The sequence below is a fragment of the Lampetra fluviatilis genome, chromosome 77 (genome assembly GCF_964198595.1).
Source record: "Lampetra fluviatilis chromosome 77, kcLamFluv1.1, whole genome shotgun sequence".
Classification (NCBI taxonomy): domain Eukaryota; kingdom Metazoa; phylum Chordata; class Hyperoartia; order Petromyzontiformes; family Petromyzontidae; genus Lampetra; species Lampetra fluviatilis.
In genome coordinates this window covers 669,041-741,129 of record NC_136351.1, presented here as the reverse complement: position 1 = coordinate 741,129, position 72,089 = coordinate 669,041, and the positions used below count along the sequence as shown (strand labels likewise).

The 72,089-nt window shown below is 46.2% G+C and overlaps 1 protein-coding gene across 1 annotated transcript; it reads right to left on the bottom strand.

Annotated features, from left to right (window-relative positions):
• Positions 1–45,617: 45,617 nt before the first annotated feature.
• On the bottom strand, positions 45,618–62,508 carry LOC144953513 (interferon-induced very large GTPase 1-like). The gene is given in 4 exon segments (XM_078884056.1): positions 45,618–45,727; positions 59,598–59,665; positions 61,366–61,986; positions 61,988–62,508. Coding segments are annotated over 4 exon segments (1,320 nt in total).
• Between the last annotated feature and the right edge of the window lie 9,581 nt (positions 62,509–72,089).

Sequence of the window (72,089 nt, the reverse complement as noted above, 5' to 3'; positions counted from 1 at the left end):
GGTCGTGGGTTCGATGTTGAGATGTTGACTACCTCGCCTGGTATACAGGAGGTCGTGGGTTCGATTTTGATATGTTAACTACCTCGCCTGGTACACAGGAGGTTGTGGGTTCGATCAAAGACCATGACGCCAACGGTGGTTAGGAGATGTTAACTACCTCGCCTGGTACACAGGAGGTCGTGGGTTCAATGTTGAGATGTTATCAACCTCGCCTGGTGTACAGGAGGTCGTGGGTTCGATCCCGAACCCTAACACCCACGTTGCCTAGGAGATGTTGACTAACTCGCCTTGTATGCAGGTAGGCGGTGGTTTCGAGTCCAATGCTGTCGCATGCTGTATACTTGAGATTTGCATATTCTTCCCGTCGTGGTTGCATGGATTCTTTTCCTCAAGGGTGCTCCGGATTTATTCCCCTCCACCTTTAGAATCAATGCGTTTTACCGCAAGCACGATTGTGTGGTTAACACAGACTCGCTGGTGCCTTGTCGTGATTATTGGTGTCTATTTAGCCTTTGAAGTTTATTATTACACCTCCTGTGTTATTGATACCGGAAAAAAGGGGTCCCCCCCTGAACCCTGAGCGACTCAAGTCTGCACCGGTTGGCAGGCGTGCAGGGGTGGGGAGCGTTCCGACACCATGGACCCGTTTGATTTCTCAGCGCCTGAAGAGGAAGCTGCGGCAAGAACGCTACGAGTATTACAACATTCCTCCCAAGTCGGACGAAACGCTGGTGGTGGCCAAACGTTACGCGCTGAGCTGCAACGTCGCCACGAATTCGATACAGCCGCAGGTGAGCCGCCCCTCCCGTTTTCGTCTACAGTTGAAAATTTCGAGTTCAGATCGTCGAGCGAGCGATTGTTTTCGACTACGGTTAACTCGCGATCAGCCACGCGAGTGGTTCGTCCGACCTGCAGATTTAACTGCGCGCGTTGAGATTTTGACAAACATTATTGACCCGTGGATTTTCCACCCCTGGAGCCCAAATTAATAATCTAAAAAAACAGTAGTACACAATCTTGATTTGAAGCTTTCGTGACTGCAGGAATCCATACTCTTTGGTTCTTTCGGTAAAGTCACGTAGGTATAAAATAAAATAGTAGTACACAATTGTGATATCTTGGGCTCCCTCGCCTGGTACACAGACTCCAAATATGGAGCGGTAGGTATCGTCAGGGTCGGGATCGAACCCACGACCTCATGGATTTCTCCTCCAGTATCAATAAATAATAGTTTTCTGAACCAGAACGAAAATAGCCCTCGAACGTCAACGATGCGCGATAAGGGGGGGGGGGGGTTGGTGGTGTCGTCTTCAGCTTTTTCTTTTTTGGCCGCCCGTTTCGTCCGCGCAGAATCTGATGATGGAGAACCCGGCGAGCGACAACAACTTCATTCACGTCTCGTTCTACGGCGCCTTCGAGGAGGTCTTCCTCACCCTGACGAAGAAGGGCCAGCAAGAGAAAGACGTCTGGACGAGAACGGTCCAATGGCGAGGTGAGATAAACTTTAACAAAAACATTATTATTATTCTTTTTTTACTCACAAAATACCAGGCCGAAATGTTCCGCCAACATGGTACGAAAAGTCGCGTCTTCCACAAGACGACTGCTTGTGTTGCGATCGAAACGTCGTAGTTCTTTTTGTTATTTTCTTTGAACCTATCTACATAATTTTACCGAAACACCCAAAGAATATGAATTCCAGCAGTCACGAAAGGTTTAAGTCAACTTGGTACAAAAACTATTTAAAATCTACATCATTGGACCTCCTTTGCCAGTACCAAAATATACGAATAGGTTTTCCCCTTTTTTCTGGCAATAAAAAAGCTGTTTTAAGATGTCAAAACACAAAAATTGAAACCTTTTACAAGGAATCATGTCTGCATTAACCACAATACTCAGAATGCAAAGAAAAAACTCTGATAATATTTGCATTGTCTTTGAAACTGATTGGTCCACGCCAGAGACAGCTTTCTTTTGAGCCTCGTCTCAAAACGCCAAAAGGCGTCCTCTGCACGCAGCCTTGGAATATACCTCAGCAGGCATCGTCATTGTTGGGTTCAAACCCACGACCTCCTGTATACCAGGCGAGGTAGTTAACATATCCTAGCCACCATGGCATCAGGGTCGAGATTGAACCCACACCTCCTGCATACCAGGAGAGGTAGTTAACATCTCCTAGCAACCATGGCATCAGGGTCAGGGATCGAACCCACGCATCCTGCATACCAGGAGAGGTAGTTAACATCTCCTAGCAACCGCGGAATCAGGGTCTCGGATCGAACCCACGTCCTCCTCAATACCAGGCGAGGTAGTTAACATCTTCTAGCTATCGTTAAATCAGGGTCCGGGATCGAACCCATGAAACTGTATACCAGGAGAGGTAGTTAACATCTCCTAGCCACCATGGCATCAGGGTCGGGGATCGAACCCACGCCTCCTGCATACCAGGGGAGATAGCTAACATCTCCTAGCCACCGTGACATCAGGGTCCGGGATCGAACTCACGGCCTCTTGAATACCAGGTGATGTAGTTAACATATCCTAGCTACCGTGAAATCAGGGTCCGGGATCGAACCCATGAAACTGTATACCAGAAGAGGTAGTTACAGTAACATCTCCTAGCCACCATGGCATCAGGGTCGGGATTGAACCCACACCTCCTGCATACCAGGAGAGGTAGTTAACATCTCCTAACAACCGTGGCATCAGGGTCCTGTATCGAACCCACGCCCTCCTGCATGCCAGGAGAGGTAGTTAACATCTCCTAGCCACCGTGGCATCAGGGTCCTGTATCGAACCCATGCCCTCCTCCATACCAGGCGAGGTAGTTAACATATCCTAGCCACCATGGCATCAGGGTCGGGGATCGAACCCACTCCCTCCTGCATACCAGGTGAGGTAGTTATCATCTCCGAGCCACTGAGTTGTTCAAAAGCGGGTGTGGTGTGGGGTGCCGTTGAATGGCCGTGGGAGCAAAAACTCGCAACTCCTCATCTCACAAACACTTGCCATGTCAACCCTTCTCTCCCCCTCGCATCCCAAGACAAGGAGACGGCTCCCCAAGCCCCCGAAGCTGCGAAGAGTCGAAGCGTCAGACCCCAGAGTCCGGAGCAACTCTTTGACAAGATCAGATCGGAGATCCCCGCGTTGGTGGGAGCTCTGCAAGGCAACCTGACGCCCCTGCTCATTGAATTTGCTGCAAAAAAGACATTGACGCAGTCGGAGATAGCGGTACGTGTCTCTTCGCCGGGGCCTACCGTACACATGTCTGTCATTGTAATGCAGCGATGAACGCTGTCAATGTGCAGTGAGTAACCCGTTTAACGCGAGCTCGACTACCGGATTTTCACTCTGCCACGTTTTTTTTTCTCTTTTCTCCCACTACAACACAAGTACATTGCATGCCAAACTACTCATTGCAACGTGAGCCTAGCGTGTGACAGACTCTTAACTATAACGTGAGTATAGCGTGTGACAGACGACTCACTACTACGTGAGTCTAGCGAGCAGCACCTATGCAGGCCGGCACGGCACACGACGGGGTGGGTGGCCAGCTCCACGCCCGGCCGCCATTGTCTCCCTATTAGCGATATTTACACACCAGGTACTTATTTTAGGCTGAGTCGACCTTGGGGAGGCCCAGGACCCGTTCAAATAATCGTCACTGGTGTTGGCCGTAAGCGGGAATCAGAATCAAATTAAATCGAACCCGGGTCGCCGGGTTCGTAGGGCAGCGCTCCCCACAGACACACAGAAACACACTGACACACACATTCACACACTGACACACATACACGCACACTGACACAGACAGATACACAAACACACTGACATGCACACACACACAGACACACACACACACGTGACCTGGCGCACGAGCTTGCTGCTACTGTCGTCTGCCGGTGTCTTCTGTCACCTCCAGCAAATCCGAGCGGTGTCCTTCTGCAACGGCGGATTCGAGGCCGCTAGCCAGCTGGTGACGCTCATCCTGGAGAAGCACGCGGGCATCTCGGTGCCCGTGTGGGAGGCGCTGTGGCAGACCCGCAACACCTACCGGAAGCTCCGCGGCCTCCTGAGCGACGTCTTCCCCGACAGGGATCCGTGAAATCCGCACACCACCACCACCACCGCGGAGAGACGGAGGCCTCTCAGGAGCGTTTGGGCACCCGTCCACGCTTTGAAAGAAAAAAAAGGGCACATAAAGCAAAGCATTGAAAGAAAAATTAAACTAAATGATGAACGAAGCAAAGTGCCGACTACACCAAGCACCTTCTTGATTCCTCTGATCGTAAACAAAAAGGGACACGTGTTCTTGAAGATACTCGGGGCCTATCCATAAATGATGTCACACACCTAGGGGGGGACGGGGTGTCAGACATTTGTGACGATGTGTGACGAGGGGGTGCGGGGGTTTTGAAAAATGTGATGTCACGTCAAATTGCGCAACTTTGAATAAATATAAACGATAGAATTGTCACACTGATTATTATTAATTTTCATTATTAACTAATTATTTTAATTAACTAAGGTCACCTTTTATTTATTCCATGAAGGAGCATTTTGCTTCTCCATGGGAGAATGGAGAAACATGAATTTTGAAAAAAGTTTTGAATGATTGTTATTAAACATTTTGATTCTAGTTTAACACGTAGGCTTTCGCGACCAATATTGTTCATAATATGTGATTGTTATAATTGTACTCTCCATTTTGCTTCGTTCGACTACGAAGTTTCAAGTACTTTTTTATAGTTATAATTACTTTTAATATTTGATGATTATAAGAGAATTTCAACATAATATTCTGAACATCTGCAGTTTTAGTTAGACATTAAATATTTTCAAGTGAATTTTATGCAAAATTTCAGCTTTCCAACACCTCCTTTTTAATAAATGTTTTCTCCTACAACATCAGAGTGCAGCGCCACATTAAATACGCACTACAATGACAATAGCTTGAAGTGATTTGAAGCATGTTTTATTTTCAAAATGGAAACATGGTTGTCGGAGGGCGGGGGGGCAGAGCTTTGTGACATCATATTTGAAGGGATGTCTGACTTTTTTGACGCCGTGTGACGAGAGGGGGAGGGGGGGGGGGGTCAAAAATCTGCCAAAATCGCGTGACGTCATTTATGGACGGCCCCTTACTTGGCTCGGGCCTAAATCTGTACACTGTCTGCGATGCACACAAACACACACACACAAGGAGTGCGGTAGACTGTAGTGCTGAACTTCACGTGACAGCTTCTTGCTTTTCCGTCATCACTTTATTTCGATAACACCATACAATTCAACATCGTTCCAGCATGCTCTCCGCTAACTCGCCGCGTTCCGCCGGCCTCGCTCGCTCCGCTTCTCCGTCTACGTCAACTCTTCTCTCTGCTTCTCTGTCACAGTTCAGCCACACTCCAGCCGCTTTCTATCGGCTTTTCCGTCACACTCCAGCCGCTTTCTATCTGCTTTTCCGTCACACTTTAGCCGCTTTTTATCGGCTTTTCCGTCACACTCCAGCACAACGCTATGCGTCCCTCACTCCACTGCTACCTTGTACTTCTCTCGCGCCACTGCTACCCTGTACTTCTCTCACTCCACTGCTACCCTGTACTTCTCTCACTCCACTGCTACCCTGTACTTCTCTCGCTCCACTGCTACCCTATACTTCTCTCACTCCACTGCTACCCTGTACTTCTCTCACTCCACTGCTACCCTATACTTCTCTCGCTCCACTGCTACCCTGTACTTCTCTCACTCCACTGCTACCCTGTACTTCTCTCGCTCCACCGCTACCCTGTACTTCTCTCACTCCACTGCTACCCTGTACTTCTCTCACTCCACTGCTACCCTGTACTTCTCTCGCTCCACCGCTACCCTGTACTTCTCTCACTCCACTGCTACCCTGTACTTCTCTCTCTCCACTGCTACCCTATAATTTTCTCTCTCCACTGCTACCCTATACTTCTCTCACTCCACTGCTACCCTGTACTTCTCTCAGAACACTGCTACCCTGTACTTCTCTCACTCCACTGCTACCCTGTACTTCTCTCTCTCAACTGCTACCCTGTACTTCTCTCGCTCCACTGCTACCCTGTACATCTCTCACTCCACTGCTACCCTATACTTCTCTCGCTCCACTGCTACCCTGTACTTCTCTCGCTCCACTGCTACCCTGTACTTCTCTCACTCCACTGCTACCCTGTACTTCTTTCACTCCACTGCTACCTAATACTTCTCTCACTCCACTGCTTCCGTATACTTTTCTCGCTCCACTGCTACCCTGTACTTGTCTCGCTCCACTGCTACCCTGTACTTCTCTCTCTTCACTGCTACCCTGTACTTCTCTCTCTCCACTGCTACCCTGTACTTCTCTCACACCACTGCTACCCTGTACTCTCGCTCCACTGCTACCCTGTACTTCTCTCGTTCCACTGCTACCCTATACTTCTCTCGCTCCACTGCTACCCTGTACTTCTCTCGCTCCACCGCTACCCTGTACTTCTCTCACTCCACTGCTACCCTATGCTTCTCTCTCTCCACTGCTACCCTATAATTTTCTCTCTCCACTGCTACCCTATACTTCTCTCGCTCCATTGCTACCCTGTACTTCTCTCACTCCACTGCTACCCTGTACTTCTGTCAGAACACTGCTACCCTGTACTTCTCTCACTCCACTGCTACCCTGTACTTCTCTCTCTCAACTGCTACCCTGTACTTCTCTCGCTCCACTGCTAGCCTGTACTTCTCTCACTCCACTGCTACCCTGTACTTCTCTCGCTCCACTGCTACCCTGTACTTCTCTCGCTCCACTGCTAGCCTGTACTTCTCTCGCTCCACTGCTACCCTATACTTTTCTCTCTCCACTGCTACCCTGTACTTCTCTCACTCTACTGATACCCTGTTCTTCTCTATCTCCACTGCTACCCTGTACTTCTCTCTCTCTACTGCTACCCTGTACTTCTCTCACTCTACTGCTACCCTGTTCTTCTCTAACTCCACTGCTACCCTGTACTTCTCTCTCTCCACTGCTACCCTGTACTTCTCTCGCTCCACTGCTACTGTACTTCTCTCACTCCACTGCTACCCTGTACTTCTCTCAGAACACTGCTACCCTGTACTTCTCTCACTCCACTGCTACCCTGTACTTCTCTCTCTCAACTGCTACCCTGTACTTCTCTCGCTCCACTGCTACCCTGTACTTCTCTCTCTCAACTGCTACCCTGTACTTCTCTCACTCCACTGCTACCCTGTACTTCTCTCACTCCACTGCTACCCTGTACTTCTCTCACTCCACTGCTACCCTGTACTTCTCTCGCTCCACTGCTACCCTGTACTTCTCTCGCTCCACTGCTACCCTGTACTTCTCTCTCTCCACTGCTACCCTGTACTTCTTTCACTCCACTACTACCCTGTACTTCTCTCTCTCCACTGCTACCCTGTACTTCTCTCTCTCCACTGCTACCCAATCCTTCTCTCTATCCACTACTACCCTGTACTTCTCTCTCTCCACTGCTACCCTGTACTTCTCTCACTCCACTGCTACCCTGTACGTTCCTCGCTCCACTGCTACCCTGTACTTCTCTCACTCCACTGCTACTCTGTACTTCTCTCACTCCACTGCTACCCTGTACTTCTCTCACTCCACTGCTACCCTGTACTTCTCTCACTCCACTGCTACCCTGTACGTTCCTCGCTCCACTGCTACCCTGTACTTCTCTCACTCCACTGCTACCCTGTACGTTCCTCGCTCCACTGCAACCCTGTACTTCTCTCGCTCCACTGCTACCCTGTACTTCTCTCTCTCCACTGCTACCCTGTACTTCTCTCTCTCCACTGCTACCCGATACTTCTCTCGCTCCACTGCTACCCTGTACTTTTCTCACTCCACTGCTACCCTGTACTTCTCTCTCTCCACTGCTACCCTATACTTACCTCTCTCCACTGCTTCGGCTCCGACCGTCTTCATCCACTCCCAGGCACGAACTCCCCTCAGCTCCCAACAGACGAAAAGCCTAAAAGTACACCGCCAATTCACTGCAAGGAGCCCAGCGTGTGAGTAAGTGTAGTGTCACGAATCGGAGACGGAGTTTCTATGAGGCACCTTCTTCATTCACCACGACTTCCATCGCCGTCGTCCACACCACACTCCCCACGGTAGCTCAGCCTCGCCCACACACAGCCCTGGCCGTCTAACACCCACGGCGCCAACTCCGAGACGGCCACCTGCTCTCCTTCGTAGCGCCACGTCCAGCGGAGACGTTTGGCGATGACGTAGACGAGATGACAGCGACGACGAGACGGGTCCACTCCAGGAACCGGCAGCCTCAAGCTCCCCACTCTCAGCTCCTTTTATGCTACTGGGCACGGCCCTGACCCCGCCCTGACCCCGCCCTGACTCCGCCCTGAACCCGCCCTGACCCTGCCCTGGCCCCACCGTGACCCCGCCCTGACCCCGCCCTGACCCCACCCTGACCCTGCCCGGACCCCGCCCTGATCCCGCCCTGACCCCTCCATGACCCCGCCCTGACCCCGCCCTGACCCCACCCTGACCCTGCCCTTACCCCACCCTGACCCCACCCTGACCCCACACTGACCCTGCCCTGACCCCGCCCTGACCCCACCCTAACCCCGCCCTGACCCTGCCCTGACCCCGCCCTGACCCTGACCTGACCCCGCCCTGACCCCGCCTCTTTTCTCTAACCCCGCTAGCAGGTTCCAGGCGCCTCCAGATGGGGTCCCCCGTGACCCTTGCCCCAGTTCCTCCTCTCTGCCAACTCACAGCCGCGCTGCTCACGCCCTCACCGGCGTGTGCGCTCTCTGTCTACCGCAGTTGCCGCTGCTGTCCACCGGGCGGCGCCATCACACGACATTTCTACAGGGTGGTGAAAAAAGAAAATCAACACTTCTGAGAATTTGCAACAACGCCACGAGAAATGTGCCTCCGGGCTGTGGAGACGACCTGGAGAAGATCCCAGGCGCGCGTCGACAATGATGGCGAACAAGTGGAGACTCTGTGACTTCTTGAAGCTGTTAACATTAAATTTGTTATCATATTCTTGGTTTTTTCAGGAAAAATCACGTAGAAGGGAAATAATAAAATAATACAATTAAACATAATAAAATTAAATTCTCACGACGTTTCGGCCACAACGCAAGCAGCCGTCCTCAGGTGAAGAACGAGGTCTGTCGGAAAGACAGCGTCCTAATTAGGATGCTGTCTTTCTGACAGCTCTGTTTCCCTGCAGTCACGAAAGCTTTAAATCAAAATTTGTCATCATGTTACATTCTATATTATCCGTTCTTTTTCCGTGAAAACGATAGTCCCATATAAGTGTTAAGATTTTTGTTAAGCAACCTGTGTGTGTAAATATATGTGTGTGTATATATGTGTGTATATGTGTGTGTGTGTGTGTATATATGTGTGTGTATATATGTGTGTGTGCGCGGCACGGGCTAGAGAAGAGATGGAGTGATGTGGTACAGCAGGACGTGGAGCTGAGTAGACTTGCCGATGACTGGGCAGTTGGAGGCAGTCGCCCTCCAACAACGGAGGGCGGAGGAGCGACGCTCACAACAATTAGCGGAGCGCCGGGCAGCTAAAGCACAGCAAGTTGGCACAGTAGGGGGCACAGGTGGTGCATTTACTTGTCATCTCAGTCGACCCATAGCACCTGCTGGGTCTGTCTCGTGACCTCCTCGTGTACCTAGCCTGGCACAGCAGTACAACCCATGGCACCTGCTGGGTCTGTCCCGTGACCTCCTCCTGCACCTAGCCTGGCACAGCAGCACAACCCATGGCACCTGCTGGATCTGTCCGGTGACCTCGTGCACCTAGCCTGGCACAGCAGTACAACCCATGGCACCTGCTGGGTCTGTCCCGTGACCTCCTCCTGCACCTAGCCTGGCACAGCAGCACAACCCATGGCACCTGCTGGATCTGTCCGGTGACCTCGTGCACCTAGCCTGGCACAGCAGTACAACCCATGGCACCTGCTGGGTCTGTCCCGTGACTTCCTCCTGCACCTAGCCTGGCACAGCAAAACAACCCATGTCACCTACTGGATCTGTCCCGTGACCTCGTGCACCTAGCCTGGCACAGCAGTACAACCCATAGCACCTGCTGGGTCTGTCCCATGACTTCCTCCTGCACCTAGCCTGGCACAGCAGCACAACCCATGACACCTGCTGGATCTGTTCCGTGACCTCGTGCACCTAGCCTGGCACAGCAGTACAACCCATCGCACCTGATGGGTCTGTCCCGAGACCTCCTGTCAGCAGAGAGCCTTCGACACTTCATGTGGCTTCAAAGTGCACCTAGCCTGGCACAGGCGCCGTGGTGATGTCACCGTCACAAATGGTGCTCGTATCGGTATTGTATTTTTGGAAATTTGATTACATGGATAGTTTTTTTTGCCACTCGAATCCACTGAAGGTAAGTTTAACACGTAGTAGGCTGTCACAAGCAATATTATTCATAATCAAGGTTTTTGAGTGAGATCGCGTAAGTATAAATGTTGTGTCGTAACCCTCCACGACCCAACACATGGAGTAAGGTTTATCACGTGAACAACGCACCAATTAGTCACAATACTTGTGGTCAGAATGCAAACAAAAAAACACACTCTGATAATATTAGCTGTCTCTGGTGTGGACCAATCAGCTTCAAGGACTTGCCCGAAAGAACCGAAGAGTAATTCCTGCCTGCACGAAAGCTTCGAACCTAGTTCGAATGCAAATGTTATCAGAGTGTGTTTTATGTTTGCATTCTGACAACAAGTATTGTGGTTAATGTAGACATGATTCCTTGTAAAAGGTTTCAGTTTTGTTGCCAGAAAAAAGCGGGGAAAAAACCCCGATTCTTATTGCTTTGACAATGTATGCACCGTGGTTGTGCTGCTATAATTCGTAACAACCCCAAACATCTTCTTGGTTCTTTCGGTAAAGTCACGTAGAAGGGAAATAATAAAATAATAAAAATTCAACCTAATAAAATACAATTCTCACGACGTTTCGGCCACAACGCAAGCAGCCGTCCTCAGGTGAAGAACAGGTCTGTCGAGAGGACAGCGTCTGAATGAACACCACCAAGCTATTACTGATAACCCTACTTCCTCCCTTTGATGCTGCTAATCCTATATAATGCACGGGCATAATATGACTTTGAGACCCCTCGCCCACCTCCTACGCATTCCACAAGTAGTGACTAATCCCATATCTGCATTTTCCATAAATATGCCAAATTGCTCTGTTTATATGCAAATTCCTTTGTCAAGGCGCCCTTCCTCCCCTAACCCAGCTTAAATATACGCCAAGCGTGATGGTGCTCATTCAGGCGCTGTTGTTCCGACAGACCTGTTCTTCACCTGAGGACGGCTGCTTGCGTTGTGGCCGAAACGTCGTGAGAATTGTATTACTTTATTATGTTTAATTTTTACTATTTTATTATTTCCCTTCTACGTGACTTTACCGAAAGAACCAAGAAGATGAATGCCTGCAGTCACGAAAGCTTTAAATCGAAATTTATCAGAGTGTTTTTTGTTTGCATTCTGACAACAAGTATTGTGACATGATTCCTTGTAAAAGGTTTCAATTTTGTTGCCAGAAAAAGGGGGGGAAAAAACCGATTCTTATTGCTTTGAAAATGTATGCACCGTGGTTGAGCTGCTATAATTCGTAACAACCCCGAACATTTTTCGATTTAAAGCTTTCGTGACTGCAGGGATTCATCTTCTTGGTTCTTTCGGTAAAGTCACGTAGAAGGGAAGTAATAAAATAATAAAAATAAAACATAATAAAATAATTCTCACATTACTTCCCTTCTACGTGACTTTACCGAAAGCACCAAGAAGATGAACCCCAAACATCTGTATTATTATTTAATTATTTCCCTTCTACGTGACTTTACCGAAAGAACCAAGAAGATCTGTATGGCCGCCTGAGGCACACGCTCTCGGGGCACGCTCCCAGCAGCCAGAAGCCTGCAGCCTGCAGCCTTCCAACGATGTGTCGGCCTTCGCATTTTTTTTGATGCTGTTTGGTGCGGCCCGTGAGTGATGGGTGGACCGGGGACCGGTTCAGACGTCACTCCTCACCGGTGTTGGCTGCGACCCAGGACTCGAACTCGTTTTTCCGGTTCACGGTGCGAGCAAGATGGCCGCCTGAGGCGCGCGCTCCCAGCAGCCGCTGGCGCGGCCGTTTGTGAAGGGGCCGGGGGGGGGGGGCGTGATGGAAATAAAATGGCCGCCTGAGGCGCGCGCTCCCAGCGGCTGGAGGGGCCGTTTGTGTTGGGCAAGAGGCACGAGCAGAGGGAGCCGACACTGAACTCACTCACACATCATACACTGACTTTCACATCATACACTCACTCACACTACTACTGACTCACTCACACATCATACACTCACTCACACTACTACTGACTTTCACACACATCATACACTCACTCACTCACACATCATACACTCACTCACACTACCACTGACTCACTCACACATCATACACTCACTCACACATCATACACTGACTCACTCACACATCATACACTGACTCACTCACACATCATACACTCACTCACACATCATGCACTCACTCACGCTACCACTGACTCAGTCACACATCATACACTCACTCACTCACACATAATACACTCACTCACTCACACATCATACACTCACTCACTCACACATCACACACTCACTCACACATCATACACTCACTCACTCACACATCATACACTCACTCACTCACTCACACATCATACACTCACTCACACTACCACTCACTCACTCACACATCATACACTCACTCACACATCATACACTCACTCACTCACACATCATACACTCACTCACACATCATACACTCACTTTCTCACACATCATACACTCACTCACACTACCACTGACTCACTCACACATCATACACTGACTTTCACACACATCACACACTCATTATTTTATTATGTGATGATGATGAGAGAGAGACACGCAAACTCCAAATATACAGCAGCAGGCGTCAGGGTCGGGATTGAAGCCACGACCTCCTGCACACCAGGCGAGGTGGTTAACATCTGTGACGTTACATCATTGGACCTCCTTTGCCAGTTCCAAAATATAGGAATAGGTTTTCCCCCTTTTTTCTGGCAACAAAACAGTTGTGTTAAGATGTGAAAACACCAAACTGAAACCTTTTACAAGGAATCACGTCTGCATTAACCACAATACTTGTGTAAAGGTGTTACGGAGGGCAAACAAACACACTGGGCGTGGTTACGCCCGTACGCCGAGAGGTGCTTACATCCACGTCCGCACCGTTCAGCCTGGGGGGCTAACACGGCGCTGGGATCCCCCACAGCCCCGCCCCTCAGTGGGGGAGTTGCTATATAAGGCGGTGAGCCGGAGGGCTCGGGGTTCAGTGTTCAGCCTTAACCAGCGAAGCAAGAAGACCGGCTAGATAGGCCCTGGGACTCCCCTGGATCGCTGTCCTTCTCAGGACCGACCAGGGCAAGCCAGTGGCGTGGCCCCGAGAGCCCAGAGCCGATGCTCTTGTAAGAGCCGGTCTGGGGACTCAGGGTGCCGTAATCCCAGCTTAACCAGAGCTGGGTTAGCTAGCCTCCCTTAGCCCTGTAGTGGAGGACCTAGGAGTAGGCTAGCCGTGACATAGATTGTGTGATCTCCCTGTTAGACGGGTGAAGGGGCCGATACCCCTTCGAGTGTTGCACATCTCGGCCTGTTATGTACATTGTGGTTAATAAGTAAGTGTGCCTCTAACTACGTCGTCCAAGTCTCCTGGAACCTACTACACTTGTGGTGATAATGCAAACAAAAAGCACACTCTGATAGCATATGCATTTTGTTGCCAGAAAAAATGGAAAAACCTATTCTCATATGTTGGTGCTGGCAAAGGAGGTCTCATGATGTAGCTGCTCACCCCAAGCTCTCATTACTCTGATGGTGGCGTTGTATTTGTGCTGTGTACGCCTTTTGGCGCTGTCCTCTGGTCTAACACCGTTTGATACTAGGCCCTAAAGAAAGCTGTCTCTGGAGTGGACCAATCAGTCTCAAAGACAATGCACACGCTGTCAGAGTATGATTTTGTTTGCATTCTGACCACAAGTATTGTGGACAATGCAGACATGATTTTTTCCAAAAGGTTTAAGTTTGGTGTTGTAACATCTTAACACCTACTAATAGGGGTTTTCCCCTTTTTTTGGCAACAAAACTGACACCTTTTGCAAGGAATCATGCTTAAATTAGCAAACAAAAAATAATACTCTGATAATTTATGCATTGTCCTTAAAACTGATTGGTCCACACCAGAGACAGCTTTCTTTAGAGCCTAGTTTCATATGGTGTTCGACCAGATGACGCCATATGAGACTAGGCTCTAAAGAAAGCTGTCTCTGGTGTGGACCAATCAGTTTCAAAGACAATGCATAAATTATCAGTGTATTGTTTTTTATTTGCATTTGACTGCAAGTATTGTGGTTAACGTAAGCATGATTCCTTGCAAAAGGTGTCAGTTTTGTTGCCAAAAAAAGGGGAAAACCCCTATTAGTATATTTTGGTACTGGCAAAGGAGGTCCCATGATCTTCACACTGCTGTTTTGTTGCCAGAAAAAAGGGGAAAAACCCCATTATCATTAGTGACGTAGCTTGTGTAAAAGGTTTAAGTTTGGTGTTGTAACATCTTCACACGGCTATTCTCATTAGTGACGCTGCTTGTGCGGTAGCACACCCACCCCTTGGACTAAAGAGACCCCATGCAGTCATCTTACTTCCTTCTGTGAAGTCACTGCCACCGCTGTCTGGGCAACCTCACCTGGCCTCGTCGAACACGAGGGGGGGTGGGTGTGCTGAGGAATCCATTGGGCTGTCAGAGTGTGACGGGGGCAGGTAGCGCCTCCCACTGTGCATTTATAAACACGCAAACGTGACAGCCGCGCATACACACAGAGGTGACAGCCACTCACACTCACATACACACACACACATAGAGGTGACAACCACACACACACACTCACACACACTCACACACACACTCACACACACTCACGCACACTCACGCACAGAGGTGACAGCCACACACACTCACACATACACAGAGGTGACAACCACACACACACACTCACACACTCACACACACTCACGCACACACTCACACACACTCACGCACACTCGCGCACAGAGGTGACAGCGACACACACACACTTACACAATCACAAACTCACACACACTCACACACAGAGGTGACAACCACATACACTCACGCACACAGGTGACAGCCATACTCACTCACACACAGAGGTGATAGCCAATCACACTCACTCACACACAGAGGTGATAGCCACAGACTCACACACACACACTCACACACACTCACTCACGCACAGAGGTGACAACCACACACACACACTCACACACACTCACGCACACTCACGCACAGAGGTGACAGCCACACACACTCACACACACTCACAAATTCACACACACTCACTCACACACTCACTAACACTCACACACAGAGGTGACAGCCACACACACACACAGAGGTGACAGCCAACCACTAACACACTCACATGCGCGGTGCCACTGAACGCGTGCATCGAATCATCATCGGTCACTCCACGGAGCTGTGATTTGGGCTAACAAATGTGAGTATTCAACTTTGTGTGAGTGTGTAAGTGCAATTTTGATTTAAAGCTTTCGTGACTGCAGGGATCCATCTTCTTGGTACTTTCGGTAAAGTCACGTAGAAGGGAAATAATAAAATAGTAAAAATAAAACATAATAAAATAATCCCCCTCTAACCCAGCTTAAATATAGGCTGCCAAGCCTGGTGGTGTTCATTCAGACGCTGTCTTTCCGACAGACCTGTTCTTCACCTGAGGACGGCTGCTTGCGTTGTGGCCGAAACGTCGTGAGAATTGTATTTTATTATGTTTTATTTGTATTATTTTATTATCTCCCTTCTACGTGACTTTACCGAAAGAACCAAGAAGATGTGTAAGTGCACATAGCCTGGCACAGGCGACGTGGTGACGTCACCGCCACTTTGCGGCGAATGGCGCGTATTGGTATGGATGTTGGACTTCTTTCGCACCGTACGTAGCCAACCGTGGCTAATCGTAGGTGCGGCTTGAAGGACAACAATCTAAGCACAACAACAACAACAGCAGCACTCAGCTCTCAAGAAATGAGTGTTCGATCTCGATGATTTAAAAGTGGCCTCCTAATATCGCAAGGAAGAGCGTTCCAGACGGCCGCAGAAGCGCATCTCAAAGCGTGCGAGGCGGTGTGTGTGTAGGTCGACTCAGCCTCAAATGTGTACCCGGTGCGGTGTGTAGCAAACATCGCCACTAGGGAGACAAAGGCGGTCGGGCGTGGTACTGGCCACCCACCCCCTCGTGTGCCGTGCCGGCAGCCTTCATAGCAGAGGTCGCAACCGGGTACCCGATACCCGTACCCTACCCGATACCCGGCTACGGGTAGCCGTTTGCGACCCTGGTGCGGCCGGGTACGGGTACGGGTACGGGTAGGCCGTGAGTCACTAGTGAGTTACCGTTTGTCACTCATTTCCCAACGTCTTGTCGCTTCTCACAATTCAAGTTCCTAGAATCAACCCACCCTCGCCTGCAACATGGCTTCATCCCAGATGTCGCAATCAGGTACCCGATACCCGTACCCTACCCGTACCCGGCCGGGTACGGGTAGGGTACGGGTACGGCCAGGTACGGGTACGGGTACCCGTTTGCGACCCTGGTGCGGCCGGGTACGGGTACGGATAAGGAATCAAAATCCGTTTGTGACCTCTGCTTCATAGCTGCTGCTACTTGCTAACAGCACTTGCCCCTACAGTCTGTTAGAGGCTACACGGGGGATCTTTGTGTAGGTGAGCGAGTTGAGATCTTTGAACTTTGTGTGTGCTGAGCTGTAGTGTAGCGGGTAGCGCTACGAACCCGGCGACAGGAGATGGATTCCCGCTCACGGCCAACACCGCCGGTCACGATAATCTGAACATGGTCCCGGGCCTCCCCTAGGTCAACTCAGCCTCCAATGAGCACCTCCAGCGGTGTGTAGTAAACATCGCTAGCACTGTGGAAGATACAAAGGCGGCCGGGCTTGGTGCTGGCCACCCACCCCCTCCTCGTGTGTCACAGTGCCGGCCGTCGTAGGCGCTACAGGCCAACAGAATTGCCCTTACAGTCTGTTAGAGGCTAAACGTAAATCGTTAGTTTGGTATTTCACGCGCATACCTCTAAGGTGAGTGTACAACACCGACGCGTTTATAAGAGGAATGCGAACATTGGTGTCGTGACCTTCAGCAGGTAAGGAACCGGTTGGACTCTCCGCTCTGTGGTCACCGGTCTCAACCGGGAGTTTCCGTGCCACTTTCTTCTCTCACTACGAGATTCAGGCCTCGTTCAGATTCATTGCCCCTTGTGAGTGACGTCCTTTATTTAACCACCAGCTTAGAGAGACCCCATTCAGAGTGATTGCTTCCTGTTATTGACGTCCTTAATTTAACCACGAGCTGAGAGCGCTCTCATTCAGGTGAACTGTCTCGTGTTGATGAGTCTTGCCGCACGGTGAAGTGGAATGTTGTGACCCTGCCAAACGATGAACTAATTTGTACACCGTTTGTAACTTGTTCATTTTACAGAATTCCTGTTCTACGTTCGTCAAGGAATGTCCCCGACTTCTCCACTTGGAAGAACAACAACAACAATGTTAAAAATAATAATACGATTTGCATTATTTGGTAAGTAGCATCACCACCACCACCACCTCCACGTGATGCCTGCAACAGAGTGTTGGGGCAAGCGCTGAGCGAGGGCTGAGGGTTGAGTGACTGGAGCAGTGGTCACGTGGGGGTCACGTGGGAGTCACGTGGGACGGAGCGGAGTAGTGAGACGCAGTGGAGAAGAGGGGAGGAGGCTCTCAGAGAGGAATGGAAGGAGGCTAAGGAGGGGGACTGCTTCATGTACAGGGGCAGTGCTGAGTCTATGTGTAGCAATGTTGAGTCTATGGGTAGCAGTGTTGACTCTATGGGCAGTGTTGAGTCTATGGGTTGCAGTGTGGAGTCAATGGTAGTGTTGAGTCTATTGGTAGCAGTGTTGAGTCTATGGGTAGCAGTGTTGAGTCTATGGGTAGCAGTGTTGAGTCTATGGGTAGCAGTGCTGAGTCTATGGGAAGCAGTGCTGAGTCTATGGGTAGTGTTGAGTCTATGGATAGCAGTGTTGAGTCTGTGGGTAACAGTGCTGAGTCTATGGGTAGCAGTGCTGAGTCTATGGGTAGCAGTGCTGAGTCTATGGGTAGCAGTGCAGAGTCTATGGGTAGCAGTGTTGAGTCTATGGGCAGTGTTGAGTCTATGGGTAGCAGTGCTGAGTCTATGGGTAGCAGTGTGGAGCCTATGAGTAATGTTGAGTCTATGGGTAGCAGTGTTGAGTCTATGAGTAGCAGTGCTGAGTCTATGAGTAGTGTTGAGTCTATGGGTAGCAGTGCTGAGTCTATGGGTAGTGTTGAGTCTATGGGTAGCAGTGCTGAGTCTATGGGTAGTGTTGAGTCTATGGTGCAGTGCTGTGTCTATGGGTAGCAGTGTTGAGTCTATGTGCAGTGTTGAGTCTATGTGCAGTGTTGAGTCTATGGGTGGCAGTGCTGAGTCTATGGGGAGTGTTGAGTGTATTGGCAGTGGTGAGTCTATGGGCAGTGTTGAGTCTATGGACCAGGGTTTAGTCTATGGTGCGTGTTGAGTCTATGGGCAGTGCTGAGTCTATGGGCAGTGTTAGTCTATGGGCAGTGCTGAGGCTATGGGCAGTGCTGAGTCTATGAACCAGTACTGAGTCTATGGGCAGTTTTGAGTCTATGGTGCAGTGTTGAGTCTATGGGTCAGTGTTGAGTCTATGGTGCAGTGTTGAGTCTATGGTGCAGTGTTGAGTCTATGGGCAGTGTTGAGTCTATGGTGCAGTGTTGAGTCTATGGTGCAGTGTTGAGTTTATGGGTAGCATTGTTGAGTCTATGTGCTGTGTTGAGTCTATGGTGCAGTGCTGAGTCTATGGATAGTGTTGAGTCTACGGGCAGTGTTGACTCTATGGGCAGTATTGAGTGTATAGAGCCGTGTTGATTCTATGGGCAGTGTTGAGTCTATTGGCAGTGTTGAGTCTTTGGGCAGTATTGAGTCTATGGGCAGTGTTAAGTCTATGGTGCAGTGTTGAGTCTATGGTGCAGTGTTGAGTCTATGGTGCAGTGTTGAGTCTATGGGCAGTGTTGAGTCTATGGGCAGTGTTGAGTCTACGGGTAGCAGTGTTGAGTCTATGGTGCAGTGCTGAGTGTATGGTGCATTGTTAAGTCTATGGGTAGCAGTGTTGACTCTATGGGCAGTGTTGAGTCTATGGGTAGCAGTGTCGTGTCTATGGGTAGCAGTGTTGAGTCTATGGTGCAGTGCTGAGTCTATGGTGCAGTGCTGAGTCTATGGGTAGCAGTGTTGAGTCTATGGTGCAGTGTTGAGTCTATGGGCAGTTTTGAGTCTATGGTGCAGTGTTGAATCTATGGTGCAGTGTTGAATCTATGGTGCAGTGTTGAGTCTATGGCGCAGTGTTGAATCTATGGTGCAGTGCTGAGTCTATGGTGCAGTGTTGAGTCTATGTGCAGTGCTGAGTCTATGGTGCAGTGTTGAGTCTATGGTGCAGTGTTGAGTCTATGGTACAGTGCTGAGTCGATGGTGCAGTGTTGAGTCTATGGTGCAGTGCTGAGTCTATGGTTAGCAGTGTTGAGTCGCAAGGTGTTATCAGTTTTAGCACGAGCACAGTCCACGTGCAAGGCGTTACACAAGCTCGTCACTCAACCATAAATCAAGTCATAAAACTCGGCCGGAACGGCACACAAGTAGGTGGGTGGCCAGCACCACGCCGGCCCGGCCGCCTTTGTCTCCCCCGTACCGGTTCAGATAATCGCTGTCACTGGTGCTGGTGGTGGCCTTGAGTGGGAATCGAACTCGTGTCTCCGCCGAATTCGTGACCACCACTGCCCACACAAAGACAGACACAAACATAAAAACACACACACAGAAACACACACAGACAAAGATACACAAAGAAACACACACACAGACACACGCTAAGATAAAAACACACACACAGACAAAGATACACACAGAGACACACAAAGACACATACACACAGACACACGCTAAGATAAAGATACACGCACAAAGTCACACACATAGAGACACACACAAATACACACATACAGAGACACAGACAAAGATGCACACAAAGACACACACGTAGAGACACACAAAGACACACACAAAGATAAACAGGGACCCATAGACTCACACAGAGACCCACCGACTCACACAGAGACCCACAGACTCACACAGAGACCCACAGACTCACACAGAGACCCACAGACTCCCACACAGAGACCCATAGACTCACACAGAGACCCACAGACTCACACAGAGACCCACAGACTCACACACAGAGACCCACAGACTCTCACAGAGAGACCCACAGACTCACACAGAGACCCACCGACTCACACAGAGACCCACAGACTAACACAGAGACCCACCGACTCACACAGAGACCCCCAGACTCACACAGAGACCCATATACTCTCACACAAAGACCCACCGACTCACACAGAGACCCACAGACTAACACAGAGACCCACCGACTCACACAGAGACCCACAGACTCACACAGAGACCCATATACTCTCACACAAAGACCCACAGACTCTCACACAGAGACCCACAGACTCACACAGAGACCCACAGACTCACACACAGAGACCCACAGACTCACACAGAGACCCACAGACTCCCACACAGAGACCCATAGACTCAAATTTCGATTTAAAGCTTTCGTGACTGCAGGGATTCATCTTCTTGGTTCTTTCGGTAAAGTCACGTAGAAGGGAAGTAATAAAATAATAAAAATAAAACATAATAAAACAATTCTCACGACGTTTCGGCCACAACGCAAGCAGCCGTCCTCAGGCGAAGAATGAGAACATTATCAAGCTAGGAGCTTATATAGGTGTAGCGAGGAGGAGCGCCTTAACAAAAGAATGTGCATATGAAGAGGAATTTAGCATACCAATGGGCAATGAGTAGGAGGTGGGCGGAGGGGTTTCAAAATCTCATTATGCCCATGCATTATGCAGGATCAACAGCACCACGGGGGGGCGCAAGGAACAGCGTTAATAAAGGAAAGGAATGTTAATGATATGTAGCTGCATTTACCAAACAACCACGTAGAAAACCAAAGTAAAAACTACATAAAAAACTAAAATATAAACTGATACTTACTATACTCTACAATAAGCTGAGTTACTAACAACAAATAATAAATTACAATTCTACGTCGTAAGAAGTATATAATATACTTCCATCTAAACTTTATTCTCTTAGCATATACAGTACTATATACTGCCATAGATAAACCCAACATTAAATTATATACTGTATTGCTGTAAACCACCCTATACTTTATACATTTTAATATAACACTATGTATTATTCAACTCACCCTAATGTGTATCGAAATGGTTTATTACGTCCTTCCAATGATTGCTAAGCCTGAATCCATCTTCTCGGTTAAAATTGTCTCTGTGTTTGTATATGTGGATTGCCTCATGAACGAATCTCTCATGATAGCCAGATGGCTTGCAGAGAACCTCCGTCTTGGAGAAGTCAATGTCATGTGAGCCCACTGAGTTGTAACAGTGGTCTGCCACGGCTGAGGTGTTTGTCCTACCGTGTTTTAGATCAGCTTTATGTTCACGAATGCGGTCTGAGACGTGTCGTTTGGTTTCCCCAATGTAACTGCTACCACAGAGGCAACTTAGTTTGTAGACGCCAGGGTACTGTATGTCTGGAATCACATCTTTTACAGACGGTACCAGATCACGGATTTTATGTACTGTGTTGAATCGGACCTGGATCTTGTGTTTAATCAGGATTTTGGAGATCTTTTTTGTGACCCCAGCAATGTAGGGTAAGGTGATGGTCTTGAAAGGCTCCTCAACAGGATCTTTCTTGATGGTTGGAGTGATGGCTTTGCGGATTGTGTAGTCGGAGTAACCATTAGCCTTAAGAGCTTGGCGTACGTGTTTGAGTTCACTGGAAATGTGTTCATGGTCGGAGATGCATTGGGCTCTATGATATAGAGTCTTGATGAGGGAATTCTTCTGGGATGGATGGTGGTGGGAATCCGGTTTTAGATAAGCATCCGTGTGGGTGGCTTTCCTGTAGACAGAGTGGCTCATTGAACCATCAGGTCTCCTTTTGATTAGGACATCCAAAAAGGGTAGCTTGCCATCATTTTCGACTTCCATGGTGAATCTGATGGCTGGGTGTATGGAATTGATGTGGCCGAGAAATTGGTCTAGAGCAGGCCGGCCATGTGGCCAGATGACAAAAGTGTCGTCTACGTACCTCTTCCATAAGGTCGGGCGTAGAGTGGCAGTCTGGATGGCGTCCGTCTCAAATTTCTCCATGAAGATGTTGGCTACAACCGGAGATAGGGGGGAGCCCATTGGGGTGCCCTCAATTTGCTTGTAGAAGGTTCCATTCCAGGTGAAGTATGTATTGGTTAAGCAGTGTCTCACCAGGGGGGGTACCCCAGCATTTAGTCCTTGATGAACCAAGTCTTCAATGATTGCGATGGTGTCAGGCACAGGCACCTTGGTGAACAAGGAAACCACATCAAAACTGACAAGCAGGTCGTCTGGGGACAGGGCAATCCCCTTGATTGTCGATACCAGGTCAGTAGAGTTTAGTACTGCAGAGGTGGTTTTTCCAGTGAAAGGCCGTAGGATTTCGGACAAAAAACGAGCCAGTTTGTAAGTGGGGGAGTTGATAGTAGAGACAATGGGACGAAGAGGTGTATCTTCTTTATGTATCTTTGGCAAGCCGTACAATCTTGGTGGCCTGGCTGCAGAAGGTTTCAACGAGAACTGTTTGGTCTGATCAATTAATGCGGTTGAAGCAGAAATGATGTTGTTGGTTTTGGAGACAAGGCTGTTGGTGGGGTCTCTTTTTATTTTTGCATAGCTGCCATCGTTGAGTAGTTCTTGAATTTTGTTGTTGTATTCTATTTTGTCCATGATGACAGTGGCATTGCCTTTGTCGGCTGAGAGGATGACAATGTCATCCCTCTTTTTTAATTGAGCTAATTCAAAACGCTCATCTTTGCTGATGTTGCTAGCTGGCATCTTAGCGTTTTTGAGGGTTACAGAGATTTCAGATCTTGCTACGTCTGCAGCGATGTGACTCAAGCCCTTGAGAGCTACATCTACTCGAGCAATTATATCATTAACTGGTATGTGTCTAGGTGTGACTGCAAAGTTTACTTTTATTAATTTATAGACTCACACAGAGACCCACAGACTCACACACAGAGACCCACAGACTCTCACACAGATACCCACAGACTAACACAGAGACCCACAGACTCCCACACAGAGACCCATAGACTCACACAGAGACCCACAGACTCACACAGAGACGCACAGACTCACACAAAGAATGCAACCTTCACCTTGTTACCTGGTCACCAACAGCACACTTTTATGATATGTTTTATGACTCTTAAATGTAGTTACGAGTTCCAAGTCCTGAGTCGAGGTCATACACTCTCTCTCTCTCTTTCATAACCGCAGAGAAGTGAGGTTCACTTTGGCCGTGTTTGCACTACAATCAATGAGTGTGAGTGTGGTGTGCGGAGAGCGGTGGCGCAGCGGTTAGCGCTGCGCTACGAGCCCGGGAGAAACCCGAGTTCGATTCCAGCCCATGGCCAACACCACCAACACCAGTGACGATTGTCCGATCCCGGTCTTGGGAACTCTCCTAGGTAAACTTAGCCTCAAATAGAGACACAGAGAGAAACATAGACTCACACAGAGACCTGTAAACGTCGCCACTGGGGAGACAAAGGCGGCCGGGCAGGCATGATGCTGGCCACAAGCCCCCCCCCCCCCTCGTGTGCCGTGCCGGCCTTAGTAGGTGCTGCCCCTCACTGCTAACAGCAATTGTCCCAACAGTCTTTGAAGAGGTTGTGCGAGCGATGGTTGTCTTTGTGTTGATATTCTTAGGTTTTTTCGGTAAAGTCACGTAGGTAAAAAATGAAAATTAATAAAAGTAAAATAAAAATAAAAAATAAAATAAAAATCACGACGTTTCGGAGGCAACACAAGCTTCCGTCTTCAGGTGGAACCGTCACAGCACGCTTGCTGTATCAAGCAAGCTGTATCAAGCAAGCGTACTGTGACGGTTCCACCTGAAGACGGAAGATTGTGTTGCCTCCGAAACGTCGTGATTTTAATTTTTTTTATTTTATTTTACTTTTATTAATTTTTATTTTTTACCTACGTGACTTTACCGAAAAAACCTAAGAATATGAATCCTTGCAGTCACGAAAGCTTCAAATCTAGAATTGTCTTTGTGTGGATGTGTGATTGGGCATGTCCGCCCCTGTAAGGTCAAACAATGAGCAACATCAATTCCTTGGGGGGGTATTCGAGGGATTTGCTTGCGTGTTTGCTAACGGTTCTTCGTGGTGATTTAAAAATCGGCTGATCGTGACATTTCCTCTTCTCTGTGCCCGTCAAGGCGCTTGAGAACGTGCGTGTGTTGAGTCATGCCCGCTTCACAGTACGTTATATGGAGTGACTATTCACAAACCCCATAGACTCAACACTGCCCCTTGCCTCAACACTGACCTTAGACTCAACACTACCCATAGACTTAACACTGCCCATAGACTCAACACTGCACCATACATAAACTCAACACTGCCCATAGACTCAACACTGCCCGTAGACTCAGCACTGCTACCTATAGACTCAACACTGCCCGTAGACACTGCACTGCACAATATATTCAACACTACACCATAGACTCAACACTGCCCATAGACTCAACACTGCCCATAGACTCAACCCTGCCGATAGGAGCTACACTGCACCATAGACTCAACACTTCACCATAGACTCAGCAATGCAGCATAGACCCAACACTGCCATTAGACTCAACACTGCCCATAGACTCAGCAATGCACCATCGACTCTTACACTACTCATAGAATCAACACTACCCATAGAATCAACACTGCACCATAGACACAACACTGCACCATAGACTCAACACTGCTACCCATAGACTCAGCACTGCTACCCATAGACTCAACATTGCTACCCATAGACTCAACACTGCTACCCATAAACTCAACACTGCACCATAGACTCAACACTGCACTATAAACTCAACACTGCACCATAGACTCAACACTGCACTATAAACTCAACACTGCACCATAGACTCAACACTGCACCATAAACTCAGCACTGCCCCTAGATTTAACATCAGTGCAAATACAAAGATGGCCCCTATATAGCCTCAAATGGCTTTTGGGGCAAGTGTGGTTAGTGAGTGGCAGCACCTATGAAGGCCGGCACGGTGCAGGAGGGGGTGGGTGGCTAACAGCGATGTTTACTGCACACTGCACCGGCTACTGATTTGAGACTGAGTCGACTTCTCACCCGGAGTGAAAAATCCACGCAGCGACCACCATGAGGAGAGAGACGCAGACTTGCAACATACATAGCAGCAGCAGCAGACATGGCCAGGGTCTGGCATCGAACCCACGGCCTCCTGCATACCATGCGAGGGAGATTGCATCTCCTCGCCACCTGCATGTGGCCACTGTCTATGTGTGTCTTCGTGACTTGCGTAAGCGAGACTCGAGATGGCAATGTTCCTTCTGGGGGTTTCCCCTCCACACTTAAACCATGATGTTAACTGACAAATGCATACACGACGCACTATAGCGGGCTGGGCTACCTGGCGTCCTGGCTGTTCGGCTGTCTTGGCCGGGCTGTGAAATGTCATCTCTGCTCCCTTAGAACAACAACAAACAACAGACGTCGTGCGTTGACGGGGTTTCGCGGTGGATGTGGCTTGAAAGACCTTCACAATGGCCGTATCACGAACACACTGAGTCAGCAAGGCTGAGATCCTGAGCGTCTGTTACCTATAAAGGTTCACAATGGCCGAGAAAGAAGTTCAACAAAGGGGACGTCCATAAATGACGTCACGCACCTGGGGGGGGGGGGGGTCAGACATTTGTGACGATGTGTGACGAGGGGGGGGGGGTGTTTGAGAAATGTGACGTCATATCAAAATGCGCAACTTTAAATAAATATAGACAACACGTTCTACTTAATTAAATACACTTATTAGTAAATGTTTTCTCCTACAACATCAGAGTGCAGCGCCACATTAAATACGCGCTACAATGACAATAGTTTAAAGCGATTTGAAGCATGTTTTATTTTTTGGGGGGCGGGTGGGGCAGAGCTCTGTGACGTCATATTTGAGGGGGGGGGTCTTTTTGTGACGCCGTGTGACAAAGGGGGGGAGGGGGTCAAAAATCGTCCAAAATCGTGAGACGTCATTTATTGATGGCCCCAAAGATCCCCCGCGTAGCCTTAACCGACTGTAGGGGCAATTGCTGTTAGCGAGCACCTATGAAGGCCGGAACGGTACACGAGGGGGTGGGTGGCCAGCACCACGCCAGGCCGCCTTTGTCTCCCCAGTGGCGATGTTTACACACTGTACCAATTACTCATAGTAGTGTAGTGTATAGTAGTGTAGTGTATAGTAGTGTATATTAGTGTAGTGTATAGTAGTGTAGTGTATAGTGTAGTGTATAGTAGTGTAGTGTATATTAGTGTAGTGTATAGTAGTGTAGTGTATAGTGTAGTGTATAGTAGTGTAGTGTCTAGTAGTGTAGTGCATAGTGTAGTGTATAGTAATGTAGTGTATAGTAGTGTAGTGTAAAGTGTAGTGTATAGTGTAGTGTATAGTAGTGTAGTGTGTAGTTTAGTGTAGTGTGTAGTTGTGTAGTGTATAGTAGTGTAGTGTATAGTAGTGTAGTGTATAGTGTAGCGTATAGTAATGTAGTGTATAGTAGTAAAGTGTAGTGTATAGTGTAGTGTATAGTAGTGTAGTGTATAATAGTGTAGTGTATAGTAGTGTAGTGTATAGTGTAGTGTATAGTGTAGTGTATAGTGTAGTGTATAGTGTAGTGTTGGATAGTAAGTCCACTACAAAATTTACAGTCCGAGTTCCGTGACGTGTCGCAGGTAATTACACCAACAACAACAAAGAGCATCATCAGGCAACTCTGCAGTTTCCATTCCACGTACCCCGCATACCATCATACCGTCAACACCGATGGCACAATGCAATCACGAACTCGTCAGGTCTGTGCTGATTAACAGGGCTTTTGAGTCTGGGGAGTTCTGCACCGATCACACTTGACAGGTTGTCACGGGCATCTTGCTGGTTTTTCCTGGATTTTCTGTTTGCACATAGTCACATATTCACTTCGAGATGTTTTCTTGTTCATGTTTTAGTTTTTTGTTTGTTGCGGTTGCACCCGATTCAAGAGCCGAAAGGCTCACAGGGCGATACCAAATAAATGAAAACTTAAAAAACTAAACGAAATGAAATGAAATATGCGGGACTGTGTTTAGCCAACTACAAGGTTGTTTGTTGTTGTTCCACCGCACCTCCGATTAGCACGCTTGGCTACGTACGGTGCGAGAGAAAAACGAAACTAAACTTTTGTTATTTGACCAGGTAAGGCCCACTGAACTATGTAGCTCTTTGTCAGAAGCAACCTGGCCACAAATAATAGCTCATCGAAGCGACTGATCATCATCATCATCATCACGTGGAAATGTATAGCAGCCAAAAACTCTAAACGCGCGATGTTGATTCTTAAATGTGGAGGGAAAACCAGAGGACCCAAAGTCAAATCCACGAGACCACGGGGTAATCGCGCAAACTCCAAATATATAAGAGGCGTCAGGGTTGGGATCGTAACCACGACCGCCTGTGTCCCAGACGAGGTGGTTAACATCTCCTAGCCATCGTGATCATGATGAGAGAGAGAGACACGCACACTCCAAATATACAACAGCAGGCGTCTGGGGTCGGGATCGAACCCACGACCTCCTGTATACCAGGCGAGGTAGTTATCATCTACTAGCCACCGTGGCGCCCCTAATGCGACCATCATCAGTGTAACGTTCTTACCCCGTGGCCCTAACTGGATCATCTGTGATATAGAGCTTCATAGCTCATCGGATTCCTCCAGGATGAGTGAATTAATTCTGATTCTGAAAATCTGATTTATCCCTAGGAATGATGCTCGCTGGCAGTGCGGGGGTTGGGAACGGCTTGGAGTCCGAAGCGCAGCGCCAAGGTGAGTTCAATACCAGGTCGTGGTCAACTCGGATTCATCACCACCATCATGACCATCACCACCATCATCACCACCATCATGACCAGTACCACCATCATCATCACCACCAATATCATCATCACCATCACCACCATCTTCATCATTGTCACCATCATTATCATCACCACCATCGCCATCATCATCACCACCATTACAACCACCACCATCATCATCACAACCATCATCACCATCATCACCACCACCACCATCATCACCACTATCATTATCATCAACACAATCATTAGGAACATCATCACCACTTTCATCATCATCACCACCACCATAATCATGACCATCATCATCGTCACCATCAACACACCCATCATCATTACCACCACCATCATCACCACCATTATAATCATCACCACAACCACCATCGTCATCACCACCATCACAACCACCACCATCATCATCACAACCATCATCATCACCATCATCATCACCACCACCATTATGAACATCATAACCACTTTCATCATCATCACGGCCACCATCAACACACCCATCATCATCATCATCACCACCTTCATCATCATCACTACTTATCTGGGCAGTGGCATAAAATATCTATGGACCGCCTAGGAAAGCTATTTTAGTGATCTAACAAAAGTAATGCTCAACAGAACAACCGTAGTAGCATTCAATGACCGTTTCATTTTTCGTTAAAGCAATCCATTACTTAACGGCAAAAAGGTGATATCGATCTCTCATTAACCTGACATCACTATTGTAACTAACTATGAATGCCATATTCACGAGTGCATTGCTCTTAGGCCGGTCAGCACAGCGAGTGCACAAAATCACCGTCACATCATCGTTGGTGCAGAAGCTCAATTCTTGCTCGTAGAATGACGAAACATCCATCGGCGCGACTGCCATGCGACATGAACTCTCTGCAGAGGTCGCAACTGGGTACCCGACACCCGTACCCTACCCCATACCCGGCTACCTGTACCCGGCCGGGTACGGGTAGCCATTTGCAACCCTGGTGCGGCCGGGTACGGGTACGGGTAGGCCGTGAGTCACTGGTGAGTCGCCGTTTGTCACTCATTTCGGGTAGGGTACGGGTACGGGTAAGGAACGGCTACCCATTTGCGACCCTGGTGCGGCCGGGTACGGAATCAAAACCCGTTTGCGACCTCTGACTCTCTGTAGCGGAATAGATGGGGACGTACTGCCCTCTACTGCCTGAGTCGTGACATAGCCAACACGGTGGCGTGTAGCGTAGTATCGACAAGGCTCGATTATTGAAACTTACTACTCTGCATCATCATCGTCATCGTCACCACCAACGTCATCATCACCATCGTCATCATCACCACCGTCATCATCACCACCATCAACATCATCATCATCACTACCAACATCAACATCATCACCGTCATCATCACCACCATCAACATCATCATCACTACCAAATTATTACCAGAAATTACCAGCGAAACGTCGTACTCAAAAATTGTAAATGTTGATTTAAAGCTTTCGTGACTGCAGGGATTCATATTCTTGGTTCTTTCGGTAAAGTCACGTAGAAGGGAACTAATAAAATAATATAAATATAAAAAATAAGAATTCAACACAAGCAATCGTCATCAGGTGTGAAATGCACAGCTGATGGTGATTGATTGTGTTGCAGTCGAAACGTCGTGAGAATTTTTATTTTTTATATTTATATTATTTTATTTTTTCCCTTCTACGTGACTTTACCGAAAGAACCAAGAATATTGTAAATGTTGTGGATTCACTCTTCAACACACCGGTGGGCTAAAGTAGTGAACTATTTGTCTTTTGTCAACGTGACACTTTTTTTACTGATTGGCCGTGTCGGGTGGTGGAGGGTTACGACACATTTATAAATAACGCGATCTAACCCGAAAAACGTTTATTATGAATAATTTTGGTCGCGAAAGCCTGCTACGTGTTAAAGTGATATAGCTGCCCACCCCAAGCTAGAAATGCTCTGACACGTGCATTGTCTTTGTGCTGTTCGCCTTTTGGCGTTCTCTCGTCTGACACTGCTCGTGAGACGAGGCCACAAAGAAGGCCGCTGTCTCTGGTGTAGGCCAATCAGTTTCAAAGACAACGCCATGTAAACATGATAGTGACATTATTATTAAAGATAATTTATATATTATCAGCGCCATGTTTCGATTTAAAGCTTTCGTGACTGCAGGGATTCACCTTCTTGGTTCTTTCGGTAAAGTCACGTAGAAGGGAAATAATAAAATAATAAAAATACAACATAATAAAATAATTTTCACGACGCAAGCAGCCGTCCTCAGGCGAAGAGCAGACCTGTTCTTCGCCTGAGGACGGCTGCTTGCGTTGTGGCCGAAACGTCGTGAGAATTGTATTTTATAATGTTGAATTTGTATTATTTTATTATTTCCCTTCTACGTGACTTTACCGAAAGAACCAAGAAGAAGCGCCATGTTTGTTTGCATGTTCACCACAAGTACTGTGCGTGGTTACTGCAGTACTACATTTCCTGAAAAAGGTTTCTATTCGGAGTTTAAACATCTCAACACACCTCCTGTTTTATTGCCAGAAAGGGTAAAACCTATTCTCATTTTTCATACGATATGTACTCATGTGGGCGCTGTGTGTTGTTACTCTAGAATTTATGGTCGTCACCCCAGAGAAAATGAACGCTGTAGCAGGAAGCACGATTCTCCTACCCTGCTGCTACACCTGTACAATCAGCGGCGTTACCCACACGCTGGCGGAGTGGTTCAGGATCATAGATGGACATCAAAAAGAGAGGGTAAGTTACAAATCTCTCTATCACAGTTTAATGAGACGACTTTCGAGTCACGACTTATAGAGGGTTTTTTTATTTATTTCTTAATACTTTAAGGACAGGGTCACGGGATAACACAAGTACTGAGTTACTTATAGCTCAGCCAGCTTAGACATCGGCGATGTCGCTGTATGGGTACAGCTATATAGCTGATTGACTATATAGTGATGACGACGATGAAGACTGTATAGCCGGCTGGCTTTGCAGTGACCACGACGACGAAGAGACCACATTTATGTCACTACAAATACAATAACATCAGTAGTATCTCGTGACTCTACAGTAGTGTCTAGTAACTATAGTAGCATCTACTGACCCTATAGTAGTATCTATTGATTCTATATAAGTATATACTGACTCTATAGTAGTATTTACTGACTCTATAGACGTAAATGCACACATTGGGGTGGGTGTGGGAGAAGAAGACATCACGCAGTTCAGGATTTTCCTCAGCCTGTGCTCCTGCAGCAGCCGTAACTGTACAGTCTCTGGCTTGTCTTGATGCACGCTGCCCTGCAGTTTCCTCAGCCTGTGCTGCTGCAGTAACTGTGCATTTGGCTTGTCTTGATGCACGCTGCAATGTAATTTCCTCAGCCTGTGCTGCTGCAGTAACTGTGCATTTGGCTTGTCTTGATGCACGCTGCAATGTAGTTTCCTCAGCCTGTGCTGCAGCAGTAACTGTGCAGTCTCTGGTTTGTCTTGATGCACGCTGCCCTGCAGTTTTCTCAGCCTGTGCTGCAGCAGTAACTGTGCAGTGTCTGGATTGTTCTGATGCACGCTGCCCTGTAGTTTCCTCAGCCTGTGCTGCTGCAGTAACTGTGCATCTGGCTTGTCTTGATGCACGCTACACTGTAGTTTACTCAGCCTGTGCTGCTGCAGTAACTGTGCATTTGGCTTGTCTTGATGCACGCTGCCCTGTAGTATCCTCAGCCTGTTCTGCAGCAGTAACTGTGCAGTGTCTGGTTTGTCTTGATGCACGCTGCAATGCAGAGGTGGGACAAAGTCATTGTTATGCAAGTCCAAGTCGAGTCGCAAGTCATCAAATTCATGACTCGAGTCTGACTCGAGTCCAAGTCACATGACTCGAGTCCACACCTCTGCTGCAATGTAGTGTCCTCAGCCTGTGCTGCTGCAGTAACTGTGCATCTGGCTTGTCTTGATGCATGCTGCACTGCAGTTTCATCAGCCTGTGCTGCTGCAGTAACTGTGCATCTGGATTGTCTTGATGCACGCTGACCTACAGTTTTCTCTGCTCGTGCCGCTGCGGTGCCTTCGTTGTTTGTTTCCTGTTGGGTCAGCCGCTGCTTCTTCACTGTTTGTTTTGTGTACCACAGCGCCACTCTCATTGTGTTTGTTTTCGACTTGGAGAGGCACTTTTAAATCATCGTCTAGATTGAAAAACTCGTTTTCTTTTTAAACTGATGTTTGTGTTTGGTTTGTTGCCCTTCCCCCGCACCTCCGATTGGCATTGTTGGTGTCAACTAAGTTTAACATACAAACAAAACACATACAAATTACATACATCATTTATACAACACACATACAGCACACGTACAACATACATACAACATACATACAGCTTTGATCTGTGCATGCTTTCGCCTTTGTTGACCACAGATTTTTCAATTCCCCAATGGAGATATCAGCTCCTGGCCTTTACAGGCGTCCTGGATGGGTGATGTGACCAAGTGTGACGCCTCCATCAACGTCAGCGACATCAAGACTCAAAACTCTGGGCAATATCGCTGTGAGGTCACGGTATATCCACAAAACATGAAAGACATTGGGTATCTACAGCTAATTGTCAACAGTTCATCAGGTTTGTGTTATTTCCTTTAAACGTCGTCTATATTACCACCCACCACTCGATCATCTATCCTATAGACTAGATTTGAAGCATTCGTGACTGCAAGGATTCATACTCTTAGTTTTTTCGGTAAAGTCACGTAGGTAAAAAATGAAATTAAAATTCTTTTAATTTTGGAGTTACTCCAAAAGTAAAGTTACTCTAAAATTAAAATAATTTTAATTTCATTTTTTACCTACGTGACTTTAACGAAAAAACTAAGAGTATCCTATAGACCTCATATAGAACTCAACATGTAAACTTTCGAGCCATGCGCCCAGTACCATGGTGAACTGGGTTCAACCCCTGGCTACGATCTCATCACCACCAATGTACATGAGAACCATTGAATGCTCCTCAACGACATCTACGCAGTCTTAAAACAACGTCGGATAAGAGGTGACTCAGAGGTCAGAGTGCTGAGCCAGTGTAGTGGGTCGATAACTAGAAGAGAGTCGCTCTGAGGCAACACGCATTGTTATTAACAAATAATCCCTATGTAGTTTATACTTTAGTTTGTTATGCAGTTTTTACTTTAGTTTTTTAGGTGGTTATTTAGTAACTGCAGCTACATACTATTAACATTCCTTTCCTTTGTTAATGCTACCCCCCTCCCCCCCCCCCTTTGATGCTGCTAATCCTGCATAATGCACGGGCATAGTATTGATTTGGAACCCCCCCCGCCCACCTCCTACGCATTTTCCATATGCTGAATTCCTCTTGATATGCAAATTATTTTGTCTAGGCGCTCTTCTTCCCACCTCCCCCCCTCTAACCCAGCTTAAATATACGCTCCAAGCTTGGTGGTGTTTCATTCTTCACCTGAGGACGGCTGCTTGCGTTGTGGCCGAAACGTCGTGAGAATTGTTTTATTATGTTTTATTTTTATTATTTTATTACTTCCCTTCTACGTGACTTTACCGAAAGAACCAAGAAGATGAATCCCTGCAGTCACGAAAGCTTTAAATCGAAATTTAAATAATCCCTAATCTTGATTTGAAGCTTTTGTGACTGCAGGAATCCATACTCTTTGGTTCTTTCGGTAAAGTCACGTAGAATGGAAATAATAAAATAATAAAAACAAAAGATAATAAAATAATTCTCACGACGTTTCGGCCACAACGCAAGCAGCCGTCCTCAGGTGGAGAGCAGGTCTGTCGTTCAGACTCTGTCTTCTCGACATTTTCTAATTATTTTATTATTTTATTATTTCCATTCTACGTAACTTTACCGAAAGAACCAAGAAGAAGAAAAATAAAATAAATCGCGACGTTTTGGGTGCAACACAAGCGTCCGTCATGAGGTGGGAAAGCGTGGCCTGCTGCTGAGGCAAACTTTTGTAAAAGGTTTGAAATGAGTGTAGCCCAAGGGTCATAAAGAAGTGGCCGGGGCTAGTGATGTTAATGTGAGAAATTAGCATGTAACTGTAAGATAGGAAAGCAGCCTCCTCGAGGGCACAGAAGCGGCTATGGTCATGTGAGAGATTAGCATGATGTTAATAATCCCTAACATGAAGGGGTAATGGCCCCTTAAACCCGATACGCCTCCCACTGGCTATTCTAACCCTTCTTTTTTTTGCATTTCGAGGCAGCCATTTATTAAATGATCCTACACAGTTCAACACAGATGACATATCATTTAATCACGTGACGATGTGCATTTAGTACAATCTACATTGTGCCTGAAAATGGGGGTGGTCAAAATTTTTTGAGAAATTATTTAGTTTTACAATACGGTGCATTAACTCATTATCGTCGTCTGTGTTGCGATCATGTAGGGTATGACATTTGGGTCGTTAAATTTAGCCTGCCAGGTCGCATGTCTCTCATTCGCATTTGTCGTATTGTTTGGTTGGCTGTCATGCATATTGCACATGCCTCGCTTAGATTCTTGCATTCCATCTTGTTAAATAAAATACACGAAGCAAGTGCCCTTCTTGAGTGAAGCTTTGTCTTCACTGGTATATAAGCTGGAGCCGACCCTTGTCAGGGGTACGACTCTGCCCGTGGGCTCTTTCTTCAGGAGGCTCTTGATCTTCGGGTGGACGACGACTGCCCGGACCGTTCAGAGGTCCGGCTTTTATACGAGTCCGTGGCTTGCTCCGGCCCAGCCACGCCTTCCTTCCAGGACCTTCCACCAGGTCCTGGGAGGTTGACGTCATCCCCCAACCCCCTTCCCGGGTTCTGGGGCAGAGGTCGCAAACGGGTTTTGATTCCTTACCCGTACCCGTACCCGGCCGTACCCGTACCCGGCCGGGTACAGGTAGGGTACAGGTATCGGGTACCCGATTGCGACCTCTGGGATGAAGCCATGTTGCAGGCACGGGTGGGTTGATTCTAGGAACTTGAATTGTGAGAAGAGACAAGACGTTGGGAAATGAGTGACAAACGGTTACTCACCAGTGACTCACGGTCTACCCATACCCAGCCGCACCAGGGTCGCAAACGTGTACCCGGCTACCCGTACCCGGCCGGGTACGGGTAGCCGGGTATCGGGTAGGGTACGGGTATCGGGTACCCGGTTGCGACCTCTGGTCTGGGGTCTGGGTCCCAGGATTCGTTTTCCCATCGTGGTTACCGTTGGCCTCTTGGGCCATCGTCCATTGACACTGGGCTCCGTCACACTCCGGCCCCCTATTGACACGTGTGGGATACTACCGGCTGACGGCATGGCGAGTGCATAATAACACTGGTCAACACACTTTCTGGCATAAGGAATTCCAACGGTTTTAAGGTAATTTTGGGGTACTGATTCCAAATCTGGCATCAGTTTTGTCTATCACATCAGGTTTTTGAGATATCGAATATTGCATTTTCAATAAAAACTGCAGAAGAAAAATATTAAATGAATGTGGATATCTACATAAAATTACATTATAAACACACTGTCCTAAAAATACAGCACCATATTTTAACACTTTAAAGCAGTCACTGACTCGCAACAACTTGCAATCATAAGTGACAGAGTTAATTTCTGGTAAAATCAATGAAAATGGGGTATGCCGATAGAATAAAGATGAGACGTGATAGAGCAAATCTGAGATCAGATTTGGAATCAGCACCCTGAAATTAGTCTAAAACAGCTGCTGCAAAAGTCGAGGCCAGAAAAAAATGTTTTTTTTTGTTGACCCGTGTAATAATACCTCTACACGAGCACCACTCAGAAGCATGGGTTCAAGTCCAGACATTTGCCTGCGAGTTAACCGAGTCCTGCAGTCGAGTGAGTTGATGGACTAAGCCCCCCTCCGGCAATTCCGCACTTAATGGACGAAATTAAAACTCTGAGAAATAAAACGTATCTGGTTGATTGCCATGCGGTAAGCGCTGTTTCATGTGGAAGAGCAATTTTGGGAAAGTCCTGTTCCCAACTGTGTAGACCAGCAGACATCGCTTGAAGAAATCTCAGAGTTAGCTGTATTATGAAACAAATATCTGCTCTACGGATTGTTCTCTAGCAAGACATGTTGCACTACTCTGTGAGAAATCCTTTTATATTAATAACGGGACACGGAGATAACATTTGGTAAACAAAAATACGTAAGAAACCCTTGCACAACGCGGCTTCATCTAACGCGTGTTTTGGCTCGAGACGGTTGTGGGTGATGGGGTTTGTTTTCCACAACACAGGGGTAATACTCCTTGGTTAAATTTCGCTTTCGTGACTGCAGGGATTCATCTTCTTGGTTCTTTCGGTAAAGTCACGTAGAATGTAAATAATAAAACTAATAAAATAATAAATCATAATAAAATAATTCTCACGACAGAGAATTGTCTGTCTTCTCGACAGACCTGTTCTCCACCTGAGGACGGCTGCTTGCGTTGTGGCCGAAATATCGTGAATTATTTTATTATGTTTTATTTTTATTATTTTATTATTTCCCTACCGAAAGAACCAAGAAGAAGATGCGAACATGTTAGCAGCGTCAAACTGTGTTTCACCGAAATATTACCCCCGTCAAACCAGATTCGAAGCTTTCGTCACTGCATGAATTACTCTCTGGTTCTTTCGGTAAAGTCACGTATAAATATAATAAAATAATAATGAAATACAACGTTTCGATTGCAGCACAAGCAACCATCATCAGGTACAAATGAATGATGGTTGCTTGTGTTGCAATCGAAACGTCGTATTCTATTATTATTTAATTACATTTTTGTCTCCGTGACTTTACCGAAAGAACCAAATAGTATGCAAACAAACATGGCGCTTCTTCTTGGTTCTTGGTTCTTTCGGTAAAGTTACGTCATTCAGACGCTGTCTTTCCGACAGACCTGTTCTTCACCTGAGGACGGCTGCTTGCGTTGTGGCCGAAACGTCGTGAGAATTATTTTATTATGTTTTATTTTTATTATTTTATTATTTACCTTCTACGTCACTTTACCGAAAGAACCAAAAAACGTGAGTATTAGTTAAACAGAGATGGAGGGGGTGATCATTTCGAAGGCAGGTAGGCAATCCGAGTCTTCCGATGAGGTGTGTTTTTTGTCGAACTAAGTTGTGCCCAACATGGCATTCCAGGAATGTAACCCCCCGCGTTCGACGAGGTCTGCCTGTTCTGTGCTTTTAATATTAATTCTTACCGACTAATATTTCGTAAACGTTGTATACATTCATATTATATAAGAAAATATACTAATGTGGACGTTGTGTGTGGTTTCTCTAGAACTCGTGGTTGTGACCCCAGATAAAATGAACGCAATGGCAGGCACTACATTTATCCTGCCCTGCTCCTACACCTGTACAATCAGCGGCGTTACCCACACGCTGGTGGAGTGGTTAAGCATCATAGACGGGCGTGAAGAGAGGGTGAGTTACTTCTCTGGCCATTCTGTGCGCCATTTGCCACTAAATTGCATCAAGCGCAAGCGTGGCATTGATAGTCTTGTTAGTAAACCTGGTCACATGACCCTTGAGCAATTTCAATATCCAACGCTGATGAAGAGGTTTGTTATTTTCTATTCAGGTCGAGGACCCCTGGTCACGTGACTGGGCTGAGGCTTGGGTCAGCCATTTTGCAAACAGTCTCCACGTGAAGCTACTTTGTCAACAGTTAATCCAGCTCAGTTGCAAGCCCTGCAGACAGAATCATTCTCGGGTTTTATCTGAACGAATTTTACACTGAAACAATATCACACATTTGATCTCCGTGTGCTGTGTTTACCTTTATTGACCACAGTTTTATCAATACGCCGATGGAGAGAGCAGAGACTGGCCTTTACAGGCCACCTGGGTGGGTAATGTGTCCAAGTGCGATGCCTCCATCACCGTCAGCAATTTGCAAACAAATGACTCTGGGCGATATCGCTGTGAGGTGACGGTGTATCCACAAAACATGCAAGACATTGGGTATCTACAGCTGACTGTCCACCCACGAACAGGTTTGCATCACATCCTTCATAGCTCTGTCCTACCACTCACTGCTCCCATCATCTGTCATGTAGCCCACACCTAACACACAATATCCACCCGATAACTCCACATCTTGACTTTCGTGTTTGGTTTGTTGTCCTTTCCCCGCACTTCCGCTGCTGGCTATGTACAGTATGAAAAAAGTTCAACACGAATACGTACACGTGACAGAACTGTGGACCTAGAACCATGGTCATCTGGGTTCAACTCCTGCCTGTCAATCTTCACTTTCGGTGTTCAATTGGCATACAATCCGGATATCAAGTCTTATGAGTTTATCATCTTAGCCTGGTCATCTGGGCACCCTTGCAAAACAGATGTTCCTTCTCAACGGATTATCGAGGTGAAATTATTCAAGAAATAAAAAGAGTACTACGCAAGTATTGTAACATTATATTTGGTTATCTGACGTTGCACTTAATTTGGCTAATTCCAAGCTCTTGGCAGTTAAACAAACCGGGCAGAGGTCGTCTAACGCGGGGGTTACGTACCTAGAAAATGGCGCGTTGGGCTAAACCGCGTTTGGCAAATAATACACCTAACGGGAAAATTATGATTGCGTTTCTGGGTCCGAAATGATCACTCCTATTGCTCTTTGCTTTACGAATAAAAAAAAAATGTTGTGCTAGTTTTTGTACTAAATGGATGTTGATTCGCTCTCCATTTTTTGCGTGTGTGCACTCTTCAGCTTACACTCCCCCCCTCAACACAAAACCCTCATCTACACTGATCTTTCTGTACCACGGCACTCACGCCCAACGCTTACCCCTAACACTGTCACTTGAATGTTAAATGATTCGCCATCTTGGCGTTCGTGTGACGTCATCAGCAAATTGACGGCTAGATGCATGCGTCAATATGTGAACATTAGTGTTGTACATGTTGAGTGTGTTGCACATGTTGAGTGTTGCTTTATCACACACACAAAAACGTAAATGTAAATATATCGTTCTCACAGTTTATATGATTATATTTCGTAAATATAAATGTGTCGTTAGACGCGCCACCACCCAACACAGCCAATTAGTAAGGTTTGTCACGTAAACAGAACATGGCAATTCGTAAATGCACAACATTCACAATTTGAGTACGACGTTTTGCCAGTAATTACAATTAGCATCATCAGGCAACAGCCAGATTTGTGTGGAAATCTTCCTGTTTCGTTCTTAAATAGACGGATAATTGTGATGTCGTCAACTTACGAGCCCCTCAGGTATGAAGGTCAGAGTGGGGATTAATGAATGCATATAAATTACAATGGGTATCCATCACCGGTTGGGTTATTAATATGGTAATCATCACAATATGCGTGTACATTATGGATGCACAATGTTTTTGTACATCCTATCGTTTGTGTGAACAAAAATCGCAGTACCTGTTATGTCTGCTCACAGTCAATCACCATCGACGTATGGTGTCCTGTATAGGCATGCATTTAAACAATTTATTATTTGATGATTTGCTTACAAGCAGCCATAAGTCTTTAGCTATCCGAACGGTTAAATTATTTTTTTTTCTCTAAATTTGGATAGATTCTCTAATGGGTCTTGGCCAGCTGTAACCAGTTTTGCACAGAACTTCAACAATATTAAAATCACCATTGGAACCTCATTTGCCAGTAAAAAATATGATAATTGGTTTTTTACCCTTCTATCTGGCAACAAAACTGACACCTTTTTTACAAGGAGTCATGTTTGCATAGACCACAATACCTGCATCCATAATGCAAACAAAAAACATAATTCTGATAATATATGCACTGTCCTTGAAGTTGATTGGTCCACACCCGAGACAGCTTTCCTTAGAGCCTAGTCTCACATGGGTTGGACCAGATGACGCCAAAAGGCGCACAATAATATAATATTAAAATCAATTGAGTGTCCTTGTTGGCCCCCATATTCTGCCACTACCGACAGTTGTATGTAGGAGTATTTAATATTCCTTTGGTATTATTTTAGCATCATGCTGATCATTCGTCCTGTCTGACCAAAATAGCATTTTCCACAAGAGAAATTCGGTATACACCTTCTGTTGATAGGTTTGGTAATATATCTTTAGTACCAGATATTACACTATGACATCTCCTTTACCAGTGACAAAATATAGTAATAGGTGTTTACCCTTTAAACTGGTACAAAAACTGACACCTTTATACAAGGAATCATGTTTGCAATAACCACAACACAAGCAGTAAAAATTCAAACAATAAAAAACAACTCTGATAATGATATGCACTGTCCTTGAAGTTGATTGGTCCACACCCGAGACAGCTTTACTTAGAGCCAAGTCTCCATTGATGTTGGACCAGTTGACTGCTTGTGTTGTGGTTATTGCATACATGATGCCTTGTATAAAGGTGTCCGTTGTTGTACCAGTTTAAAGGGTAAAAACCTATTACTATATTTTGCCACTGGTAAAGGAGGTCTCATAGTGTAAATGCTTACCCGAGCTCTCAATACTCTGAGAGTGCGCTGCTTTTGAGTTGTACGCCTTTTGGCGTCATCTGGTCCAACACCAATGGAGACTAGGCTCTAAGAAAAGCTGTCTCGGGTGTGGACCAATCAACTTCAAGGACAGTGTATATCATTATCAAAGTTGTTTATTTTTGTTTGCATTTTGACTGCTTGTGTTGTGGTTATTGCAAACATGATGCCTTGTATAAAGGTGTCCGTTTTTGTACCAGTTTAAAGGGTAAAAACCTATTACTACCAGATATTAGTTTTTGTATGTTATGTATCATGCCAAATCTGACTAGAATCTTTAGTTCTGGCTAGTTTATCAGTTACTCCCGCAATGCACGCTATTTTGATTGTTTTAATTACTTGGGCAGTTTCAATGCTCTTGTTATTTGATTTGGTTTTGACATTAAATGCCCTGTTGATTTGTGCATCACTGTAACTGTTCAATTGCAGCGCTTCTTTAACCTCTTTAATTTCACTTCTCAGACTATCCCCATCTGACACTTTCTTAGCCCGATGTATCAGCGTCTTGATGAGAGAGGATGTGTGGGGTGATGGTGTGACTGCATTCTGTTGCAGTGTGCGTTTTCTTTCAGTAAACATTGTTCTGTCAACTTCCACTTTCATAGTGAGTTGAAATGATTGGCGAGTTGAGATGATTTAGAAATTCGTCGAGTGTATCTTTGCCGTGTGGCTAAATCATCAATGTGTCATCCACATATCTTTGAATCTCTGGCCGTCGCATCTGAAGGGCTCATAAGTCACGACATCACATCTATCCCTCTATTTAAGAACGAAACAGGAGGATTTTTCCACAAATCTGGTTGTCGCCTGATGATGCTAGTTATAATTACTGGATAAACGTCATACTCAAATTGTAAATGTTGTGCATTTACTCTCCAACACACCAGTGTGCTGTAGTAACGAATTAGCAAACCTACTCATTGGCTGTGCCAGGTGGTGGCGGTTCTAATGACACATCTATATTTACGTGATCTAGTGCAAAAAAAAAACTCTTCTTGATAATATTGGTCGTGGAAGCCTCCGTGTTAAACTGAGCATTAAACCACGCAGAGCTTGGCCATCACCCCAGTGTTCCAGAAAGACCGACCTCAGGCAAACCGTGTAGAGCAGAAACACGCGTTTGACAATACCGAATTGGCCAGGTTTTCCTGCATATCTGTTTGGTTCTCATGCATCAAACGTGACTCGCTTTTGCAGTGCACTATGGGAAAGCAATCCTCCCTGCAGTGCGGCTTCAATGGTACCTAAACTAAACTACTTCTTATTTTACCAGGCCCACTGAGCTATGTAGTTGTTTTCAGAAGTGACCTGGCCACAATTGATAGCAGCTCAACAAAAAGGCTTATCGCGTGGACTTTTATAGCAGACAAATACTCCAGACGCGTGATTTGATTCTAAATATGGAGGGGAAAACCGGAGAATAGAGAGATACATTCATGTGACCACGGGGAGAACATGCAAACTTCAAATATACAGCAGCAGGCGTCCGCGTCGGGATCCAAACCACGACCCCCTGTATACCAGGCGAGGTAGTTAACACCTTACCACCGTGACACCACTTAAGGGGACCTCAGAGGTAGCTTTAAGATATCCACTTCCGTGGACCGTTCTCTAATATGCAGCATTGCACTGTTCTGCTAGTCATCCAATGAGATGTTTAGTGTCCTGGAAAATGTTTGCCCTTTCTCTGTTGTGAGCACAACACCTCCCCCAGAGGTCCCATCCCATTGCTAATGTGAACATCGTGGGTTTGTCCACAGACCTGGCCGTTGTCACCCCAGTTGAGGTAAAGGCCAGAGTAGGCAGCACGGTTCTCCTGCCCTGCTCTTACACCTGCACCATCAGTGACGTTTCATGGACGCTGGTGGAGTGGTTCAGGACCATAGGCGGACACAATGAGAAGGTGCGTTACTATTACAGTTGCAAATCCATATTTCCCCCCTCTGACTAAACCCCGCACGCAAAAATGAATAAAACGTAATTATTCGCGACCTTTCATGCTAATATGTGGCAGTGGAAGGTTTATCACTCTCCACTGCTGATGGGCCATGGGCTTTCAACCTCAACATTTTACAGACATCGCATTTTACCTTGAAATATCCAACTATAATTGTATCTATTTCTCTGCTCGATCTCCTTCTACTTTGAAGAAGAGCCATTGCCCAAATTGTAGGGTTATTTTATTTTACTGTTATAGGGAACGTTACTGATGAAATATATATATTTTTTTACAATGAGCATGTGTATCATATGCATAGAGAATCCCACCCTTGAATCGCATCGATGGTCTGTACGTGTTCTCACCTTTATCGACCACAGGTTAATAAGATCAAATACAGCAAGAGAAGCATCAGGCCAATGCAGGTGACGTGGGTGGGTGATGAGTCCACGTGTAACGCCTCCATCACCATCATCGACATCCAGACCCACGACGCCGGGCAATATCGCTGTGAGATCACAGTTTCTCAAAACGACAAGCCAAACATGCAAGACATCGGGTACCTGCAGCTGAACGTTCACAATGAACCAGGTTTGCATTATGTTCTCGCTGGATCTATTTAACTCCCAATACTTTATCATTCTCGCTAAGTGAAAATCCAAATTATCTCCATTGTCCAGATTTACCACTAAAATTCACTCTGTTCGCACAGCCATAAAGGGTCTTTGTCACATTATGTAGTATAAGAAACTCGACTATTTGCTGAGTTGTCTACGTGAGCCAGTGATAGCTGGATTTCCTGTCTCTGTCTGTGTCCCATGAGATTGTTGTCCACTCGTGGGATGTGAAATGATTTGATGTTGAAAAAGAGCTTCTTAGCTCAAAGGGGCTTTACTCGGGAAATAAGTTTCTCATTCGGATTCACTTCAAGTGCCGATGCGGGAGCTGCAATGCGATTTGCGGCGTCAACAGGAAACTGGCACAGGGATGATTGACCTCTCTTGCTGGCCGTCCATGACTCCATTTGGTGTTATTGCCTGCTGCCAATGTTGGCCCAAAAAGTCATCAAATGCTGTTTTACCGTTCACCTAATGAACACAAACGCGGTGGATTCGAGTGACTGGGGAGTAGACGTGGAGGTGGCCCAAGGAAGCAACGAGCAGAGCAGGAGGAGCTGCAGGGCAGAGACTGCACGAGAGGAGGGGGACACACTCATCCCCGTCTCGACTCACTAGCTTGTCTCCGTGCTCTCAACTGGCTACCCATCGCCAGTAGGGTCACATACAAGACCGCCTGCCTCTGCCACAATGCCTTCATATCCGCTTGCCCGCCGTACCTTTCTTCATTATTGACAACTTGCACACGGCAGAAGCCTGCGCAGCGCGACTCACGACCTCCTCTTGATACCAAGATCCAGGATGGTCACCGTGTCTATGCGCCGCTTCTCGGTGGCAGCCCCAACAGTCTGGAACGATATCCCTCTGCACATTCGCAGCATCACTTCAATCGCCTCCTTCAAGAGAAACTTAAAAACTCAACTCTACAACCACGTGCTTTCGAGCGACTCTGAGCTTGGCTCCGCGCCTCTGAGTTGCGGCCACTATGTCTGCAAATTTGCGCGCGTTACAAATTGAACTATTATTATTATATTATTATGGCAGGAAGAGGAAGAAGACGTTGACTGTGTGCATCTCTTGGGTGTTCACGTGTTTCCGTGTCGTCTGCGTTTGTGTTTAATAGAACCGACAGACGCAACACCCATGCCAAGTCCAGCTTCAGCTCCAGCTCCGTTACCTGTAGTTTGGATCGCCCTTGGAGTCATTGCTGCTCTGGTTGTTGGTGCTGGAATTGGTTATTACTGCAGGAGGAGGATGAGACTATGTCAGCCAAGAGAACTAGCAGCCCCGTGAGTATCGACCGCACTGGCACCAGAACCTCACAGTGAGTGATAGAACACGGCTCATAATGGCCACGCCAGAGACCCTGAGCCGGCCCTCTCCAAGCCCCTGAGTTTGACTCCAGCTCCCTGCCTGCCCGTGACTCAGAGCTGTGCTCAGTGGAGCCATCGTGAACCCCTGGCAGCTGGGACCCCTGAGTTAGACTCCCAGCCAAGGTTGCTGTCAGTGGCAGGGGCTCTATGTGAGTGGGGGTGGTGATGTGAGACTGAGTCAGTCATTGGAGATGGTGAATCTCAATGGTTTCTCACGTAGTTAAATACAATACATCAATCACAAGAGATACTATCTCAATGGGCTCTCAAGTGGTTAAATAAAGGATGTCTTTCAAATCAGGGTCAGTGATTGCTGTGGTCAGTGGTTCCATGCGGGTGCCAGGCAGGTGTGAGGCCTGGGTTAGACTCCCAGCCGTGCCAGTGACACAGGCTGCAGGGTGGTGATGTGTGGTCGACACCTGTCCACTTCTTTCTCAACAGGCCTCAGGAAATGCAGCCAATGAACCCAGTTGGATAAGATGCAGGAGGCAGATCAGGTGAGAGCGAGAGAGGCTTGAAGCAGGAGCCAGTCTTGTCACGGTCATTCGTCGTGTTTGCGTGTTTGTGTGCGCACTGCGTTAAGAACCAGCCACCTGGGTTCAATTCCCTAATCTCGGTGCGTTGTGTAAACGCCAGCACTGCTGGGACGATGGCGGCCGGGCGTGGTGCTGGCCACATCACCCTCTCGAGGTGTTATTCGCTAACAGCGATCACAGGACTGTGTCGGTCAGAACTGAAGAACTGGGGAAGGAGGCGGGAGTGGTGGCGCTCATCTCACTCAAGCGGAGAGAGGGAAACGGCTCACATGGCTGGGGCTGCCTTAGTAGAGGAGTGGGCAACCTCAAGGGCGATGAACGTGGAGGCACGAGGGTGGAGACAGAGGGGCAGGCCGAGAGCGATGGGAGTAGACGTGGAGGTGGCCCAAGGCAGCGACGAGCAGAGCAGGAGGAGCTGCAGGGCAGAGACCGCACGAGAGGAGGGGGACATGGCAGGAAGAGGAAGAAGACGTTGACTGTGTGCATCTCTTGGGTGTTCACGTGTTTCCGTGTCGTCTGCGTTTGTGTTTAACAGAACCGACAGACGCAGCACCCACGCCAAGTCCAGCTTCAACTCCAGCTCCATCAACTGTAGCTGGCATCGTGGTTGGAGTCATTGCTGCTCTGGGTGCTGTTGCTGGACTTGTTTTGTACTGCTGGAAGAATATTTATCAGTTGATTCCCTGTACCGTGATATGAAGCCAATGGGTGAATTATATACCGTAAAAAAAAGGGTATGTTTACATTCGAGTACAGCAAACTCTTCCCTACTCTTAGGTTTTTTTCGGTAAAGTCACGTAGGTAAAATATTTAATTAACAGAAACAAAATAAATTAATAAATCACGACGTTTCGGAGGCAACGCAAGTCTCCGTCATCAGGTGGGACCGTCACAGCTAGATCTACTGCATCAAGTGAGGCAAGACATTCCAAGCTACAAGTTCTTAAATACAAGTTAAGGGGGGAGGAGGGGGGGGGGAACTTATCTGAGTGTAATAGCCAATGAATGGAACGTATTGGGGGGGGGGGGCGGGGCTAAAAGAGAACAACATTTGCACAAAGCTTCAAATCTAAAACTCTTCCCTCTCGCGGGTTCAGTTATCGCGGTTTTGCAGTTTCGTGCCAAGGCTGTTGAGGTACAGAGTTCGCCGATCGCGCCGCTGTGGCTGGACCATTCGCGGTTGATCACGAGATTTCTGTACGCGTCGTAACTGCACTGCTCGCGATGATGCTGCTGCTGCCACGTAAGGACACACGCGGTGCCATCTTATCTCCGTCGTGTCTCCATTTTATCTCTGTCATATCTCCGTCTTCTCTCTGTCTTGCCTCCATTCTGTCTCCATCTTATCTCCGTCTTGTCAGCATCTTCGCTCCATCTTGTCTCTCGTCTCTTCTTGGTGTACGGTGTTGTTTTCTGCAATATTTTGCTGTCTTTTCTTGGATGTTCTGTTTGCACTCAGTCACATATTCACTTTAAGATGTTTTTTTGTTCATGTTTTTGTTTTTTGTTTGTTGCGGTTGCACCTGATTCAAGAGCCGAATGGCTCACAGGGCTATTCCTAATACATGAACTTGAACTTGAACTTCTCTCAAGTGTCCCTTTGTGGGTCCCGGGTCACGTGGTGTTTCCAGCCTCGAGTGAGGAGGCAGTGAGGTTCAGCCGCCCGCTATTTTTTTTTCTATCGTGCGTTAGGAGCCGTGAGCCAAACTCCAGTTTTCCCATTTGCCTTCGAGTTTGGAGAAGGCGGATTTTCCGATTGCGGCGTTTTACCAGGAATGTAACCCCGGCGATAGGCAAGGGTTTGCTGTAAACTAAATGCTAAATCGATGCACCTGTATTCTATTTTTGCAAGGTATAATGCACTTCATATACAGTTTTGTATTCACAAATTAAGTATATATTGAATTTGATTCGAAGATGATATGTATTACTCCCCGAATGATTAATCTATTCAATTCAGATGTACAAGTGTATATTCAAAAATCGTAATGATTGAGTGCTACTCTGGAAAAATCTTGATAACCCACATGCCTCCGTAGATGTTTTTTATCAAAACCCAACAACGTAGATTACAAAGCCAATACAACGATGCTGAGTTGTTTTGGGGTTAATGGCAATAATTTTGACATATAACTCAGAAACCAACACGGGTCATTGTGATGGCTACAGTGACGACTGACAGGAAATGCAGGCATTCCACTTATAGCAACTCTGTTTACCAAGAATGCATCTCGAGCGCTATACGAGGTATGTCTGAATACAGAAGTCCCTCGGTTAAGTGACATCGGTTAACAGTTTTTTGGTTAACGCTTTGCCTCCCATAGGACCCCATGATTTTAACTAACGTTGACATTGTGATTAACGGCACGATTACATCACGCACACAGGCGCCAATTTCGGCCAATCCGAGCACTCAAAAGGTAAGAAGCTCTAAAACCATCATAGGACATTTCACGTAGGAGCTCTCGGGCAAGGCCATGCTGGTTGTCCCTGGAGGGTGATGTTTAGAATTTGAAGCTTTCGTGACTGTAGGAAGCCATACTTTTTGGTGCTTTTGGTAAATACTTTACCGAAAGAACCAAAGAGTAAGGTGAAGTTTGTCTTCAAGGAGGATGAGGGCCTGGTTAAAAATGAAATCAGAAAAGTTCACCTCGAAGATGGGATTTTCTCTTTGAGCTCTGTGGAGGATGTCTTGACTCGTGCCTTTCCAGAGTCCCACGGGGTTAGATGGGCTGCAAACTTGTAGAATGATGTAGACGAGCAATCTCAGATGAGAAGGGGACTGACTAACAGAAGCTTCTGTCATAGCGTTATCAAGATGTTGACCATCTTCAAGAATTTCACGAAGATTGCAAGCTTCCCTGTTTATTTGACAGACAACTCCTTCCACTTTTCCTTGGTCTTGGAAAGGTCTTGGACTTTTGGAAACATGAAGAAGCATTCGAAGAAAGTAGCGCTCCTGATTGTTGGGATGAACTGTGTAGATTCTTCCTAACGCATCAGATTCACCATCACCAGCATGTCGTTTTAATTTTTTGTGCAGTCAACGTATAGTAGGTGGGAACTCTATGATTAAGCAGGTTGGCAACAAAGGGATCACTTTGGCACAAAACGAAAATTCCATGAGTATTGTCAATAAAACCCACCACCACCTGACACAGCCAACTAGAAAGGGTTGTCACGTAAACAGAAAGTGCCAATTCGTCACGAGTACAGCACTAACCGGTGTGTTGGAAAGCCAAGCCACAACATTTACAATCTGAGTACGACGTTTCGCCAGTAATTACAACTTGCTTCATCAGGCCACAGCCAGATTTGTGGAGAAGTCTTAAACTGATAATTGTTTTTTTACCCTTCTATATGGAAACAAAATTGACACCTGTTTTACGAGGAGTCATGTTTGCATAGACCACAATACCTGCAGTCATAATGCAAACAAAAAAACATAACTCTGATAATGTATGTGCACTGTCCTTGAAGTTGATTGGTCCACACCCGAGACAGCTTTCCTTAGAGCCTAGTCTCACATGGGTTGGACCAGATGACGCCAAAAGGCGCACAACTCAAAGACAATGCACCATCAGAGTATGAGAGCTCGGGTTAAGCATTTGCACCACTGGAACCTCATTTGCCAGTAAAAAATATGATAATTGGTTTTGTTGCCAGATAGAAGGGTAAAAAACCAATTATCATGTTTTTTACTGGCAAATGAGGTTCCAATGGTGTAAAGTCTTAAACTGTTTCGTTCCTTATATAGAGGCGTAGATGTGGTGACCACGCTTCTGCACTCTTGTGCAAAGTTGGAGGGTGGGATTCATGAGTCAACGTACATTATGCATGCGCATTATGCGAGCCCTTTGATATTGTCCTTCCCGTCCATTGTGTGTATTCAAATATCCGTAGCAACGGGAATCCCTATTGAGGTATGGTGCCCTTTATAGGCATTTAAATAACGCGTTATTTGATTATTCACTTTCACGCAGCACTAAGGTGGTAGCTATCCGAAAGATTACAATAATTTTTTATTTGTTTCAATTCCGATAGATTATATAATTAGTCTTGGCCAGTAATAGCTAGTTTTGCACAAAACTTCAACATTATCAAAATCAAATCAGTGTCCTTGTTTGTACGCGTGTTCTGCTACTGCTAACAGTTGTATTTGGGATAATTTAATATTTATCTGATGTTCTGTTAGTTTCATGCTGATCATTCGTCCTGTTTGCCCAACACAACATTGTGTACGCATATATACATACTTACACACCCCACATACAATATATTCAGTAGTATCTACTGTAAGATCTACTGACTCTATAGTAGTATCTATGACTGTGCAGTAGTGTAGTGACATCGCTGATACCACCAGTGACATCGCAGATGTCACTGGTGGTGCCAGCCCTAGAGAGGCATGGCGTGCGATGTACTCACATTGCGCACGTCACGTATGGAGCGACATTGTGAATGTCACTGAGTAATGCCGGCTCTAGCGAGACACGCCATGCGATGCTTCGTGTCCACGGACACCCCGTAGGTGGGTGTAGTACCAGCCCTAGAGGGGGCTCGGTGAGCTCTGGATAGCACTCAGTGGCAACACACGTGGCGTGCAGTGCTGACTCCTACAGGAGGGAGTGTGAGAGTGTCAGCCATGGGATGAGGTTACCCTAGGTCATGGCACTCGGGTTGACCCTGGAAGGCACGTGACAAGTAATATCTACACAGGGGCCCCAGGTGGGGGCTGGGGGTGGTCACGTGCCAGGGCGTGAGGTTGCTAGATGGCTCGAGAAGGTGATCGTCGTCAAGGGTGGGACCAGCCACGGCCAACGAGCATACAAACCTGGTCCCTGAGGGGGAACGAGGTTTGGCGTTGCTGTGTCAGCTGAAGATCTACGATCTACATTCTACGTCCGAGAAGAAGTCACCAAGATGTGGGCGAGGACCCAAGCCAGGGTCCTGTCCGTTGTAGCTACTCCCAGTAACTGGCGTAGTTAGCCTGGTGGTGCACCACCATAGGTTTCTGGTAAAGGGGCAGTAACCCCTTTGTGTTAACGTGTTGGTATAAGTAAATGTGTTGCCTCCAAGGAGTATGTCTGCGACTCAGTTGAACCCACTACAGTAGTATCTACTGACTCTACAGTAGTATCTACTGACACTACAGTAGTATCTACTGACACTACAGTAGTATCTACTGACTCTACAGTAGTGTCTAATGACTCTACAGTAGTATCTACTGACTCTACAGTAGTGTCTAATGACTCTACAGTAGTATCTACTGACTCTACAGTAGTGTCTAATGACTCTACAATCTACTGACTCTACAGTAGTATCTACGGACTCTACAGTAGTGGCTACCCGATTCTACAGTAGTACCTGCATAAATTGGGATGTGGGGGGAGAAGAGGACATTACATTGTTCAGTATTTACCTCAGTGTTGTTCTTATGTTTTTTTTCGCCTGCTTAACGCGAGTCAGCGTTTCCATGCATGCGCAGAGGCGTGCTTTTGGCGCCACAATCAGCATAATAATCTTATATATAAAAGTCTCCGCGTGCTCGCGCTTGCGGGGGATTTGGCTCTCGGACGGTGTGGTTTAAGACCGAAATAATTTGCCAGCCGGCACGCCCTAAGCCCCGTGCTGGGAATAGGCTATTCCGTTTTCCCATCCGTAAACTTTAAAGTAGTTTAATTAACACATTTGTGCCGTTTCTATTTTTCATTATTTACTTATTGCGCGACATCGACCGTACCAACTGACGACAATTGCGTGGGGGGGACGGACCCTACCAAGTTGCGCGTTCACTCGAGATCACGGGGACATTTTCTTTTACGCGTTTAAAGCCAACACGTACACACATGACGCTGCGGATATTTCTTCACAGTGTCATGTCCTCTTCGCCCCCCCCCCCAACACGATGTGTCCAGTTTATACTACAGACTCCCTAGATAATAATCTTTTACTGCTTACATACCATTATTCTCGCACGGGCGTGGGATGCTGGGGGGGGGGGGGTAGCGGCCCAGCCCCTAGCCTGGCAACGTGCCAACTCCGCCGCCTCGCCAATGTAGGCCAGGACGAGGACTACGCATGGCACAAGGCCTCAACATGCCTTTGGTAAATACACATTTCCAAGCTTCTTACGCTAACAACTCAAGCCCATTGTTTACTATTGTTAAACACATTAGTAGACAAACATTACAATAATGTTCGTGTGCAGATTAAAACTCAGCTTCATTGTTCAGCATTATGAAACAAGTTAACAGATGTTACAATAATTATGTTTTTGTGAAGATAACAACTCAGGTTCATTGTTTACCATTATGAAACAAGTTGACATGTTACAATAATTATGTTTGTGTACACAAAACTCTTTTTGGATTTTTGGGTTGCCCAATTTCCCCTTTTTTTGCTGCGCTTTTATAACGCCGCCACGGTCTACTGCCAGTCTGTGATTTCTGCTTATTTCTTCAATGCATTTCTATTGTTTCCATCGCTCACATCACGCTATTTACTCATACGTAGTACTGCGATACTGATCGCTGTGCCATCATCGGGGATTGCTGTGCCCGTCGATGTGTGTGTGTGTGTGTGAGTCCATGTGTGTGTCTTTGAGTCCATGTGTGTGTGCGTGTAGAGCCATGCGTGTCTTTCACTCCATGTGGGTGTCTTTTTCGAACGGACAACGTCAAAGTGTTTATGTGTGTGTGTTAGTCCATGTGTGTGTGTCAGTCGATCTGTGTGCGTGTACGTCGATGTGTATGTCAGTCCATATGTGTGTGTGTTAGTCCACATGTGTGTAAGTATATACATGTGTGTGTCACTTGATGTGTGTGTGTGTGTAAGTTAATGCGTCTGTGTGAGTCCATATGTGTGTTAATCCATGTCTGTGTATCTAAAGTAGATATCTGTGTGTAACAGTCCATATGTATATGTGTGTGTAGGGCTATGTGTGCGTCAGTCTATGTATGTGTAAGTTCATGTGTGTGTGTCTTAGTCCATATGTGTGTGTGTCTTAGTCCATATGTGTGTATGAGTACATATGTGTGTTTACGTCAATGTGTGTTTTAGTCCACGTATCGCTGTGTGCGAGTCGGTGTGTGTGTGTCAGTGTGTGTGTACGTCCATATATGTGTGCAACTTTATGTGTGTATATCTCAAGTGGATGTCTGTGTGACAGTCGACATGTGTATGTGTGTGTACGGCAATGTGTGTGGCACTCTATGTATGTGTGTGTGTCGCTGTATGTGAGTACGTCGATATGTGTGTGTAACTCTATGTGTGCGTATCTCAAGTACATGTCTATATGTGTGTGAGTTCATATGTGTGTGTGTCTGTAAGTCGATGTGTGTGTGTCTCAGTCCATGTGCGCTGTGTGTGCATGCCTCCATGTTAGTCAGTGTAACTCCATTTCTTTGCGTGTCTGTAGGTCCATGTATGCATCTTAGTCCATGTGTGTGCTTTATTGACCTGCTCAAGGCCTATGATACCATCAGTAGGCCTGGCCTCTGGGATGCTCTTGGTGCTTTCCGAGTCCCGAACCCACTTATCACCATCCTTAAGGACCTTCATGATGGTGAGCGGCCCCGCGTCTTAACTACGTGGCCGGGAGTCAGAGCCATTCCCTTTACACCTTGGGGTGCAACAGGGATGTTCCTCTGGCTCCCACATCATTGGGCCACGTAGTTCGTCGAGCCTTCAATGCCTGTACCGGAAAAATTCCCATCTGCTACAGATACAATGGGAGGCTGATCGATGCCCGGGTGCGGTCAAGGGATGGCTCCCTATTGCTCAACCACGTTATGTATGCCGATGATTTGCTAATGGCTGCTCACTCGGAGGAGGAGTTCCAGGTGCTGCTGCTGAACCTGGAGCTTGCCACCAACAGGTGGGGCCTTACCATCAGCCCAACCAAAGCTAAGCACCTGCCTGGCTATTTTGTACCATCGGACACTCCACCCCCACAACTCCCAATTGCTGATGGGCCAGTTGTGGAGACAGTCGAGAGTTTCCCTGGGCAGTGTGCTAATGACCGGCTCCGGTTTAACAGCAGAGGTCTCACTCCGAATCAGTCGAGCTGCAGTATCTTTTCATTGGCTGCGTAACGCTGTGTGGAAGCTACCTGGTCTATCACTCTGTACGAAGCTTCAGGTCTTTTCGGTCATGGTCATTCCCTCCCTTCTCTACGCTTGCGAAACTTGGACCCCCCTAATGGAACATCTTCGCCGGTTAGAAACATATAGGCTGGCCTGCCTATGATCCATTCTGGGTTTAACCAGGCTGCATTGTGTGAGCTCACAAATCCTTAAAAGATGTGGACAAAGTCCCATCGGTGACCTCCGGCAGGCAAGGCTGCATTGCCTGAGTCATGTAGCCTGCATGGCCAGCCACCGCATACCTAAACAGCTTTTGTTCCGCTGGATCGAGGGGGCTAAATGGGCGCAGCACGGCCTGGAGAAGACATGGAGTGATGTGCTACAGGAGGACTTGGAGCTGAGTCCACTTGCGGATGACTGGTACCAGCGGTGTCAAGATCGGCCTCTGTGGATGAGGCTCCTGAAGGACGCTACTGGCCAGTTGGAGGCAAGTCACCCTCCAACAACAACGGAGGGCGGAGGAGTGACGCTCACAAGAGCGGAGCGCCGGGTGGCTAAAGCACAGAAATTTGCCACAGTAGGGGCCACAGGTGGTGCATCAGCCAGTCGTCTCAGTCAGTCGACCTGTGCCATCTGGGTTTGCCCCGTGACCTCTTGGCAGCGGGCGTTCAACACTTCACGTGGCCTCAAGGTGCACATAGCCTGGCACAAGCATTGTTGGGACATCACTGCCACTTAGTGGCGAATGGCGGTTGTTGTTGTTCAGTCTATGTATGTATGTGTGAGTCCATTTGTGCGTGTAACTCTATGTGTGCGTATCAATGGATTTGCGTGTGTAACTACATGTGTCTGCTTTTTTCGCCCGGGCAACGCCGGGTACTAACCGCTAGTAAATTGATATAAGGTGTGGTTTTATTAGTTTACATTTGACGGAAAAACAAATAGCGCGTTTTCGTACAGGGGATTAGTGTGTATCTGTGTACTTGGTCGAAACGTAAACCCAACAGTTTGTCAGTTAAAAGCGTTGCAAGGCGTGTGCAGACAGAGACAAAAATGACTTTGTAGGTAAGACACACATACATTCACACACAAAGATCCCCCGTATAGACTTTATCAGACTGTTATGGCAATCGCTATTAGCAAGCAGCACCTATGAAGAAGGCTGGCATGGCACACGAGGGGGTGGGTGGCCAGCACCTTGCCCGTTTGCCTTTATCTGCTGAGTGGTGATGTTTACACATCGCACCAGATACTCATTTGAAGCCGAGTTGACCTCGGGGAAGCCAAGGGCCGGTTCAGATAATCGTGAATGGTGTTGGCCATGAGCGGGAATCAAACTCCGGTCGCCCGGTTCATTCTGCTGTGCACCAACAACAACAACCACAATTTGCCACTAAGTGGTGGTGACGTCACCACGTGATGCTTGTGCCAGGCTATGTGCACCTTGAGGCCACGTGAAGTGTCGAACGCCTGCTGGCAGGAGGTGACAGGGCAGACCCAGTTGCCATGGGTCGACTGACTGAGATGACTGGCTGATGCACCACCTGTGCCCCCTACTTTGCCAAGTTGCTGTACTTTAGCCACCCGGCGCTCCGCTCATTGTTGTGAGCATCGTTTCATCGGCCTCCGTTGTTGTTGGAGCGCGACTGTCTCCAACTGCCCAGTAGCGTCCTTCACGAGCCTCCTCCACAGATGCCGATCTTGACACCGCTGCTAGCAGTCATCGGCAAGTCCACTCAGCTCCACATCCTCCTGTACCACATCACTTCATCTCTTCTCTAGCCCGTGCCGCGCCTGTTTAGCCCCCTCTATCCGGCCAAACAAAAGCTGTTTAGGCATGCGGTGACTGGGCATGCGGGCTACATGGCCCAGCCAACGCAGCCTTGCCTGCCGGAAGAGCTCACCGATGGCACTTTGCCCAGATCGTTCTTGGATTTGTGAGCTCCTCATACAATCCAGCCTAGTTAAACCTAGGATGGATCGTAGCAGGCCAGCCTAAATGTTTATAACCGGCAAAGATGTTCCATTCGGGGGGTCTACGTTTCGCAAGCGTAGAGAAGGAAGTGAATTACTGTGGCCAAGAAGACCTGAAACTTCGTGCGGAGCGACAGACCAGGTAGCTTCCACACAGCGTTACACAACCCATGAAAATATAATGCTGCTCGACTGATTCGGAGTGAGACTTCTGCTGTCAAACTGGAGCTGGTCATGAGCACACTGCCCAGGTATAGGAAACTCTCCAATCTCTCCACAACTGCCCCATCACCAATTGGGAGTTGCGGGGGGTGGAGTGTCCGATGGTACAAAATACCCAGGCAGGTGCTTAGTTTTGGTGGGGTTGATTGGTAAGGCCCCACTTCTTAGTGGCATGCGCCAGGTTCAGCAGCAGCGCCTCCAACTCCTCCTCTGAGTGAGCGGCACTTACCAGATCAGCATACATAACGTGGTTGACCAATAGGGAGCCATCCCTTTACCACACCCGGGCATCGATCAGCCTCCCATTGTATCTGTACCAGATGGAAATTCCTCCGGATCAGCCATCAAAGGCTTCACGAACTACGTGGTCGAAATAGATGTTAAAGAATGGAGCCATAGGACATCCCTGTTGCACCCCTAGGTAAACACTGAATACCCGGGCCTGCTCACCATCATGAAGGTCCTTAATGATCGTGAGCAGAGGGTCAGGGACTCTGAAAGCACGAAGAATGACCCAGAGCCCAAGCCTACTGATGGTATCATAGGCCTTGACGGACAGAAAATATGGCATCTGTGCAGGACCGCCCTTTCCTGAAACCGCATTGGGGCTCCGCAAGCCTCTCCTCAGTGTGTCTAGCAAGGCGATGTTGAATAATCATTGCCAGGACCTTTCCCGGCACACTGAGGAGTGAGATGCCCCAATAGTTATTACAGTCTGTGTGGTCCCCCTTCTTAAAGAGGGGGACCACCAGGGCATCCTTCCAGTCCTGCGGAACCCGTCCAATGGTCCAGACTGTTTTGTTATGATGTCACGTAGGGCAGTCTGTGCACAAACGCCATCCTCTCTCAGCATTTCGCTTAGGAGATCATCTCTCCCCGGTGCCTTTACTGGTCTCAGACTCTGGATCGCCTGTAGTACTTCAACAGTTGGCACCTTAGTGCGCTAAAACACATACAAAGATGTACAAACACACATATCAACAAAAACACACACATACACTCAAAACGGACACACCAGTGTAATAAGTGTCCTAAAATAAATCTTAACCAGGGCAAGTAACACCACCTCATATCGCAGGTCATATATTTGGATACTTGTACGTCGTTTACAGCCAATGCTTGATCCAGATAAATAACAACACCCAAAAGTGTGCTCGCATGTTGCAGGAACGCACCATGCCCCTATTGCCTCACATGCTTGGTGGGTGGGGGTGGAGCGGTAGCGTTGTTCGGTTTCACGTGGATGAAAGATTACGACAAATAAACCAAACCAGCAGTGCTATGGAGGGGTCGTGTTTAATCACATGAAGTAACAATTCACAAATAAATTGAAGCGTAAATAGAAAACCAATCAGGTCTTAAAACTTAAGAAATACGTGCATTCTTACGCCATAAACATGATTAATAAATTGATATACAAGCCATTACAGCTTTCATTAAAAAAAAAGAATCATACATTTTCGGTTCATCTCACAAGATTACAATGACAATATTTGGTATCTTAAAACATGTTTGAAAAGTCCCTCAAGTTGAGCAAGGTGATTGTCCCAGTGGTGTCACGATTCTTCAGAGGTGGTCTCAGGCTACCCCCTGCCCCCTCCCTTTGGTGCTGCTGATCCTGCATAATGCATGGGCATAATATGACTTTGAAACCCCCCCGCCCACCTCCTACGCATTTCCCATGAATATGCTAAATTCATCTTGATATGCACATTCTTTTGTTAAGGCGCTCTTCTTCCACCTCCAACCCAGCTTATATATAAGCTCCTAGCTTGGCAGTGTCTCATTCTTCACCTGAAGACGGCTGCTTGCGTTGTAGCCGAAACGTCGTGAGAATTATTTTATTATGTTTTATTTTTATTATTTTATAACTTCCCTTCTACGTGACTTTACCGAAAAAACCAAGAAGATGATTCCAATGGTTAGTTTCTTCTCCGGAGTGGGCATGGAAATATGAGGTGGAGGGTCATGATTCTGGCAAATGGGTGCCTATGCATTACTGAGCTGGGGCCTTTGTTGTGAGGATGGTTGTGACGATGAGTGTCATGGTAGTTGAGGCTGGAAGCTACATCGAATTAAACAGATGGTGGACACAAATGCTAACTTGTACAGTGCATGTTGATCTCCAAGGCGGTTGGTGATGTAGAGAATCACTCTGGCTGAAGTGCTGACAACGAGTGTGTAACTGGGTTTTGTGACGGTGCATATGTTTTTGGGTAGTGGTTGGATGCAGGGTTAATGAGTCTTTAGACACGCGAGATGGCTGGGTAGGATGCGTGGGTGTTGCATGGGTCCGTAGATAGTAGCCTGATTCGGGGCTGTTCTGGCCTGGGATGATTCCAACAGAGGCAGTACCAGAGTCCCGGCTTTCAGTCCCTGGCTCGCTCAAGGTGGCGCCAGTGGAAGCTGGGATCAGTCAGTTGGGTCGCTGTGTGCCAGCAGAGTGCGAGGGATCTAGGAAGGTCCCTTTGGGTAACTCCAGCTTTGATGGAGATACTCACAACATGAGGTGCAACGAGTCAAAACCATTACAAGGTAGAGAGTAAGTATTAGTGTGCATCTAGAAAGTAAATAATTCACCGAGATCCACGTCCCTGCACGGGCTTTGCTCTTAAAACTTAAGCAACACGTACATTCTTACACCATAAACATGATTAATATATTGATATACAAGCTATTAAAGCTATACATTTTTTTGTTTTATACATTTTCGGTTCACTCACAAAATCACAAGATAATAATGACATTATACAAGTAGGAACAACAGGTTCCACACTGCCCACCAGGCATTATTTGTCTATCTGTCGTGCATATGGGGAGGGGAGGGTGAGAGGGGTGGGGCTGGGTGGAGAGGGGAGGGTGGGAAAGGGCTGGGTGGGGAGGGGCTGGTCACCGTGGTGCTCGTATAAAACTCATCGTTTAACCTACACACTACACATACACGACACGACACACTACAATTATACAGGTAGGAACAACAGGTTTCACACTGCCCACCATAGATTATTTGTCTGTCTGTCGTGCACGAATGCGCTGTCCAACCAAGTTCCTACCTGCCCACTCCGACGGAACGTGTTTTGGTATCTAAAAAAAATGTTTGAAAAGTCCCTCTCAAAAGTTAGCAAGGTAATTGACCGAGTGCAGTGATGGACATGATTGTCTTGTCCGACACTATCACCATACAGGAGCAGAATTTGGCAAATTGATCCCCATGAATACTGGTCCTCAGGCGGGATTGTCGAGGTCATTTTAGGGGGAGAGTTGTGTTTATTATAATTTCATATAAAGAGAGGCCTAGGTGAGAAAATATGGTGGGGAAAGTGAGAAAGTGATTTTGCCAGGTAAAACGGTTTCAGACCGATATACAAAATGTTCAAAAGATGAAGTGTGATAAAGGTCCTCGGTGTATTATATCAATATAATCGATTGTGGATGACTTCATATTATATGCGCTCAAAGTAGGAGTGTAGAGAAAAAATAATTTATAAGGATCATTTGACTCGACTGGGAATTTAGTGCGAATCGGTGTGTGAAGTTGGGTGTTTGGAGAGATTTTTTTTTAACCCAGTAATGTTCACAAAACCGTGTGCAATGTATCGCAAAGAGTCGATGGTAAATTTCTTCATAATATTCCAAAATAGGTTTATATTTTCTATTTTCCCGTATTTTTCTTTCAAGTTGTTTTCCACAGCTTCCTTTGTTACAAGACCCCATTCTTGTGGGAGTTTTGCTGATTTGGTTTCATACTTCTTGGCAAGTTTTTCATTGTATTTAGAGAAAACAAACTTCCAAAGTGGTGGCTCCAGCTCAATTGTCTCTGGTGGAATGTCCCAAGATTTGTAATAGTCATTAACGTCACGATAGTTCCTGTACTCATACAACACTTCATTAGTATCCTCGTTGGTGAACGAGTGTGTAAATAGATACGAGTATTTGCTCTTTGCCACAGACGTTGTGCATCCATCGACGATCAGAGTTCCGTCACTACACTTCCTGACGCACAGCCCTTGAGGGTAATGCATCGCTGCCCCATGCTCCCTGTGAGCACTGCCACCACGGTCACAGGGGGCCTTGCACAAGGGACAATGTTACCCACAGCCAGACACGGTCTTGAATATCACTTCATGTGGCTTCACTGGCATTTCATCCAATAACGTGTTAAGGTTTTCCAAGCCACACAAATCTTTAATAATTTCGGAGCTCACTCGCTTAATTCCTTCACTAACTTCTTCATTAAACTCTTTGATCTTGTCTGGGTTTTCAAGAGTGTGGGGTCCCACAACTTGAAGAAAGTCAAATTTCATGACGATGTCTTTTATGAGATTAGATTTAAGTTTTTCTAACAAATCAGCCACTGTAATAGATTCAGTGTATTCCGTTTCTTTAAATATTGCATCGTTTAATTTTTCCATGATCCCATCTAGAATAGGTTGTGCATAGCATTGGATTTTACAGGGCTTCCCTTCTTTCGTTTCATCCCTTTGTGTGCAATGCTCTATGATGAGACCCTTTATCATCAACTTAATGAAACCGTTGGAGTCGTGGATGAAACTGGTTAAGGTGTCAAAGTTGTCTCCATTCAATAGGGACGACAAAATAGTCGCTTGAAGTGCTTTACGATTTGAAAGAACAATGTTTGTCCTCATTTTCTGGACTATAAATGTCCCTAATTGTTCTTTCAGAACTGCCAAGAATGCGGGTTTAAGGCATCCATCACAAAGGGCAATAACGTTTCTTAGTTTTCCATCTTCAGTTTTACACATTGATGTCAGCAAATTGAAATATGATCTTTTAATCTCTTCAAGTCGAGTCGATGGGTCGTTTTGCTTGAGAAAACGCTCGTGTTGCTTTGTGAAAGGTTCGATGGCAATGGAACAAACATATATCTTGATGTCTATTACGAAACTTTTGCTGTATTGTTTGTTATCATCGGGTGTGTTTTTCAAAATCAAATCTACCTGCTGCAGCAGTTCATCACAGTAAGCTGGCCAGTAATCTGTGGCAGCATGTGCTTTGGTTTTTATGAATTGTTTGCATTTATCAATAATGTCACTGGAGAGATTTACAATGCTGTCTAGTGCAGTTTTTTCTTCAAATGACTTTGCTTTATTATGCATTCCACTGGAGTGGGTTTTAAGTGTCTTAAAATCTTTTCATCCCATATCAGACCAAGAACAACTTTGCAACCTTTCCTTGAAGAGACCTGCGTCTGTCTTCGCCAAAGAAAGCAATGCTTTTTCCATGTCACGTTTCACGTCACATTCTTGCAATGTAATTCTCTTGAGATCAGAAACCGTTTCAGACCAAATTACATTAAATGTCTTCTGAAGTTGCTCTTCGTCCAATCCTTTGTCAGAATGTTTGCAGTTTTCCAAAACCATTTTAACTTTCCCGCCTATACTTTGTTTGTACCGAGTTTCTACACTTCTGTAAGATTCTAGGCATTCCTGTGTATCGATGCACTCCTTGCATTTGCTAAGAGTCTCTTTTGACACCACAGAGCACAATTGTCGAACACTAGTGAGAAAATCCTCTGTACTTCTCAACAAGGGTGGTTTTTCCAGAACCCTTCTTAAAATAATCTGACAAACAGTCCTTAAATATACATAGTTGTTTAAACATTTCATCATTCACATCTGTATCGAGGCTTCTTTTCAAATTTTTAAGCTCCTCATGTGATGCACGCTTTACTTTATTGGACACATTTTGCATCCAGGAAATCATATTCATACGAAGATTTAATTCCCATCCTGTATATGCAGTGCATAACGTGTTGTATGCTTCAAGAACAAGAAAGTTCTGGAAATGGAAGACGTACGTTTCTTTTTTCATTGCAGTCCACATCGTCTTTATCCATGCACTGAATTCTGGCAAAGTGTAAATGTTGTCCAACTTTGCACGTTTTTTGAATTTTTCGAGGAGGTGTTTTTTTAGTTTCCATACCTCATCACTATATGTACAACTGACCCGATCCCAAGATGAACCACCAGTCCAGAGTCCAGAGATGTACCATTTGTCGTTTTCTGCATCATAATCTATAACATCTGTGAATTGTTTATAATACATTGATTTTTCTTCCATTTTTGCAGCCGCCTCAGTCATCTCGTTCAGTATCTGAAGAAGACGTTCCTGGTCCTTTTTATTCTTCTGATGAGCAGAGACGCTTTTACTATTCTGATGAACAAACACACAGCTGGGCTTTTTTCCACCTTCAGTCATTCTCAAAAAAGCGTGAACAACAATCTGCAGAATGTCTTTCATTTCTTCTGCATTTTCCATCTTGACATTGAGAATAGTAACATTGCTAAGGCCAATAGCCAGTGTTGCTAGCTCATTGTCATGCTCATAGCTGTTTTCGAGTGTTGCCAGCTCAAGAGCTTTTAACCCTTGTGTCGATCACCAGAATGAACTCAAACCCGAGCTCTTCTGTTAATTCATTGTCAATGCGGAGGAGCTGCATGAATGCGCCGCGTGTGCAGCGACCAGCACTCACTGCGAACTGCAGCCCAAACATGGTGTCGAGCAGTGTGGACTTCCCCGAGCTCTGCACGCCCAGCACAGACAGCACAAATATGCGGGGGTCTCGTTTACGAATGTTGTTTACTTCTCCTAACAGAATTTTATTTACTTCTCCGAACACGTCTGTGACCCAGTCAATGGGAATGCATCCAGCGTCTCCATCTAGGAGCTCCATGGGAAATCCATCCAGAAACAAATGTGCCATACGAGCTGAAAGGTTCTTGTAATCTGGATGCATCTTGCACTCTTTAGATGCTTCATAGATCTGTGCAACTTCACGAAAGAAATGCTCCAAACCAACGGTAGACAAAGACGACTTCATATTTGATGGCTGAAGCTCTTTGCTTATGTCATGAGCACCACATGCATTGACGTTTTTATTTTCTTCACGCATTGTTCTTCTTGTTTTATCATTCAGTTGAAGTTCCAGCCCATGTATGAACAATTTACACTCTTCTTCATCAAATTTAGAAATGTTTGAAATAAATTCTGTCATTGTTGGTGTAATCTGTTTCATTTGTTCAAGGCGGAGATTTTGTTTTTTCGTTCTCAATTTGTTCGTATATTCAAGACCGCTTCAACCGGCACAATTCTTTTTCTGTGTCTGACCATTGGTGCCACAACTTTTCACCTTGACAAGGAAAACAATGTTCACGGACATCTTTACAGGCTCCCATTTTTTGCAGTTTATCTTTGATCGCTTCTGCACTCATTTGACCTTTTATGTTATTTGCATCAATTTTTATATTTAAATCTGTGACACTTTTAGATATCATTTTTAGATTATTTGTGACATTACAGCGATTTAATACAGCCTTCATGAACTCACGAAAAATGTTGCCAATGATAACCTTGTTCTTTTTCTCTAAATCACATACATTTACATCCTGAACACCCAGTTCATCTAACGTTTGCTCTAAGAGTTCATCCGTTTCATCATTTGCATCTGTATTTTTCAGCCAAAACACATTTGAATGAAAATATGTGGTTACAAATTTTTTTTCATTTTCTCCATAATTTTCAATCAGAATAACCATTGCATCACAGGCCTTTTTCAGAAAATTGAATTGAGTCGGGTTCTCTCTGACATCGCCTCGGAGATTTAACACTGCAAATATGTCTGACCAGAGATCTGACTTTTCATCCCCAGGTGGAAAATAGAAACTTATTTCCACAAGCCCATTTGAAATTTGTCTGAGAGAATTTCCACTTTGCATGTCTCGATGAATGAATATATCTGCTTTGTCATTGCTCAGGATTGAGTTGAGCAGCTGTGATTTAGAGATGCTGGACCCACCAAGCCGTACAAACGCTATCATAGGCATGGGTACAACAGACATCGAATCCTCGATGTAGTCTTTTGTGGCTATTTTATAGTGGGGTTGCCATATGTGAACGACCGATTGCATGGCCTGCACTAAAAAATTATTATTTCCTTCATTTAAGTCGGGTAAGAGAAGCGGCAAAGCAAACTGACATTGTGACATTTTCACCATGAGTGCCTGCTGTAAGAAGGTGTCAGAGCACAGAAACAGTGCGGTTATTAAATCCAATATGTCAATAGAATTTGATGTTCTTGATTTACCTACTCGATTGGACCTACGTCGAAAATTAGATGTTGATTTAGGAGTGTATTGTACAAGCGTCTCACTATTGGAGAATTCAAATGACCTGGACGAAGAATTTGCCCTCAGCAAATTATTAATAAAATGCATAGGCACCTCCTTCAGGCACTTAGGCTTTTCTTCAGATAGGGTCACTTTAGATATTTGTAAAGCTTTTGCAAGCGTCAATTTCTGTGGGTAGAACTTCATTAAATCCAAATCTATCAGAAGTTTTTCAAAGCTTGTATTTTTCATTGGTGTTTGTACTTCTTTCGCGGAAATCACAGCAGGATTGTCGAAATCCACACGTTTGATTGCTGGAGCAGATGGATCGTGTTCATTTCTGTAAACAAACAAGTACGTGTTGAATTTAATGAGAATTTAATGAGAATTTTAGGCAATGATGTCTTGCCTCATTTCAATTCCCTTATGTGTTCATATTATATATCCATCATAAGTCAATCGATCTCTCTTTACCCATCTTTGATCTTATTCAGTGGCAGATTCACTGTACTCCAGCCTGGTCCGGGAGTTTAAGCAACAAAACTGCTGGATGCACAATTGAATCATTCAATGCGCATCATAACAATGGATCCTGTTATGGTGAACAATCTACCACCAAATACTCGCAGAGACATGCAAACTACAAAAACGCACCTCCGGGCTTTAGCATTCCTCAAAGACACAGGTGTAACCATCAGCTGCATCAGAACAGTTATAGTCTAATGTGCACATCTAGTGATATTCGAAACCATTTCACTTTCAAAATTGGTCCCTTTATCTGCATGCAACCTTGCCGTGAATCCATGAACACAAAACTCCTGGTCCACAGTTTCCTTGCCTTTTGTTCATGCAAGAGATCGCATGTCCCAATTTCATCGATGTGACACATTTGCCAGTTTCAAAATTATCAAAAAATATTAGAATAGGCTTCACCCTTTATGATAATAAAACAGGTGTTACGATGTTCAAACACGAAATATATTCACATGAAAGAAGCTTGACTGTTATAAATAACCTGTGGCATCAAAATTAAAAACTTGTGGAGTTCCATTGGGGTAGTCCAAAGGCTGTGTACCTCCTGTCGTCCTCGTGCATAGAGCTGTTGTAGAACCTGATGTACTTCCGAATGATGGACCTCGCATGTTGTCCCCTAAAGCCACCCTTGTAAACCGGATAAGGCAGATTGTGTACATCCTTAATGGCCCATGTGTTTAGCTATCGCTAGTTCATGCAGATGCGTAGGCTCCTATTATTCATTAGGACCACTACAAAGAGACACTTACTTGCTGGCCGGTTTCCAGATGCTCAGCTCCTCCATTTTAGACTCCTGATAATGCACCATTAGGACCCTTTAATGAGGCCAAATTTCTCTGTCATTTGTCAAATGAATTCAATGGCAAAATCCCTATGACAAGCCACAATCCATCGAGTCTCTAGAGAAAATCCCTCATTCAATCAGCAAGTCAGCCAATCACATCGTAGACCTCACATTGTGCAATGTCAGTTTCTGACACCTATGCTAAGGCGTTCGACCCTTGTCTTTCTAGTACCATACACGCCTGGACAATGATTCAGATCCTCCATTGCTACATTAACACTTCAACCATCTTCTTTTTTCTCTACGGTAGATCAACGGCCTTTGGGTTAACCATCTTCATGGGTAGCCATCGATCAACCCATAGCAGCGGAAGTTTTCCCAACAGCAGTGCTCCCCGAGGTTGATTCCACTAATACGGTTATGTGAGGAAGTGGGCATGTCATGTGGCAGTTTCCTTCATACTAAGATTATTTCTCTATTTGTAATACTGATTGGATGACTCTCAGTCCTTATCTTATCAGGTAAACCTCTGCCTCTCAAACGGTAATCCCTTCAGCAAGATCTACAATCTTTTCCCTCCAGTACTCCTCCTTACCCTTCATATGTCGCAGCAGAATACTTTCATATGCTGCACAAGAGAATGAGATAATCTACATCTACTTAGCCAGGTACCACTAGGGTCAGCAAAAAGTAGTTCTACACCGTTAATGCATAGGTCCAGTTCGTAAATGTGTAATATTGCCTAAGCATGAACATATATAGCCAGTAAGAGAAGACTCCAACAATACTATACTTTTGAACCCAAAATGGGCAAAACAATTTAATAAAACATAGCAATCCCTCGCCCACCGTGGGGGTAAGGTTCCTGAACACCTACGTGGTTGGCAAAATCGTGGTTGGCAAGACTAAAGGCTTATGGAAAATAGAGGGTTAGGTTCAGTGGCCACTCTCATCGAAGCCTAACTATGCATCTTATGCATTCACTAAACACGAAAATAATGCACAGTACTGTATAGCACGAACCTTCAATATTTATAGTGAACAAAAACTGTTAATTACCTTTAAAGTTGTTAGTGAAGTTCAGATAACAATGACAGTAAGCATGGTGAGGACAATGATAATCGTCCTTACAGTGTACTCGTTGCCACCCATATGGACCTTATGGCGGGACCTCGGGGTGCCATAAGCCCCCGGCTCTCGCATAAACATTACATTAGAATTAAACAAAAACTTTGCTCTTTGTCACTAATGGGTTTGAAGGATGGTGGCAGTGTTTTCTTGTTAAACAGCCTTTAAAACTGAAAACTAGTTACCTGCAGTACCTCTATTCAAGTACACTAACGAAAAAAAATTAACACCCCTCTGTCAATCATCGTGTTTCTTAGTGTGGATTTGTGAACACACTTTGTAAACAGTACATAAAATAGTACGCGTTTTCAATGCGTTGTTCATATTGTAACAAGCGTTTATACCAATGCTACTCTACAGAATAGAGGGTCGCCGCTCCGTTTATCCACATTGATACGAGCGGTATGTGTGGTCTATGGCTTAACCGTAAAAAGAAAACCTCTACACAGATGCACACGGACAAGACAAGTATTATCAAACAGGAGGAATTGAGGGTGCAACGCATCTCATCTGCAGGTAATAGGATTGTCAGCTTGATCCTGGCTGCAGACATTGGAAGGTCACAAATAATAATGAAGATGAGAGCAGTTTCACTGTATTAGGCATACCGTTATGACAAATAAAGGACTTAAGTCGTGGAGGCAGTTTGAGCAGCTTTGGATAAGACTTATGATCCTGCCCATACCCGAACATGGAGTGCATTCGCTTGTTCACATCTTCTGCGCATTCGTCCTCGCTGCGCTTGGACGACGTGGCAATGGAATTATCCGCGCCAGGTGGGTTGCGGCGTTTATGTGCACTGTGGGAGGAGTCGCCAAAATAAATCAATTAATTACGATTTTGACTTCCGTTTATTCGGGACACGGAGGTCCCGCCATTAAATTAATTTGCTGTTTTACCGAAGCCGCACTCGCCACGTGCAAGGCCGACCGAGCAAATACAACTTTTTTCTATAAAGAAAACCCTCTCCTTGCCCTTTTCACATTACGCTCAACTTCACAAGCATGCCAATGCTTAGGGGCCATCATTAAGGGCAAATTTTTGTGGTATTGTACATTACATGGCAGTACACGTTTACGAGGTATAAATTACAGCAGTAAAATTTGACGACTGCTGCACAACACTCAAAAGATGCGGACAAGTACTGTGCGCGGGCAGAGCGGTGGGATATAGTGCTTGATGCACCACTGGTGGTGGATGCGTCAACACGGCTGGAGATTTGAAATTGCGGGTGGTGGAAAACCAAACAGTGCACAAACCGAACACAGGAAAATAGGGCCGTGGGTAGAGCAAAGACACCTAGCAAGTTGGCCAAAGCAAAAGGAGCTGGGCAGCAGCAGATGAGTGCACGAGGATGGTCAATGGATTAGGAAGCACCGGAGAACCACACGCCAGGTAGGCTCCCGATTGGCTGCGCGGATTAGGGCGAAGACTAGAGTGAGCAGAGGGAGGTGCCCCGATTGGCTGGGAGGGCAACACAGCTTAGCCACGGATTTTTTTGGATTTGGGAAGGAGGGGAGAGGGAAAACGTAGATCTCTCCTCCTCGAGTCAGCGAGGGGCCCAGTCAGACTTCCAGCCGCTCGAGCGTCCGAGAGACGCTAGCGAGTGCCGCTACATCGTAGCGGCTACGACTCACCCCAAGCAAAGACCTCCCGGATCCTCGTCCCTCCGACTCCCAGCAGGTCCGTGAAAAACCGTGAGTACGTAAGAGGGGTGAGGGATAGCACGAGGGCTCCAAGAGGGTCTGGTTAGAGATAGGCGAGGAGGGTTTGGGTACAGCTTGGTGGGACGCTGCTCGCTAAATGGTTTTTGCTCCGGGCCAAGTAGGGCTTTTCTTCAGGAACCCCATTAATAAACTTTAGCAGAGCAACGACGCCTCGTGGTTTCTGTGTGTGTGTGTGGAGAGAGCGTAGGGGTAGTGCGCGTACGTGCCGACGTGTGAAGCACGCGAGTATCCTCATCAATAGTTCGGAGAAAACGCATGGAAAGCAGAGCGAGGATAAAAACTCTACACAGGAGGGCACCCGATTCAGGAATCGAGGCTCTTCTGGCTGTGAGGCATGGTGAGTTACGACTGTGCTGCCTCCCTGCATCAATAGAGACAGAATCTGCGAGACTCCAGCCCCCATAGCTCTCCCTTCTCTGCTCCTCTTACTAAGAAAACAATGCACCTCCTTCCCAACATCTCTTCACGAAAACAAAAAATATAATAGAGTTTTACCCCCTTTTTCTGGCAAAAAATTGAAACATTTTACAAGGAATCATGTGTGCATTAACCACAATACTTGTGGTCAAAATGCAAACAAAAAACTCTGATAATATATACATTGTCCTTGAAACGGATTGGTCCACACATCCACGAGCCTGGGAGTATTTTTCCACAATGTCAAAACCGGTGCAGTTCTCTGGTATTAAACAAATTTGTTTAACAGAAAAAGTGGGAAAAACCTATTCTTATATTTTATTTAACAAAATACATGATTCCGATGTGTATCCGACTGCGGCATAATTAATTGTAACAAGCCAAAAAGCACCTGCTCTGCAGCTGTTCTTTTGGGCGTTTTATTCAACAATGGACGTCATGCTGGACAAGAGCTGCTCCTCAGGAGCACCTGTGGAATGAGACATTACACACTTCGACATTGAACCTCACTGATCATTCCATTCCGATCTGACAGAGGCCACTTAAAATTAATTTAGTTGTTAAGTTGCCATCAAGTTAGGTTGGGAACGCCGTGTAAGGACTCCTTGGTGCTCTTACGGCTTGAGAATAAGTCGTTGATGAAGCTCACTGTTACACAAGGTTTCCATGAAGTGGAACGTAACTCGGATTATTTAATTATTATAAAGTACTCCAAGTTCAACAACGTCGTGTTTTTGTAAGAAGCATCTTTCATGACCCCGACTGGGGTCGTGTACAGTATTATTTGCGTGGATTTTACAATCACCTGCTGATTATAGCCGACTGTGATTGCGATATTTTTACGATACCGTTTTGGAAATGGCGAATCGCAAATAACGTGAAACACTGCCCGAATATGAATTTTCCATACTGCTTATTAAACAGGTGAGATTTCAGGCAATAGCTATTCTACATGGCAGAGCAGCATGGTACTGTAGCTTATTTAACTTCTAACTCATTCACTGTTACATTTACATCCTGTTCCCAGACAGATTACGTTATTGGACGAATATTTTAAAAATCCATCATAGAGCTTTCAAAAAAACTTTTGCTCAAAAGGCACTTGGTCTAGCGAGTGAAGTGGGTGAGCTGGAGGTCACGGTGATGAGAGTCGCTCACCGTGCCCCGTACCTGGTCCACGCTGGTCGCGTTGGTCGCGTTGCGCCATCACGGGGCGGAGGTCCGAGCCCGCCAGCTGCTCCCCTCTCTGCTGCTGCTGACGCGGCCTCTGCAGCGTCTTCTTATGGAGCCCGCGGGCCAATCAGAGAGAGGCACCTGCATGGCGAGGAGTCGCGTGCAGCTCCGTCTAGGGTCCTGTTTGTGCTCTTTCAATTGGCCTTGCGCCCTCTCAGCTGCGGGCGTTTGCCCCACCCTCAAGGGGCTCACAGACAGCCAGCGAAAGGCTTGTCCACGTTACCATGTCCGAGGATGAGAGCGGGACTGACTTTTGGAACAGAAAATACTTTTACAGTGAATGTAAAGACCGATCGACCAACACCTCCAGTACTTTCGATCTGTAGCATCCGGCTGTCAATAGTGCCGCTAGCATTGTTGTATTCTTCGTTGTAACTTGTTGACCCGCGCCTACTGGACATCTGTGAAAAAGATCTTCATAGCTCATCGGATTCCTCCTCCAGTCTTAATAAAGTTTCTCATTCTGAGAGAATACCCAACCTGAACCCTTCAAATCATCGCATCGCAGAGTCTAGCGACTCTGTCCAAGCCCAGTCGTCTGTCTGTCCAGACTCTCAGAGTGCCGCATTCAAGCCGGCAATTTGTTGAAGGAACTGCATCCCAGGAAGTTGGCTGCAACAATCCAACACAATCAGATTGACGGGATCCTAAGTTACATGAGGTACATCTGAGGTCAACGCTACATAACGAAATAAATAATTAAATAATGGTGTATTGGGAGGCAGAGTGATGCAGCAGAAACGATCCTGGATCAACTAGAGATTCGGCTGCCTTTTTGGATGAACATGACATGATTTCACCTCGTTCTGTATCAGGGTGATTGAGCGTGTGAGTGAGTGGAGTTGGAATGTACTATTTTTGCTCTGCATGAGGGTGACTGAGTGGAGCTTGTATTATCTTTCTTTTTCGCCATGTGTTTCCTCTAGATTCTCCGGTTTTTCGCCTACAGCGAAAGGACCCACAAAATATCAATGATGTTTGACAAAACATGGCAATGCTGAACACTCACCTGCACATGACTCGATTGTGGTTACACAACATCAGCAACATTTCCCCTTACGCTTCTTTCTGAACAAAGAGTATTTAGACTGAATGATGGTTTCTCTGAGTAAACGGGCATAATAACAACATATATATGAGGATAAAAAACATGGTTGCCATCAACAGTCGTTACACACTGGACATTATGATGAAGGAGTTTGAGTATAGAAAGGAGCTGGATAGCAAATGCATTGTAAAAAGTTTATTAAAACTGAAAATGCAAATTACATTCAAATTAAAACGAAAACTGTACTTGCGACGCAGGTTGTGCTAATACATGCGTCGCAAGTATAGAGTTTCGAGTCCGTAATAATTCAAATAAACGCAAATTAAGACGAGGATTTTTTTTTTACAAAACCTACTGACAAAAAGACTGCAGTAGCTTCGACATGTCTCAAGAATGGAGCTTGACAGAGTTCCAGATATGATGATTAAAATGCAATGATTGAGAAGTCAAGGAACCGATAGCGTGTTAGATTGAGAAAGTGCAGCAAGATGTAGAACAGAGGGGATTGGTGATGGACGATTGACCGACAAATTGTTAGACAAGTTGGTAGACCACAGGTAGCAATTAAGGAGTGTGGTCAGACCCATCGTGACTGCTCAGTAGAGGGTGGTGATCTGAAAGAGAAGTGAAAGTCACTTTGCTTGTGCGTTGAGACCTCTGTCGTGAATTAGGTCAGAACCAGCCCACAGTTTGTCTGTCACTGCTGCTGCTGCTGTCAAGATTTATCTGAGTATCCACACATGGCCATGTGCTCTTAAAATAAATTATTCGTGTTGTTTTCAGCCTACACTATTATTTGGCTATGATTATTTTTCTCAAAATTTAAATATTTGATGATTGTAACTGAAAAGATTTGTGACATTTTATACAGGGCCTGTAACCTACATGGCGTGCCTGATATTGTTATCATAACATGCGTGTCACTGTGTGCATGTGACGGTGTTTATGTGTTTGGTAGTCAGGGGAGTGTGTCTCTCTCTGTCCCTTTCTCTGTCTCTTTGCCTCTCTCACGTTGTCTCTCTCTTTCTGTCTGTCTATCGTTTGAAACTACATCCTCAATTAAAGCTACAATATGAAACTGTGCTCCACCACACACCACTTTACTACAACACAGTACCACACCACTGCACCACTCCACCACTGCATCACAACACAATACCACAGCTCTACACCACTACAGCAACAAGTTGTACCACTACATCACGACTACACCACGCGTCTACACCTTCCCACTCACCACACCCCTAAAACACACCATTATCAATGGCGCCATTAACAACGGCGTCTCTAGCAACGACGTCGTTAGCAACGGTGCCGATAGAACCAACGGTCAGCTTTAGTGAAGGTGTCCCTAGCAACAATGTCGCTAGTAACGCTGCTGGCCCTACAAAAATATTAGGAAAGCATCAGAAGGCTGGTGGGAGGTGCTGGAAGGAATGATTGAACAAAGTGTAGGGCTGTTACAGAGAGCCCGTTATGCATGGCAGCCTATGGTAA